Here is a 72,089-nt window from a genome sequence, read left to right as displayed (position 1 = left end):
GGAGACCACATAACTTCTTGTCCAAGCTGATACACTTTTGAGTGAAGAGAGCTCTGAAACCAACTATATAACTTTTCTGAAATATTTATTTTGTACCAAAAATTGATTTTATTAGTGTGCAAAAACCATTGTCAAAAGTAAAATGCTTTATTTAAAAAACAAAGATAACATCCATCTGTATATATTAAAGCAAAATGTTATTTATACTGATTACTAAAAATTTTCAAATAGCAGGAGCAATTATTATTGGTACATATTCACATAGTCTGATCAGTTTCTTAGTCCTGTCTTATAATGCATCACTGGTATTTTTGTGAAGAAGGTATTGTTTCAATATGATTTTGTTATTTTTATTTTATTGTATTTTTTGAAACAGAATCTCACTCTGTCGCCCAGGCTAAAGTGCATTAGTGCGATCTCCGCTCACAGCAACCTCTGCCTCCCCTGTTCGAGCAGTTCTCCTTCCTCAGCCTTCCGAGTAGCTGGGATTACAGGTGCCTGCCACCACGCCCAGCTAATTTTTGTATTTTTAATAGAGATGGGGTTTCACCATGTTGGCCAAGCTGGCCTTGAACTCCTGGCCTCAACTGATCCACCTGTCTCCACCTCCCAAAGTGCTGGGATTACAGGTATAAGCCACCATGCTCGGCTGATTTTGTTATTTTTAAACTCTAAAATAAAATGGTCTGCAATCATTTTTAAGCTTGCATTTTAGGCTGAGTGAGGTGGCTCATGCCTGTAATCCCAACACTTGGGGAGGCCCAGGAGGGCTAATCACTTGAGCCCAGGAGTTTGAGACCAGTCTGAACAACATAGTGAAAACTTGTCTTTAAAAAAAGAAAAATTTTTATTTTATGGTTAAAAAATTTGAAATTGTTAATAACTTCAATTATCTTGTATCTGTAAACCATACTATTTTTAATTTAGAAAATATTGTGTCTGCAGGTGCTGAGATAGTATTGAGGTGAGTACCCTGTACCTCAAGTTCAATAAAAGGTATACATCTTAACTATAGCATACTTAGTCATAATTACTTTTTTTTTTTTTTTTTTTTTGAGATGGAGTCTTGTTCTGTCACCAAGGCCAAAGTGCAGTGGTGTAATCACGGCTCATAGCAACCTCAAACTCCTATGCTCAAGCAATCTTCATGCTTCAGCCTCCTGAGTAGCTAGAACTACAGGTGTGTGCCACCATACCTGCCTACTTTTGTTTTATAATATGTTGTTGTTGTTGCTGTAGAGACAGGGTTTCTTTATGTTGCCCAGGCTGGTCTCAAATTCCTGGCCTCAATTGATCCTCACACCTTTGTCTGTCAAAGTGCTGGGATTACAGGTGTGAGCTACCTCCCCCAGACTCACAATTACACTTTAAAAAAATTAAAATGGGTAATTATTTCATCTCAAATATTCTTACAGAAACTCTCTATTCAAAACGTCATTCTTCAACGAATATTTTCACATGACAGAACTCATTTAAAAAGTTTTCTCTATGTTTCTTTTGAAAATTTTGCCAAATGTGGATGCTGAAAATCATAGGCTTTCTCAATTTCATTCCATTCAGGTACAGAATATAAATCTGTCTAATTGAAATATTATCAAATTAAATGTATCCAACTAAAAAAAAAAAAATAAGAGCACTATCAACATGTCAAATGCTTTCTCTCAAGTTAACATATTCCAAAGCACAATTATAGAATTTCGCAATTAAATCCTGTTTGCTCGTTGTTCACCATTACAGCTCTAGTTTGTTTCAGTCCTTTATTTAGGGATACATTTTGATGCCTCTCTGTTTTTCAGGCTTTGTTTTCAATAACTGCAATTTGCTAAAAGCTTCAAAAGCCGAAGTTTTTTTAGGCACTCTATTTGTTGAATACTTTGATTAAATATTACCTACTGATGTTCAACAAAATAACCCAATGTTTGTAAAAAAAAAAAAAAAAAAAAGGGTCAGTACCAATTTTAGGGCACTTAGGTGCACTATCAAAGGAGCCCTTCAAAAACTGTTTAATTTTTTTTTTTTTTTTTTTTTTTTTTTTTTGAGATGGAGTCTTGCTCTGTCGCCCAGACTGAGGTGCAGTGGAGCCATCTCGGCTCACTGCAACCTCTGCCTCCCAGCTTCGAGTACTTGGGACTACAGGCACACGCCACCACGCCTGACTAATTTTTATATTTTTAGTAGAGATGGGGCTCCACCAAGTTGGCCAGGCTTGTCTCGAACTCCCGAGCTCAGGTGATCCACCCGCCTCAGCCTTCCAAAGTGCTGGGATTACAAGTGTGAGCCACTGAGCCCAGCAAAAAAAAAATAATAATAATAAATTAAAAAATTAAAGTAGAGTCTTACTCTGTCTTCCAGGCCAGAGTGCAGTGGCACAATGACAAATTCTTGCAGCCTCAACCTCCCGGGCTCGAGCAATCCTGCTATCTCAGACTCATGAGTATCTGGGACAACGGGCACATGCCACTATGCTCAGCTAATTTTTTAATTTTCTGTAGTGATGGGGGTCTCGCTATATGTTCAGCCTGGTCTCGAACTCTTAGGCTCAAGCAATCCTCCTGTCTCAGCCTCCCAAATTGCTGGGATTGCATGCATGAGCATAGCAAACAGAATATCTATATATTTGATAGATATAGTGTTACAACTTGTTTGGATGCATGGATGCAATTATCAATTACATGTGCACTATAACCAATCCCAAGGATATTTTTGCTCCATAAGTTTCTTAATTAAGAACATTATTTTTAACACATTCTTTCTCTGCTAGAATTTGTGTTCCTATTATCCCTGAAAAAAAACCCAAGTCATTTTATGTTCAGCATTAAACTTAGTTACTGAACTTACTGTTATCTTTAGAAAACACACAATTTATAAATTTAGAGAAGGAGAGGAGACTTTATTTCTTATAAAAAGTTACGGCCTGCAAAATGGCCATCCCTCAGGCTGGAAAACACAGCCTCCAGCCAAGACCAGAGATAGGTAGTACTTGGAAGGAGGAAGGGTTGGGTAGGAGCTTTATGCTAAAGAGGTTGGCAAAGTATATGTATTCAACAGGTTACAGGAGGAGCTGTGAATATTCATGAAGGCGGTCTTGACGCATGCATATTGAAAAACATGCATATATGACCCATGTTCACTTTGGGGTGGATACTTAACATTTATTTTATTTTATTTTGAGACAGAGTCTTGCTCCATCGCCCAGGCTGGAGTTCAATGGCGCAATCTCAGCTCACTGCAACCTCCGCCTCCTGGGTTCAAGTGATTCTCCCCTCTCAGCTGGGTTTACAGATATCTGTCACCATGCCTGGTTAAGTTTTGTATTTTTAGTAGAAACAGAGTTTCACCATGTTGGCCAGGCTGGTCTTGAACTCCTGACCTCAAGTGATCTGCCTGCCTTGGCCTCCCAAAGTGCTGGGATTACAGGAGTGAGCCACCACGCCAGGCTGAGACTTAACATTTAAATGTATTACAATTAGGTCCTATACACAAAAGATTTTTTCAGGACACGTAAGCATGCAAGTGCACAACCTCTGTAAACCAGGCAGAACCAGTCCATGGTGGGTGATCTTATCAGGAGAAACATGCTAAAATCAGTCTGTTGTCCAATTAAAGCTGTAGTTATGACTGGGGGAACAGTTAGTCAGGGTCTGTGAGCTAGATGAGCTGTAGTTGTTTTAATATTATCTTAAGACCAGTGCTTGTTTAGCTGCTAGAGAAAAAGAAAAACCTTGAGACAGTTACAGCATAGTCATATATGCATGTTTGTTCAATATGCATACGTCAAGACCACCTTCATGAATATTCATAGCGCCTCCTGTAACCTGTTGCATACACATACTTAGCCAACCTCTTTAGCATAAAGCTCCCACCCCAACCCATCCTCCTTAACCCTTACTTGACATGGCCTTAGGTCCTGTTTATAATTTCATGTCTTATTGCCACAAAGAGTCTATTCTGTCAGTCTTACAGTCTCTATTTTAACATTAGTGTTGGTCAGTTGCGTCTAAACCATAAAAGGGAGAGGGTATAACAAGACATGTCTGACCTCTCATCCCGTCATGGCCAGGGACTCAGTTTTAAGGTTTTTCTGGGGTCCTCTTGGCCAAGAAGGGATCTGTTCATTCGGCAGGGGGCTTAGGATTTTATCTTAAGTTTATATTACAACAGCATTTATGATGCTGTCAGATGTTTTGTCTTCATCAGAATTCAGTTCCAAAATTGTTATTTTGATTTCATGCATTGGATGAAATAAATGTATCATGATTAGTTTAACTTCTCTTTGAAGCATCTGAGGACACCGATATAAGGTTGGCATCATTACACTGTTTGGCTAATGCAACCAACACCTTAATAGCTACAACTTCACTTTTTGTATGTGCGCAAGGAAAGTTGGAATAAAAATTTAGCAAAATGAATTTAGAAGAGCAGTCATTGGATCTACATGAGAATCATGTTGAATAAAGTTATATGTAAACCTGTGGTCCTTAAGCACATTCTTAAAATAACTACTGCCTTATGAGGTAGATGCTGTTGCTTCCTCAACAGACCATTGCCTTCTGGGTTTTGTGTGGTCAGTTATATCACTGTGGCCCTCACAGTGGTAAACATCAACAGACGTTTTGTGCGTGTTACATGTACATCACCAAATTTAGTACCTTTTTTTTTAAGAGATGGGGTCTTGCTCTGTTGCCCAGGCTGGAGTGCAGTGGTACAGTCATAGCTCACTGCAGCCTCAAACTCCTGGGTGCAAGTGAACCTCCAGCTTCAGCTTCCCAAAGCGCTGGGATTACAGGCATGAGCCACCATGCCCAGCCAGTACCTAAATTTTCAGTAAACGTGTATTTTCATTTATTTGAGCTCATTACTTCTAAGAAGGTTTATAATGAAATAAAAAAGCATTATCAATCAATACATAGTTGTATATTTACACCATGCATAAATTACATAACCACTGTTGTAAGAATTTTCAGACTGCTCTCTATATCTTCTGTGGCTGGTCTGCTCAGTCTCTATTTCCTATGTCTATACAGGTACACCTTACCTATAATTGCCCACATTTCCCATTGACCCTGCTAACTGGCAACCTGATGGCTTCTTCTTCTTCTTTTTTTTTTTTTAAATTTTACTTTAAGTTCTGGGATACATGTGCTGAACGCGCAGCTTTGTTACATAGGTATACATGTGCCATGGTGGTTTGTTGCACCTATCAACCCATCATCTAGGTTTTAAGCCCCGCATGCATTAGGTATTTGTTCTAATGCTCTCCCTCCCCTTTCCCCCCACTCCCCAACAGGCCTCGGTGTGTGATGTTCCCCTCCCTGTGTCCATGTATTCTCATTGTTCAACTCCCACTTATGAATGAGAACATGCGGTGCTTGGTTTTCTGTTCCTGTGTTAGTTTGCTGAGGATGATGGCTTCAAGCTTCATCCATGTCCCTGCAAAGGACATGATCTTATTCTTGTTTATGGCTGCACAGTATTCCATGGTGTATATGTGCCACATTTTCTTTATCCAGTCTATCATTGATGGGCATTTGGATTGGTTCCAAGTCTGACGTGATGGCTTCTGAAACACACATGGAACTCACAGGCCAAAGAACCACTGGCCAGTACTCCAAGTGGCAGGCAGCTGAACAGTGTCAGATACTTCCTCCACCACTACACGAGATCTGAGGTTGTTAGCAGTCCCTAACTGCCAATGTCTGGGCATATTTCCTTTTATCAGTGAGTTCCTCTGCCTGCTTTCCTTGATGGGGAGGTTAGTTATGTTATTTCTGGAAAGGGTTAGGAAAAGAGAGATTATCAGTGGTTGTCTTTCAGATTTAATCAGGTGGAGCCAAAATGAGAACTCTGTAGAAACTGGAAGTTCGAAGTGGAGATCTACTAAACTCAAACCAAATTATTTTAGTGGAACTATTGAGAGTAATATTTAGTTCAAAAATGAAAAACATGTGAGACAAATGCTGAATTGGATGAGATGTGGGACAATGGATATAAACAGAAACTGTCTTAGGCAAAATGAGAATGTAGAGTCATCCTGGTTATACTACTTCTCACTAGATTATCATTTCTTTTTTTGTTTGTTTGAGAAAAGGTCGTACTCTGTCACCCTGGCTTGAATGCAGTGGTGCGACCACGGCTCACTGCAACCTCAACTTCCCAGGCTCAAACCATCCTCCCACCTCAGCCTCCCCAGAAGCCGGGACTATAGGCACAGGCTACCACGCCTGGCTAGTTTTTATTTTTTATTTTTTTCTAGAGATGGGGTCTCATTGTATTGTCCAGGCTGGTCTCGAACTCCTGGGCCCAAGTGATCCTCCCACCTCGGCCTCCCAAAGTACTGAGATTACAGATGTGAGCCACCAGGCCCAGCCTATTATTTCTTAAACTGGGTCCCATTTAATAACCCCACGTGGTCTTAACCAACATCCTAGAATAGTAATATCATGATGATGATGATGTGGTTGATCAACTTTTGACCCAGTTGATTACATATCCTCCTGAAAATGTTCTTCCCTCTTTTTGCTTCTGAGGGGGTTTCATCCTTAATCTGATGTTCCTCCTCCTCTACCCAAGTCTAACTGTTAGGAGTGCTTCAGGGCTTGGGTCCTGGGCCTGCCTCCCTTCTCTTCCTGCACTCACTCTTTTCTCTGTGGCAGCTGCTCTTACCGCACATGTACAGTTGTCTGGTGCACAGACATTTCATCTCACTTTTCCTACTATCCTGTGTCAAGAGATGGCTGCCAGTCCTCCTCCTTATATGTTGAGATATAGTTGTGATTCACTGTTCGGAACATTCAACGGTTTGCCATGTGTTACTATACTGTTGATTTGCCCCCAGTGTGGTGGACACAGGGAATATGCCATTCTGATCCCCCTGCAAAAAAGGACTTGCTGCTCAGCTGTGAAGAGTATGCTCAGAATCAGGCCGGGCGTGGTGGCTCATGCCTGTAATCCCAGCACTTTGGGAGGCCAAGGTGGGAGGATCACGAGGTCAGGAGTCCGAGACCAGTGTGGCCAATGTGGCGAACCCCTGTCTCTACTAAAAATACAACAATTGACCAAGCATGGCGGCATGTGCCTGTAGTCCCAGCTACTTGGGAGGCTGAGGCAGAAGAATCACTTGAGCCCGGAAGGCGGAGGTTGCAGTGAGCTGAGATCATGCCACTGCACTCCAGCCTGGGCAACAGAGCAAGACTCTGTCTCAAAAAAACGAAAATAAAAAAGAATTAGCTGTCAGCTACTGCAGGGTCTGCCTCCACTTCGGGTCATGAAGTCATGCTTTCTCCGGGGCAGCCTGCGTCCAGTGATGAGAGAGGGGGATGAAGGCCCAGCCTTATCAGCCCACTGTGGGACACTGATGGCAATAGTCACTCCGGACATTGCTGTGGGATTGGCCAAGGCTGTGTTGGGCTGGCATCACTGTTGTTGGGATGCATCGTGCCTCCCACCCCATCCTTTCACAGGTATTGATTTCTAAATAAACATCTTTCACAGCAAATTCTACCTCAGCATATTTTGGCAAAACCCAACCTGTGACACCCCACTTCCTTCCTTATAGCAACTACAACTGAAGTACACAAAGTCCAGGGCAACACATCGGTGCAAGCTTAGATGCCTCCCTGCAGCTCAGTGCCAGCTGAGCCAACCCAGGTCTCCCACACTAGCCTGCACTTGGCAATGACGCTTCTCCCATCCAACCCTGTAGCCACAGGAAAGGCCACATGTGTTGACTTGGGAAATGTGAAGCAGGGAAAACTTCATGATGTAGGCTGAATTTGAGCTGAATGCTTCAAAGTAAGGGAGAGGGAAAGGGGAAGAAAACGAATACCGACCAAGCCTTATGTCTCAGGATCTCTGCTAGGAACTCTACTTGCTTTTGTTCATTAATGCTTTGCTCACAATAATACTATCAGGTAGGTGGTTCGATCACCAATGAGAATAAAAAAAAATAAGTGCCATTGGTGGTGATTACACCACTGATGATAATGACAAAATAGAAATAAGTACCATTGATTACACAGTAGTATGTATCAGATAGCGTTCTGGGCCTTCACATTCATTATTATCTCATTTAATCATTAAAATCCTCCAGGCCTGGGAAACTTTCAGTTGTTTTTTGTTTGTTTGTTTTTGTTTTTGTTTTTGTTTTTGAGACGGAGTTTCACTCTTGTTGCCAAGGCTGGAGTGCAATGGTGCGATCTCGGCTCACTGCAACCTCTGCCTCCCAGGTTCAAGTGATTCTCCTGCCTCAGCCTTCTGAGTAGCTGGGATTATAGGCATGCACCACCACACCCGACTACTTTGTGTATTATTAGTAGAGACGAGGTTTCACCATGTTGGCCAGGCTGGTCTCGAACTCCTGACCTCAGGTGATCCACCTGCCTCGGCCTCCCAAAGTGCTGAGATTACAGGCGTGAGCCACCACGCCCAGCTGAAACTTTCAGATTTTGACACTCACCGACCTCCTATTCTCTTACTTTCTAGTAGCAGGGCTGATGGATTTCACTTAGGATCAACTTTTGTGAGAGTCATTCTCCCAGCAATTCCACACAAATTTTATTATGAGACAGCAGCTCATATTTGAGGCCCACATAGAGTTGAAGTTCCCCCCAAATTACCCTCCTTCTACTCCTCCCTTGTTGACCCTGATTCACTCAGGAACTCTGTGAGAAAGCCGAGGCTCAGAGAAAATGAGGAATTCAACTTAGCTCACACAGTTGGCAAATGATTGTTTTTGTTCACACCGATGTTGGCCTGATCCCTTAACCAGGGTTCCTGACCCCTGTGCCGGGCTATCTCCTACGAGGCTGTGATCTTTTGTTTTCTTTCTTTTTTGAAGAATAGTGACTTTGTGTTTTCTTAGGTGTCAGGGCAATAGTAAATAAAATATTAATTAAATATCCTCAGGAAAACCTTTGCAAGTAAAACCACGTGCCTATATTTACAGAAATTAAAGTCTTTAAAATAAATGGAAGTTAAATTACAAAATTGGGCAATAGATGTGATTTTTTTTCTTTACTTGGTGATGTAGATAAAAGAAACACATTTTTGTATTTTTATCAGTTACTTAATCTTAGTTACCGTGTATTGATCTTCTGAATGTGCTTCTTTTAAACAACCTTATTGAGGTATAAGTGACATATAATAAGCTACATATATTTAAAGTGTACTATTTATTTATTTTTAGGAAACTTCGCTAGCAGGAATAAAGTGCACAATTAATTAAATTTTGACAAGTGCATATGTGAAAAAATTGTGTTTCTTTATGCCAACCAAAGTCATTTATAGCTACAGCGGCACCCACAGACATGCCAATCCAGGACAGGTACTAAGCCTAGTGGCTTTGGTGCAGGTTCATGCTCGCATAAAGGCCACCGGGTGAGTAGGTTCACTGAAGAAAGACTTCAAAGCACTACCGCTAGCGACGTCCTAAGCGCCACCTTTAGACATAAAGGGCAGCACTTCATCGTTCTTTTCGCACAGAGACCACAATTAACTGGTAAGGATTGCAGGCTACTCCTGGCGCCAAAGCCAAGAATAGAGCAGTACCCAACTGTAAAAACAAACTGCATTTAAAGCTGAGGCCTCCAGGGGGAGAAAGGTCCTGGAGGAATGCCTAGAAAGCTGCCAAGCCGCGGGAGTCACTAGCTCAAAATACAATAGTGGCTTTGCTGAGCAAGGTCGCCTTGACGGCTGGCAGCGAGCGCGGCCTCTCACAGCTGCAGCCGGCCCCCAAAAGGTACAAACGCAAGAGACACAAAAGGCCAATGTTTCGCCCAGATCGCTGTGTTCCTGGTCAGCAACCCAGACCCACGTGCCTAAAGGCGCGCCAGCCCGGCCGGTTGCCCCACCTTCCGCCACCTTCTCAATGCTCCGCCCAGTAGAGACACCAAAGGATTGATTAAAACCGACGCTCCTCTTCCCTTTAACAACGCCAAAAATGGGTGGAAAGGGAAGGCTAAACACGTCTGATTAGTTTCGTTTTTATTAAAATCTTCACGTGATTGCCCGACTCTTGACTCAGCGATTTCTCCAAATGGCCTCTTTTAATTTATTGGTTTGTCATCACCGCCTTCATCTTTTCTTGTACAGTCCTACCTACCAGTTTTGAACATTTAAACGGAATTCCTCCATTCGATACAAAGAACAAATACATTTTAAACCTTTAAAAATGAAGATCAAGATTTGATTTCTAAAAATTCAATTAAGTCAATTGATTTAGCCAAATTCATTTCAAGCCCACAAAAGACAAGATATGGGTTTTAAATAATCACTTGACACGAGCTCCTCCCTCATTTCCCACAGAAGCAACTGCCACATATTTTCTTAAAAGGACCATCAGTTTTTCTCACTCTTCTACCTTGGTTCTGGATTATTATAGACTCTTCTTCCCTTCCTTCCTTTCCTTCCCTCCCTCCCTCTGTCCCTTCCTACCTCCCTTCCTCCCTCTCTTCCTTCCTTCCTTCCTTCTGTCCTTCCATCTCTTCTTCCACTGATAAATAAAAGTTGGATATATTAACAATGATATTTTGATACATTTACACATTTGATACATGTATACATTGTGGCATGGCTAAATAAAGCTAATTAACATATCCACTACCTCCCATACTTTTTTTTTTTTATGGTTCAAGCACTTAAAATCAACTTAGCAATTTTCTTTTCTTCTCTTTTTTTGAGACTGGGTCTCGCTCCGTCGCCCAGACTGGAGTGCAGTGGTGTGATCTCAACTCACTGCAACCTCCATTTCCCAGGCTCACGCCTTTCTCCCACCTCAGCCTCCCGAGCAGTGGGACCAGAGCTATGCACCACCAACTCCAGCTATTTTGTGCATTTTTTTGTAGAGACGGGGTTTTGCTATGTTTCCCACACTGGTCTTGAACTCCTGGGTTCATGTAATCCTACTGCCTTGGCCTCCCAAAGTGCTGGGCTTACAGGCGTGAGCCACCGCGCCTGGCTACTTAGCAATTTTCAATCCACAATATATTGTTATAAACTATAGTTACCATGTTGTATAATAGATCTTACAGATTTGTTCTTAAGCAAATGAGTGATTAGATTAAAAATTTGATAAACAGTTGTCCTGGAATTTTTTCTTCCCTCAATAGTGACAACTCAATAGTCACCTCAATAGTGACAATTCTGGAAAGTTTTGTGCAAATCAAATTTTAAAAAATCAAACCTGGATTTTGCTTTTAAAGTTTATTTTAATCTTTTTTTAAATTTAATTTTATTATTTTGTTTTGAGACAGAGTCTCACTCGGTTTGTTGTTGTTGTTGTTGTTGTTGTTTTGTTTTTTTGAGACAGAGTCTTGATCTGCAACCCAGGCTGGAGTGCAGTGGCACCGTGTCAGCTCACTGCAACTTCCGCCTCCCGAGTTCAAGCAATTCTCCTGCCTCAGAGTAGCTGAGGACTCCGGAGTAGCTGGGACTACAGGCGTACCACCACACCTGGTTATTTTTAGTAGAGATGGGTTTTCGCCATGTTGGCCAGGCTAGTCTCCAACTCCTGACCTCAAATGATCTTCCCCACCTTGGCCTCCCAAAGTGCTGGGATTACAGGCATGAGCTACCAGGCCTGGCCATATTTTAATCTTTACAATAAAAATAATACACACCCATTATAGAAAATGTAGACAGACAATTCAAAAGAATAAAAGGAAATTATATACAATCTTTATACTCAGAAACAATCTGTTAATAATTTGGTGTCTTTCCTTCCCGTCTTCTTATTATGGATTTTGTTTGTTTTTCTTTTTTCTTTATATTAGCCCTTAAATTGGTATATAATATTATGGATTTTTAAAAATAATTGTAATCATACAATTTTGTTTTCACCTTTTTCTCCCATTACAATATTAGCATTTTCCCATTTTATTAAGAACATAACTTTTAATGACTGTTTAGTAGTCCATTGTATGAATTGAATGTTGATCATTTAATCTCAGTTTCTCCATTGTAGGACATATGGGTTCAATTTTTTATTCGATTGAACAAACTATTTAAAATAACTGGCCGGGCGCAGTGGCTCACGCCTGTAATCCCAGCACTTTGGGAGGCCAAGGCGGGTGGATCATTTGAGGTCAGGAGTTCGAAACCAGCCTAACCAACATGGTGAAACCCCATCTCTACTAAAAGTACAAAAAAAAAAATTAGCTGGACGTGGTGGCGCATGCCTGTAGTCCCAAGCTACTCGGGAGACTGAGGCAGGAGAATCGCTTGAACTCGGGAGACGGAAGTTGCAGTAAGCTGAGATGGTGCCACTGCACTCCAGCCTGGGTTGCAGATGGAGACTCTGTCTCAAAAAAACAAAACAAAACAACAACAACAAAACCAGGTAGTAAATTCTTATATGAAGTGAGGCATCCTTTGAAATGTGAAAAGCCACTCCCAGATCCAGTCTATTTTTATAAGTTTGAATTCTCATTTACTGGAATTTGTTTAAGGTAAAAACACACCTGAACTTTTTTTTTTTTCTTTTTTTAAGTTTTGGAGTTGTTTGAGGTTTTCCTACATATTTATGTTTTTTTTTTTAAATCCCAAATTATTGTCCTAAGAATCATTTGTGTTTTTCTGAAGCGTTCCAACATCATATATATTGGTAAATACCTAGATTTAGTGAAAAGAGTGATTTTACCCCCTTCTTACTTATTCCTCCCCACTGAAGAGAGAAGAGAAACTTGGAGAGAATGGGTGCCAGTAGAATAGCAATTAGGGTTGGGGCACCGGGCGCGGTGTGGGGAGGAAAGGGACTGAGTGAGTATCAGGGGAGTTGAGGCAAGTCAAAGGTAGTATACCTGCCTCCAAATGTTTGCAGCCTAGCCAGTCAAAATGAAATCAAACCGGTGTGTAATATTTGGAGAGGCAAATTCTAAGTCACACAATGTCTTATTCTCTTATAGCCCTACTCCAGGATCTGGCCTAGTAATAGGCACCAAGAAGATAATAAATTCATTAATTTGACAGTAGTATTTACTGAGTATCTACTATGTATCAGGCACTGTTCTTGGTGCTTAGGGATATATCAATGAACATAAAACACACCAATCCCCTCACTTTGTGGCATTCACATTTTAATGGGAGAAGACAGATAGTAAGAGCACGACATTAGTAATTCAATTATATTTTGTGTTAGAGATAAGTGCTATGAAAAAATTGACAGGAAAAGGGAGTTTGAAAGTGTGTTGTAGGGGTGACATGAGTGGGAGGGGGGGTCTCAGTGTTAAATAGTGTAGTCAGGATAGGCTTCATTGAGAAAGTGACAGTTAAGCAAAGACTTGAAGGAAATGAGAGAGTTACCCATCAGGATACCTGAGAGAAGAAAGTTCCAGGCAGAGCAGCCAGTGTCAAGGCCCTGGAAGTGGGAGTGTACCCGAAGAACAGCCAGAAAGCCAATGTGGATGGAGAGGAGCCAAGCTAATAGATTAAATGAAGAAATGGCTAGACATGTGATCACAAAGCAAAATGTTAGAAGTATGAAAAAAATCCTACCCATACCATACATTAAAGGGATGAGGGCTGGGCATGGTGGCTCATGGCTGTAATTCCAACAATATTGGAAGGCCGAGGTGGGCAGATCACTTGAAATTCAGGGCTCGAGACTAGCCTGGCCAACATGGTGAAACCCTGTCTCTACTAAAAATATGCAAATTTGCTGGGCGTGATGGCGTGCACCTGTAAGCCCAGCTACTCAGGAGGCTGAGGCAGGAGAATCACTTGAACCCAGGAGGTGGAGGTTTCAGTGAGCCAAGATCACACCACTGGACTCCAGCCTGGGTGACAGAGTGAAACTCTGTCTCAAAAAATAAAATAAATAAATAAAAATAAAAATAAATAAATAAAGGTCTGAGTACTTGAGCAACTGCTGAGTTGGAAGGAAGTTATCGGATGAAGACGGTTCTAGGTATGCTCCCTGAAACTTGAGTTGTAAAAGGGAGGGGAGGATGCAGACGGGATATAAAATGGAGCCAGGGTCTCAAACTGCCCCACAATCATTGTCCAGACTTACAGGTTTCCAGAGGCTCTAGGGGAGAATCTGTTTCCTTGCCTTTTCTACTTTATGTAGGCTGCCTAAATTCCTTGTCTCATGGCCTTCCTCCATCCTCAAAGGGAACAATGGCTGGTTGAGTCTTTCTCACTTGGTATCACTGTGACCTCTGCTTCCATTGTCACATCTCTGTCTTTGACTGACTCTGCTGCCTCCGTCTTTCACTTATAAGCACTCTTGTGACTACATTGGGCCCACTGGATAACCTTGTATAAGCTCCCTACTTTAAAGTCAGATGATAGCAACTTTAATTCCATTTGACACCCCAATTCCCCATTTTTCTGAGGATTAGGATATGGACCCCTTTGTCAGGGGCACATTGTTCTGCCTATCAGATCAAGTAACTCTGGAATGGGGGTAAGGGGTCTCTCTCCACTAGCTGTTTTGTAATGAGCAAAAAGTCAAAGGCTTTCTTCTGAAGTATTTGTGAAAGAAAGTTTGATGGCATTGAACGTGCCTTTCATTTCATAATATCACTGTTGAATGCCTTTTTTTTTTTTTTTTTTTTTTTTTTTTTTTTTTTGAGATGGAGTCTCACTCTGTCACCCATGCTGGAGTGCAGTGGCGCTATCTCAGCTCACTGCAACCTCCGCCTCCCGGGTTCACATCTTTCTCCCTCCTCAGTCGCCCGAGTAGCTGGGACTACAGGCACCCGCCACCACGCCCAGCTAATTTTTGTAGTTTTAGTAGAGATGGGGTTTCACCGTGTTAGCCAGGATGGTCTCGATCTCCTGACCTCGTGATCCGCCCGCCTCGGCCTCCCAAAGTGCTGGGATTACAGGCGTGAGCTACCGCACCTGGGCTTTTTTTTTTTTGAGATGGAATTTTGTTCTTGTTGTCCAGGCTGGAGTGCAATGGTGTGATCTTGGCTCACTGCAGCCTCTGTCTCCCTGGTTCAAGTGATTCTCCTGCCTCAGCTTCCTGAGTAGCTAGGATTACAGGCGTGTGCCACCACACCTGGCTAATTTTTGCACTTTTAGTAGAGACAGGGTTTCACCATGTTGGCCAGGCTAGTTTCGAACTCCTGGCCTCAGGTGATCCTCCTGCCTTGGCCTCCCAAAGTGCTAGGATTAGAGGCATGAGCCACAGCGCCCAGCCATGTATTTTAATTTACTGTAAACTTTCTTCTCTAACTACTACTGAGGCACTTTCAGAAAGCTGTGGCATTCAAGTTGGTAGAGTGTTTAGAGGCCATCAATTCTAACTTGTCTTCTGATACTGAAACTCATATTTTCTGGACAAATGCTCAATTCAGCTTCTCTTTAAACAACACTTCCGGTGTCTCAGAACGAATAATTATGAGTTACTACTTTTTAAGGTTTTGTTGTTAAAAACTCTCCCTTCCTGCTAAACTGAACCCTGGCTCCTTTTAATGACAAACTATTCTTTTTACTTTGCTCTCCAGAGCTCTAGGAAATATCTTCTTCACTCTGCCCTGTGTTCATTGTACACAGGGCAGAAGGAAGACGGTTTGAAGAAGAAAGGTTTGAAGACCTACCTTAGCTACCCTGCTAAGACAGATTCTGTTCTCCAGCTTGAGCATGTCCCCATGGGACGATTTTCCAGAGCCTCCCCAATTCTGGTCTCTCTATCCTGGAGGCTCTCTGGTATGTTAATGTCCTTCTGTAACTGTGGAACCCAGAACTGGATATATAACTCCATGGTAGAGTCCATTAGGATATTACCTCCCTTGACTTGCTTGCTTGAGCTTTCTACCTAAGTGGCCCAAGCTTGTACTTTCCACTTTTTTTATTTTTGAGATAGAGTCTCACTCTGTTGCCCAGGATGGAGTACAGTAGCACAATCCCGGCTCACTGCAACCTCTGCCCCCTGTGTTCAAGGTATTCTCATGTCTCAGCCACCTGAGTGGCTGGGATTACAGGTGTGCACCACCACGCCTGGATAATTTTTGTATTTTTAGTAAAGTTGGGGATTTGCCATATTGGACAAGCTGGTCTCGAACTCCTGGCCTCAAGCTATCCACCCACCTCAGCCTCCCAAAGTGCTGGGGACTATAGACGTGAGCCACCATGCCCGGCTCACTTTCATTTGGGGACTATAGACGTAAGCCACCATGCCCAGTTTACTTTCATTTTTAAGGAAAAAAAAAAAGTCACACTATTGATTCACAATTTGTCAGTAATATAATCCTGCAGATCTTTTTCCTATGAGTTTTTGCTAATATGGTCTCTTCCATCTTGTGTTTTTGAGATAGACTTTTTTTTTCTAAAGCTCCTAATACTAGATTTTATGTTTATCCCTGTTCACTTTCATCTCATAGGTTTAGGCCCTCTGTTTCTGTTCCAGATAATTCAAAATCTTCATGCATTTGAATCTGAATCGGTGGACTAGCTTCCCTCCTAAATTTGGATCATTTGCAAAATTTATGCTCACTTAATTTTCATGAAAATGTTTCTGTCATTTAAAATGTATTTTTTTTTCTTTTCTTTTCCATACTTATACTCACTTCTAGCACATTGGAAATTAGCATTGTCCTTCAGTTTGAATCATCAGTTTAATCTAAACGTATCTTGCTTTTTTCCTTTCTGTAGGGCAGACAACCATAATTGCTTAAGCAAGTAAAAGATAGATTATAACATTTTCTAAGTATAAGTGCATTTAGAACAGTTTCTCAAAGCGTGGCCCACATACCACATATATCTGTATCACCTGACTATTTTTCTTAAAATGCAGTCCCCTGGGTCCCACTCAGGCCTTTAGACTCTGGTAGTGGGGCTCAGAAATCGTCATTTTTGTGTAAAACACAGGTGATACTATGGACATTGGAGTTTAAGAACCCTGCCCTAGAACTTCAACACAGTGATCTACAGCACTGGGTCTCAACTCTGGCTGTACATTAGAATCATCTGGAGCCCTCTTAAAACTGCTGACATTCAGGACACACCTTGTATTAACTAAGTCATTAGCCAGGCGTGGTGGCGGGCACCTGTGTTCCCAGCTACTCGGGAGGCTGAGGCAGGAGGATCACTTGAACCGGGAAGGTGGAGGTTGCAGTGAGTCAAGATCACACCATTGCACTCCAGCCTGGGCAACAGAGCAAAACTCTACCTCAAAAATAAAATAAAATTAATTAATTGGTTAATTAAGTCAGAATCTCTGGAGGTGAGACCCTGGCATCTGTATGTTTAAAAGCGTTACCCAGGTGATTCTAATGTGCAACCATTATTGAGAAGCACTGATTTATATGATCCACAGTATAGAATTGAGGATTTAATACTACTGAACAATTTGTCAAATCTCATAAAACCCTTTCAGCTCATAAAATGTCATCTGTTTACTTTGGACTTTGAATTACATGTCCTAGAGTTAAAAGTTACTTATTGTGAGAAGAGACATGAGGTGCCTCTTGTTTGGCACTCAAAATTCCAAAAGCAACTGCCACCATTATTCTTCAAAGAAGGTTGAGAGACACTAGTTGTGTGTCACAGTGCTAGGCACTGCTGGCAGTACTGGAGGCAAACTACAGTAGTAGAAGGCATGGTTCTCAAGAAACTTAGCCCAGTTGAAGAGGCAAACCTAGAAGAAACCAGAGTGAAACGTTATGCAAAAGCTTAATGTAATAAAGTACCAAGCTGCAGGACACCTGTTAAATATTAGTTCAGAAGTTCAGCAGAAGAGATCAATGAAGTCTGCAGGGGTCAGGGGATAATTTGCCAGCAGGTGGGGTTTGAGCTGCTTCTTGAAAACGTTTCAGTATTTAAATTGATGGTGGAATGAATGGACAGCTTCCTAGATGAAGATTATGGTATTAGTTCAGATGACTTCAAATGCAAGTAACAAAATCCCTGAATTATCAATGGCTTAAACTTTTACAGATAATTACTAGTCCACTTGTCTTAGTCTGCTCAGGCTCCTATAACAAAATACCATAGAATGGGTGGTTTAAACAACAAACATTTATTTTTCGCACTCTCAAGGCTGGAAGTCCAAGATCAAGGTGCCAGCACATCTAGTGTGTGGTGAGGGCACTCTTCTTGGTTTGTAGATGGCTGCTTTCTTGGCTTTACCCTCACATGTTAAAAAGAAAGAGGGCTATGGTCTCTTCCTCTTCTGATAAGGACACTAATCTCATCATGGGAGCCCACCCTCAGGACCTCGTCTAAACCTAATTACCTCCCAAAGGTCCCACCTCCAAATACCATTACATTGAAGATTAAGACTTCAACATAAGAATTTTGGGAAGTAACATTCAGTCCATAGCACCACTTCACAAGATATCAGAAGCTGGGCAGTCCCAGAGTTTGTGTAGCAACTCAACAATATCATCAGTATTTTTATCTTTTTGTTTTGACATCCTCAGTGCAATGGCAATGTCTCCCCTCATGGCTCCAAGATGACTGCCACAGAGTCAAGCATCCTAACTCTGGTAACTTAAGCAAGAGATTGATGGAGCTCTTTTCCATGATCATCTCTTTTTCGGAGAGGAAAAATATTTCCCAGAAACTCCCTCAGAGTTCTCCTTATGTCTCGTTAGCCAGAACTAAGTCACCTAGTCACCCCTATATCCTTCACTAGCAAAAATTTGCATGACCGGCTTAAAACAATTGTGATTTACCTCTTGGGGAACACACGGTCACCTGTAACATAATCAAGGTTCTGTTGCTAAGGAAGGAGGGGGAATAACTGGTAGGCAACAAGCCATGTCTGCCACAGATGTAATATGAATGAAAACTTATGCAGCAGTAAGGAGACCAGCCAAATTAGAGTAGAGAATGTGTAATGTGAAAAGTCTGGCTCGGTAGGGAGGAACCAGACTATGAAGCCCTTAAAAGCCAAGCAGAAGAATCTAGAGTTAATATAATGGGGGGGGGAGAGAGAGAGAGAGAGAGAGAGAGAGAGAGAGAGAGAGAGCGCTATCAAAAGATTTTAAATAGGAGGAGGATGCAGTAAAAGCAATATTTGAGGAAGATCACTGTGACATTGGTGTGTAAATAGATTGGAATCAAGGAGACCAGCTAGATAATAGAGACCTTGCCTAAGGTGGAAATAGAGTGCTAAGGATAGAGTGAAGAAAAATAATAAAAGGGAAATCAACAGAAGTTGATGTGTGGCTAGTTTGGAGTATTGAGGAGCTGGATTAAAAGTAATGTCAAGATTTCTAAACTGGGTGACTGGGAGAATGGTGGGAACAAAAAAATTGGGAGGGATGCCTGGCTTGGAGAAAAAGAGAAATGCTGAGTTTGGTTTAGGATATATTAAATTGGAGGTGTCAGTGAGCAATCTGAGTCGATGTGTTCAATGGGCAGATAGGCTTTTCAGGGATTAGAAATAGCACTTGGTGCTAGAGACCTTTGCATAATAGAGTCATGGTTAGGAGCAGGGATGCTGGGGCTGGACTGCCAGAATTTGAAATCTGGCTTAGCTGCACCATTTACTAGACATGTGACCATGGGCAAGTTACTTAATTTTTCTTTTCTATTTTTGGAGACAGAGTCTCACTCTGTCGCCCAGGCTGGAGTGCAGTGGTACGATCTCGGCTCACTACAGCCTCCACCTCCTGGGTTCAAGTCATTCTCCTGCTTCAGCCTCCCAAGTAGCTGGAATTACAGGCGTGCGCTACCCTGCCTGGCTAATTTTTGTACTTTTAGTGGGGACGGGGTTTCACCATGTTGGCCAGACTGGTCTTGAACTCCTGACCTCAGGTGATCCACCCGCCTCAGCCTCCCAAAGTGCTGGGATTACAGGTGTGAGCCACCGTACCTGGCCCCAACTAGTGTTTTAATTTCTAAGAAGCAACTTCCCGCCGTTGTCTATGTCCCTATTTCCTCCAAATTGGGGGGAGGGGGACAGATGTGTGTCTTAATTTGTATGTGGAGAGGGAGATCAGATGCAGGAAGGGGATGAAGTGACTTTCCTAATGTCACATAATAATCTGATGGCTGACTGGGCGCTGTCCCTGCCTATAATCCCAGCACTTGGGGAGGCCAAGACAGACGGATCACCTGAGCTCAGGAGTTCAAGACCAGCCTGGCCAACATGGGGAAACCCCATCTCTATTAAAAATACAGAAAAAATTAGCCAAGCATGGTGGTGCACACCTGTAATCCCAGCTACTCGGTAGGCTGAGGCAGAAGAATCGCATGAACCTGGGAGGCAGAGGTTGCAGTGAGCTGAGATCGCGTCGCTGCCCTCCAGCCTGGGTGACAAGAGCAAAATTCCATCTCGAAAAATAAAAAATAAATAATAAATAATAATCTGATGGCTGAGTGAGTTCCAAAAATCTAGTTCAGCATCACAACTGCTGGCCAGATGAGCAATGCTTATCTTGTGGCACGTTTCCAATTTTCAAAACAGTGACATAAGTCTAAATGGTTTATTAAAATTCTCTATAAAATAAAGTGTTGTTCTATGATGCAATCCCTATACTAACCACATGGTGATGCTGCAGACAGATGTACAGATTTGGTGTTTAAGAATACTTTTTATGTTTGTAAATTATGGTACAGTTACACAAAGATTATGCAGGCTTTTAAAAGAATGAGGTAAAGCTACAGATTTGTAAGAAAAATCTTCAAAAGATACCACTAAGTGAGAAAAGTAAGTCACTGAACAATATAAAGAACACGCTCATATTTGTCTATTTTTTAAAGAATGTAAATATATATGCTGGTACATATATGATTTTTCTCTGCAGAATAAAAAAAAAAGACCAATAACAGTTGTTACTTTGGGCAATGGGACTGGCGTCCAAAAGAGGGGAGAGGGTGACTTTTTGGATAACTTTTTTTGACGGGGGGGGCAGTTCAACAATTCTCCTACCTCAGCCTCCCGAGTAGCTGGGATTACAGACAGGCACGCGCCATCATGCCTGGCTAATTTTTGTATTATTAGTAGAGACGGGGTTGCACCATGTTGGTCAGGCTGGTCTCGAACTCCTGACCTCAGGTGATCCGCCAGACTCAGCCTCCGAAAGTGCTGGGATTACAGGCATAAGCCACCGCGCCCGGCTCATAACATTTTAAATGATTTGATTTTTAATAATTTACATTAATTTAAAACTCATTATTACAAAAAAATCCATTCGTTGTACAACTTTACTGCAGAAGTTAATAAAAATCTCTTCTCCTTCATCTCTCTCTCTTTTTTTTTTTTTTTTTTTTTTGAGACAGAGTCTTGCTCTGTCTCCCAGACTGGAGTGCAATGGCACAATCTCGGATCACCTGCCTCAGCCTCCTGAGTAGCTGGGATTACAGGCACCTGCCACCACGCCCTGCTAATTTTTGGGTTTTTTTGTTTGTTTGTTTTGTTTTATTTTTTTAGTAGAGACAGAGTTTCGCCATGTTGGCCAGCCTGGTCTTGAACTCCTGACCTCAGGTGATCCACCCTCCTTGGCCTCCCAGAGTGCTGGGATTACAGGTGTGAGCCACCATGCCCAGCCCTCCTTCATCTCTTAATCCGACTCCCCAGAAGACAGAGAGCCCCTGCTGAGAGTTTGAGATCTCATCACTCAGAATGTGGTCTCCAGACCAGCAGCATCAGATCACTAGGGAAGTTGCTAGAAATGCAGATTCTTGTGTCCTACCCCAGACCTGTTGAACTTCACAGTGGGGCCCAGTAATCTGTGTTTTAATAAGCCCTCCAGTGGTTGTAATGCATAAATCATTTTGTTTTAGCAGATTGGATCAGATCTTTTGGCAGGGGAGGTTGAGAATACTACTGGCCGTGAGAACAAACAACTCAAAATGACACGTTTCCATTTCTCCAGAGAACTCTGGCTGAAGAGTTGGCAGCCCCTTGAGCCCACTGTGACCTCACTGTGGGGTTGAGCGATGACTATACTGTCATCCAGACAGTGGATATTATAGGTATTATCCAGAAAAAAGGGAAATGCCAGAAGGAGAAAGGAAAAAGAGGGAGGGTAGGAGAAACTTAAAAAAGGATGAGTAAGGAAAGGAAAAATGGGGCAGAGAAAAAGATAATGCAAATAAAAAAAGTAAAGATTCTATGGTGGCAAATAGATGACACCAATACCTCAGGGCCACTCATTTATTTATTTTTATTATTTATTATTATTATTATTATTTTGAGACAGGGTCTCACTTTGTCACCGAGGCTGGAGGGCAGTGGCGCGGATCTTGGCTCACTGCAACCTTCGCCTCCCCGGTTCAAGCAATTCTTGAACCTCAGCCTCCTGAGTAGCTGGGTTTACGGGCATGTGCCACCACACCCAGCTAATTTTTGTATTTTTGGTAGAGATGGGGTTTCACCGTCTTGGCCAGGCTGGTCTTGAACTCCTGATCTCAAGTGATCCACCCCTCTCGGCCTCCCAAAGTGCTGGCATTACAGGCGTGAGCCACCGCGCCCAGCCCATTTATTTAATAACTGTTTATTATTCTTCCATTCTAAACCTTTGCACCTTTAAGTTCATTTCCTCGGCTTATCCCCACATTTCATTGTCTATCATTTACCAAATATGATAGGGTCACCATTTCTTACATAATTCAGTATGTTGACATGTAGGGAAATGTTTGCCAGTGATTCCCTGCTCTTTGGCCAAAAAGTAATGCACTCTCAAAGGTGCTGAAAAGAATCTTAATCTCCCTATGATGGTAGGGGACAGTGTGGGGGGACTGCTGAGGAGTTTGTGCACTGGGGTGGTATGAGGTATATTCAGGAGAGCAAATAAAAGCACCCTAGGTACAGCAGTATCAACAATCAAGTCAACCTACGTGAAGCTAGATCGGAGGGGATCTCACAGATTTCCTCAAACACTAACCCCAGTCTCACGTATACATCTGCATCTAACACCGAAAGCCAAGGAAAAGCTCCTTCAATCTGGGGCAGGGCAATGGGAGACTGTATACAAAAAGGGATCTTTCTCACAGTGTTTTTTGGGGAAAACGTTAAACAATTCTGAGTATGGGAGTTCAGTGCAAACAAAGATTTGAGAATTTTTAGCCTATTTATTCTGACAAAATACCCAGCATGTATCTACAACTTTTTTTTTTCAAACTTTTTTTATTATCACAGTTGAAATAATTTCTACGTTGTAATTTAGAATGCATGCACACATGCATGTGCACACACACACACATATACATACACACACACTTCTATAAGTAAACCAAAAGTGGTCAAACATCAACTTTCAAAACATTGCTGTGTCTCACGACGATGCCTGTCCCAGTCAAGGAGCCAACATTTGTATTTGCCTGAGGAAAAGGTTGTGATGGGGGCGAGGGTGGATTTCGCTTGTAAGGCTGCTCGTATTTCACTGTGTTTCTTTGTTTTCTTAATTTGATGACACCTTCAAGAGATAAATGGCGACAATTTGTAACACCAGATATTTGACAAATTGGGACAGTATTTTATTTTAATTGTTAGAGACAGGGTCTCACTCAATTGCACAGGCTGGAGTGCAGTGGTGCCATGATAGAGCACTGCAGCCTCAACCTCCTGGGCTCAAGCAATCCTCTCATCTCAGCCTCCCTGGTATCAGGGACTACAGGTGTGCACCACCATGGCTGGCTGTCCTTATATATAAATATAAATACAAATATAAATATAAATATAGTATATGTGTATATGTGTATATATGTATATGTATACATACATATATGTATGTTTATATAAATATCTATATATGTATATATAAATATATGTACATATATAAAAAATATATATACATATATACACATATAAATATATTTATATGTAAATATATACATATATATTTATATGTACACATATAAATATATATTTATATATAAATATACGTACATATATAAATATATATTTATATATAAATATATGTACATATATAAATACATATTTATATATAAATATATGTACATATATAAATACATATTTATATATACATATTTACACATATAAATATATATGTATTTACATATATATTTATATACATATATATTTACATATATATTTATATACATATATATTTTATATACATATATTTATATAAATATATACATACATATATTTATATAGTTATATGTGTATTTATATATATATACACACACGCACATATATATGTATTTTCAGAGACAGGGTCTTGCTCTGTCACCCAGGTTGGAGTGCAGTGGTGCAAACATGGCTCACTGCAGCCTCCACTTCCTGGACTTGAACAATCCTCTTGCCTCAGTCCCCAAGTAGCTGGGACTACAGGTGCACACCACCAAGCCCAGCTAGTTATTCATTTTTTGTAGAGAAGATGGGGTTTCACCATGTTGGCCAGGCTAGTCTCAAACTCCTGAGCTCAGGCAATCCGCCTGCCTTGGCTTCCCAAAGTGTTGGGATTACAGGTGTGAGCCACTGCGCCTGGCCAATTTTAAATAAATGAGCATTTACTCACATAGAACCCTTGAATTACAAAGCTGGTGCCACCTTAGAGATCATCTGAGGCCCACCAATAGTGTTTTGGGGAGTTTTGAGAAAAACACCATGCCCAGGCCTGATTCCAGACAAACTGAATCAGAAGCTCAAGGGATGGGACCAAGGGGCATTTCCACTTTTAAAGCTCCACAAGTGATTCCAACATGCAGCCAGGATCAAGAAACAGCTCCAGTCTCACTATTTCATTTTACCAATAAAGATCTAGAAGTTCAGACAGATGAAGTGACCTGCCTAAGGTCACACTGCCAGTAAGTGGTGTCTCACAACCAGCTCCTCTGACTGCCAACCCAATGTTCTTTCCACTATGTTCTTTTTTTGTTTCTTCTTATAGAAAGAACTTAGGGTTTTACTGAACATTAAAGTTATACAATTTACAATTGAGAGAGAAGAGCTAGGGTCCAGTAAGTATTGGTGGGGCATCTCCAGAGGGCTCAACGCAATTGTGGGTTCTCTGAAGACTACTATGCCCAGGACATAGCTCCTGCCAAGTCTCATTGATGGCAGTCAAATGACATTTTGCTAAAGGCAATGACTAACACTGTATGCAGTGTTCATTAGTCTTGTGTTGGGTCACTTGTTCACAAATTAGTTTCACCTATGATAGTAAACATTCACTGACAAATGTTCTCACTTTCAGGAATTAATTACATTAAAGCAAACAATAGTGGGACAGATCAGTGGTTCTTAATGTTTGAATTAGGGTGGTTTATTAACCTTAATATTGGTTAGGGCAGGGAGTCACAGGTCCCATTGGAGAACTAGTGAAAACTACAAACTTCCCCACAAAAATACACATACATAAATGTTGCATGTAATTTCTGAGGATTCACTGACACCCCTCCCATCCTGCCTAAACTCATACATAGACTCCAGATTAAAATCTCCTGGACTAGATGATTTTGAAGCTCTCTTTTAGTGTTTCTCAAAGTGTGGTCCATGGACCACAGAATCAGAATCACTTGGGGTGTTTGTTAAAGAAGAGATTCATAAGACTGCCACAGACCTACTGTTTCAGAATCTCTGGGGAATGAGGTACAGGAATCCGTATGTTAAAACAAACAAACAAACAAAAAAAAAACCAGATGGTTCTTTTGGAAACTAACACTTGAGAATCAGTGCTTTATTCCAACTCAACATTTTTAAATGCTTTCATCTGTTGAATATTTTAGGTTTTGTCTGTTCATCTATCAAGTATAGCAAACAGTATGCTTAGTATTAACTCATTACAGAATATTTGTGTGTATGTACATAGGAAAAACACCTGGAAGTGTAGATGTGGGTGTGTGTATATATGTGTGTAAATATATATAATAGTGTTAATAGTGGGAATACAGATCTCTATTTTTCCCCCTTTATCCTTCTGTTTTATTTCTCTCATTTTTTTTCTTCCTGTGTTTTAAAAAATATGCTTCTTGTTTCTGAGCTCAATTCCCCCATCTGAGAACAGGGTGCTGTAACTAGGTGAACTTCAAGATCATGTCTTGTTCCAATGGTCCGTGACTCCATACTATCCTCTAGGTTCCCTCGTCCATCTCACAGCATGAACTGCATAGGTAACAACAGTGTTTGGAGAATAAGCATGTATTATTTTTGTATGTATTACGTTTGAGATGCCTAGCAACCGTTTTTGTGCCCGCAAAATTTTTCTCTTCTTTGTCAAGGAGCCAAAACGGAAATAGTCTACTATCTACGGCCCTCAAAAGTTCCTCCTCTCTCCTTAGCCTTAGAAAATACCGTCCGCCATAGGCATGGGCAAAGACTTCATGACTAAAACACCAAGAGCAATTGCAACAAAAGTCAAAATTGACAAATGGGATCGAATTAAAAGAGCTTCTGCACATCAAAAGAAACTAGCATTAGAGTGAACAGGCAACCTGCAGAATGGGAGAAAATTTTTGCAATCTACCCATCTAACAAAGGTCTAATATCCAGAATCTACAAGGAACTTAAACAAATTTACAAGAAAAAAACAACCCCATCAAAAAAGTGGGTAAAGGATATGAACAGACACTTCCCAAAAAAGACATTTATGTGGCCAACAACATGAAAAAAAGCTCATCATCACTGGTCATTGGAGAAATGCAAATCAAAACCACAATGAGATACCATTTCACGCCAGTCAGAATGGCGATTATTAAAGTCAGGAAACAATAGATGCTGGCGAGGCTGAGGAAAAATAGGAATGCTTTTACGCTGTTGGTGGGAATGTAAATTAGTTCAGCTGTTGTGGAAGACAGTGGGGCGATTCCTCAAAAATCTAGAACCAGAAATACCGTTTGACGTGTGCACACGTATGTTTATTGCAGCACTATTTACAACAGCAAAGACTTGGAACCAACCCAAATGCCCATCAGTGATAGACTGGATAAAGAAAACGTGGCACATATATACCATGGAATACCATGCTGCCATAAAAAAAAATGAGATCGTGTCCTTTGCAGGGACATGGATGAAGCTGGAAGCCATCATCCTCAGCAAACTAACACAGGAACAGAAAACCAAACACTGCATGTTCTTACTCATAAGTGGGAGTTGAACAAGTAGAACACATGGACACAGGGAGGGCAACAACACACACGGGGGCATGTCAGGGGGTGGGGGCCAAGGGGAGGGAGAGCATTAGGAAAAATACCTAATGCATGTGGGGCTTAAAACCTAGATGAAGGGTTGATAGGTGCAGCAAACCACCATGGCACATGTATACCTATGTAACAAAGCTGCACATTCTGCACATGTATCCCAGAACTTAAAGTAAAATTAAAAAGACAAAAAAAGACAGAAAAAGAAAAAGAAAATGCCGTCCGCGCATATCTCTTAGGCGCATAGGAAGGGTTGTGAACCAAAAAGCCAGGGCGTGGTCGCCCCGCCCACCGGCCTCTACATCACCACCCCTCTCGCCGCTTTCAAGCGCGGAGATTGGCTGTAAGCAAGAAAGAGCCCCGCCCCTAGTCTTATGACTCGCGCTAAAGCGCCGATTCCTGGCTTTTGCAAGGCTGTGGTCGGTGGTCACCCGTGCTCTTGACCCAGGTCCAGCGAGCCTTTTCCCTGGTGTTGCAGCTGTTGTTGTACCGCCGCCGTCGCTGCCGCCGTCGCCTGCTCTGCGGGGTCATGGTGTGCTTCCGCCTCTTCCCGGTTCCGGGCTCAGGGCTAGTTCTGGTCTGCCTCGTCCTGGGTGAGTTGTCGGGCCCTCCCGATTAGTCTGTCCGCCTGGGCCCGGGGCGCCAGTTCAAAGCTACAACCTGAAAAACTGGTCCGAGGGGGCGGGGGGTGAGAGGCTCAGCAACTGACACTGGGCGGCGGCGATTGGCCCGAGGAGGCGAGCGGTGACCTAGAGAAGGCCTGACAGAGGGATGGCGGGGAAGAAGGGCCCAGGAGAGTAAGAAGGGGCCAGTAACGGGGGGTGGACGCCGAGGGAGTAGGCTGGGAGGAGTGAAGCGTGGAGAGGGTCAGGGTGGAAAGAGTAACTTGGGGAAAACACTGAGGAGTGAGCGTAGGAGGGTGGTACATGCAGATTTTGGGCGCCAGAGACAATTAGGAGAGTCCTGGTTTGCTGAGATCAGGGAAGAGCTTTGAAGATGGTGGAAAAACTATGGGGTGAGATAGGAAATTAAGAGAGGAGACCATGCCTGCCTGGAGTAGCTTGGGGGAAGAGTGTGGGTGGGGGACAGATGGAACAGATAGGACAGTAGAGCCTGAGGGGCAGGGGCAGGGACAGGGTTGGGCATTTTGAAGGTTGGAATTTGAGGCTCTGAAGAAGGGGTGATTCAAGAGATTAGGAGTGATGCTGGGTTTGAGTTTGGTAGTCATAGTTTTAAGGGCGAAGGAGCCTAAGGTAGCTGGGGCAATTTCCAGGAAAGAAAACTTGGACCCAGCCTCTGGAGACTAAGGGATTCGGTGGGAACTTTGATGGGGAGTGCACATCTGACTTGGAGGTATTAAGGATGTCGATTTTCTCCCAGTTTTGCTACTTCCTCCCAGCCAGACGCTGACAAAAAAATCCCCAGACGTTTCAGTTAGGAGGGCCTCCCAGATGAGAGGTTTTGATAGACTGAGTTTGGTAGACTACCTCTTTGCCTTCAGAGTCTCTTGTTTTCTTTCTTCCCTATCACACTAGCCTATTACCTCATTTTTTGGGGGGGTGCAGGGAGCAGGTAGACAACTTGCTAAGGATTGGGTTGTTACCAGGGCCTCATTAGAATGGCTGGATGGGGCCGGGCGCGGTGGCTCACGTCTGTAATCCCAGCACTTTGGGAGGCCGAGGCGGGTGGCCTCACCTGAGGTCAGGAATTCGAGACCGGCCTGGCCAACATGGTGAAACCCCGTCTCTACTAAAAATACAAAAATTAGCCAGGCGTCGTGGCACATGCCTGTACTCCCAGCTACTTGGGAGGCTGAGGCAGGAGAATCGCTTGAACCCAGGAGGCGGAGGTTGCAGTGAGCCGAGATTGTGCCATTACACTCCAGCCTGGGTGACAAGAGTGAAACTGTCTCTCTAAATAAATAAATAAATAAATAAATGGCTGGGTGAATGTTCGCTGATTGTGTTGTGCCCTAATAGGCAGTGGGTCCCTAACAGCTTTAATGCCTAAAGATGAACTTTGACTAGTGTCTCTTCCTGACTTGATTCATGCTGTGCTTGTTGCTACCCACCTGCTCTTGCTATTTGTGACTTAATAAAATAACATAAAGAACAGACCCAGATGGAAGTGGGGAAGAAATAGACTTATTAGGGGTCTGAGAAAGCAGTGAGAGGTATACATTTTGTAATTCACATTTCAGTAGAATAAAATCAACATCCTGGAATAGTCATTCTCCACCAGGGGACATTTGGCAACTTTTGGAGACATTTTTGGTTGTCACAACTGGGGGATTGCTTTTAGCCTCTAGTGGGTAGAGGCCAAGGATGCTGCTAAACATCCTAACTAAGCACAGGGCAGCCCCTCACAACAAACAATTATCTTCCTGAAAATGTCATTGATAAACCCTGCTCAAAAACCGTAGTATTGGAAGGGTTCTTGATTATCTAATTCAGTGACTCTCAAGGACCTTTTCATGGGTCTATGAAATCAAACCTTTGGAATAATGTTAAGAAGGTATTTGTCCTTTTCGGCTGGGCACAGTGGCTCACGCCTGCAATCCCAGCACGCTGGGAGGCTGAGGCGGGTGGATCACCTGAGATCAGGAGTTCAAGACCAGCCTGACCAACGTGGTGAAACCCAGTCTCTACTAAAAATACAAAAATTAGCCGAGTGTCGTGGCACATGTCTGTAATCCCAGCTACCTGGGAGGCCAAGGCAGGAAAATCGCTTGAACCCGGGAGGCGGAGGTTGTGGTGAGCCAAAATTGTGCCACTGCACTCCAGCCTGGGCAACAAGAGCGAAACTCCATCTCAAAAAAAAAGAAAGTATTTGTTCTTTGTCCTTTTCACGCTCATCCTCTCACCAGTGTACAGCGGAGTTTACCAGTGGCTGCATAACATGTGATGACCTCGCCACTCTGATGTTCTTATATTTTATTCATTTCTCAGTTTTAATTTCTAATACTCTAAATACCAATACATATGACTCACATAAACCTCTGTGAAGTCCTCAGTGGATAAGAAAGTAAAGGGGTCCTGACACCAAAACGTTTGGTAGTCCAGCTGTTCATAGGGTGCAGGAAACTCTTCTGTAGCACTTCTGAAAGGTGGCCTTGAGGCAGGCTTTGCTTGAATACTTAATTCGAAGCCTTAACTGTCCCTTGGAGCACTTACTGAGGGCCAACTGACCCTAAGAAAGGATTGTTTACAATGGAAAGTACCTTATCAGTGACTAGAACACATCTGACCAAGGCATCTGTTAATCAGTAGTTCCCTGCCAGTTGAATCTGTGCACAAATACAACACTGCTATTGTTTGGGGAAAGTGAAAAAAATAATAGTTGTCCTACTTGTTGGCTTTCATGTCATTAAATTTTTTTTGTTTTTTAATGAAAGCTTTTTTGTTTTGTTTTTACAAAAGCAGTGCTTACTCATTGCAGAAAATAAACATGCAAAAAGAAGCACATAAAAGAACCCATCAGCTCATCTGCTAGTTTGCCATTTATTGATCGGGACTAACTAGATTCATCCTCTTGGAAAATTTCCAAGATTGATCCCCTCCACCTCCAAGTTCAGAGCAGGATTTGGAAAAGTAAATATTAATAATGTACCTAGATCGGATTTTTAAGAGGTTCCAGGATGAAATAGAAACCATTCTTCTATACAGCTGCATTTTCTGATGGCTACTGGTTCAGTGTGGAGCCCAAAGTCCTCCCATATGGCTTTTTCTCTCAAGAATTTAGCAGTTGCTTGGTGGGTTTTGCGCAAGTTACTTTTCTGTATCAAAATGGATACCAAGAATAGGTTTTTGAAAACTCAGTAAATATTTGTAAAGTACCTACTATGTAGCTAGATCAATAAATATTTGTGAAGTATCTACTATGTAGCTAGAACTGTGCCTGGGTACTGTACAGGGTGCCAATGAAGAAGGACCTGTCCTAAATTTATAGTCTTATTAGCATTAGTGCTCTAGCTGTGCCAGTTTGACTTTGTAACTTTATAACTCTATCCCAGCTTCACCCGTAACCTTTTAAAAACAGCAGCTTTAGAGTAAGTACAGAAAAGGATTCTTAGAGGCTATATATTGGTCTTTTTCATAGAGATTAAATTATGCTGGTGTTTATTTGGATGAATTGTAACTGACCAGATAACTTTCCGAAGAGAAGCTATATGATTTAGAGGTGTTATAAAGTGGATAGTGAAAATCCTTTCTTTATATAATTGCCTAATTATGGTCCTTTTGTGACATCATAGATTTCAGGATTCTTCTGTGGTTATTGATTCTTATAACTAGCTTGACTTCTGTTTTTTGGTTTCTTTGTGTTTGTTGTTGTTGTTTTTTGGTTTTGGGTTCAGATTTTTCTTTTTTAGATTTGAGTCTTTTCTGGGTGGGAAAAACCTCACAGAAATATTCTTAGTGTCCGTCACTGGTAGGAGCCTCTCCCTTCCACACATGTTTACAGAATGCCTATTGTGTCCCAGCCACTATATTAGGTGAAAGTGACAGAGGAATGGATAAGACAGATGAGTTTCCTGCTCTCATGGAGCTTACATTTTAGTGGGAGAAGAAAGCTCAACAGATAAATAACATAATGTCAGACAGTGATAAACACTATGAAGAGGTTGGGTGTGGTGGCTCACACCTGTAATCCCAGCATTTTGGGAGGTCAAGGCAGGCAAATCACCTGAGGTTAGGAATTTGAGACAAGCCTAGCCAACATGGTGAAACCCCATCTCTACTAAAAATACAAAAATTAGCTGGGCATGTTGGCCGGCACCTGTAGTCCCAGCTACTCGGGAGGCTGAGGCAGGAGAATTGCTTGAATCCAGGAGACAGAAGTTGCAGTGAGCCGAGATCATGCCACTGCATTCCAGCCTGGGGAACAAAAGCAAAACTCTGTCTCAAAACAAAACAAAACCCTATGAAGAAGATTACACAGGTAATGAGAAAGGAGAATGAGTAGATGATAGGAATGGGTAATGGTGGATGTTCCTTCTTTATATTATGTGGTCAGAGGGCCTTCCATTATTGGGTGACATTTGGGCAGAGACCTGGGTGTTGGCAGGAGGCCAGCCATTTGACCATCTGGGGAAATAGGAATAAACCTTATCATTTGCAAAATCTTAGGTTACTAGCCTATTTTCCACTCTCTTTTGTTTCCTCCTAGTTTTAATCAAGTCTCTCCTATGGTAGCAGTCTCTAAGAGCAGAGACTACTTTATGTACTGTTATCTCCCATTTCCTACTTAGCATAGGGTCTGGTACATGGTTAACCCTTAGTAAATTTTTGTTAAAGATATTCATTGGTGGGCACTAGGGATATGATGGTAAACTAGACTCATTTAATCTCCTTTTTCTTCCATGAATTTTAAATGATGTTTTGCAAGAAGTACTTTTGGATTGAAAACTTCAAGATCAGTGCTAAGCAGTACAGATAATTATACAGTAATTTACTAAAGTATAATCCCATATAATAATGCTTACCTGTACTCCTTCAGATATACCTCCATAGTCTTGAAGGGGATGATATGGAGAATTAGGAAGTCCTTGGTGAGGAGAGTTAGGTTTTCACAAAGTTAGGTTTTCTCTGAGAGAAAACAAGCACTAAGATTTTTCTGTAGACTTAAAACATTTCATTTAACTGATAACTTTGATTTTGAGGTTCTACCAAATTATTCTAGTTATAGAGATATTGGAAAGGACAGGCTTGCATTGGTTTGTTAGTCATTGATTATCACATCTGATAGAGTTATAGATATTCAAATATGTCCCAAATACCAGATTAGTTTGTTAGTCATTGATTATCATATCTGATAGGGTTATAGATATTCAAATATGTTGCAAATATCAGATTATCACATCTGATAGGGTTATAGATACTCAAATATGTCCCAAAAGGACAGCTTTGTTCCCCTATATCTTTGGGTAGATTTTGTCTATAACCAAGGATTATTTCGTAGCACTGGAGCTGATTTAAATGACCCTTGATGCAGGAAGGCTGCTCTTCTTTCTGTAGTGCAAAAGCATTCTGATCATAATTTTTTATTAAAGTGATCAGAGATCCCCTCAGACCCAAAAGTATACTTTGTAAGTACTTGTTGGTATCCTGCTATGCATTGTGAAATAATTCTGGAGGTGTGCCAAACACTGCTCAACAATAAGCACTTTCCATTAGTTGAGTAGTATTGAATCTTGTTTCCTACCCACTCTCTGACCTTAAAACATTAAGTCATTTTATAGCTTAAAAACATATTTTTATTAACTTCTAATGCTCTTTTTCATGTGTTCAACATTCTTACTTTAAAATCATATTACTTTTCTCTTTTAAGAACCTTACCAAAAAGCAAGGGTATAAGGTAACTGAATGCAATGAGTGTACCTATTATTAGGAATTATAAAGGAGAAGTGGTTAATCTGACTTAAAATCTGACTTAAACCTGTAGGAAAACCATCACTCTGAATAGAAAACAAAGACAAATAGGTACTGTATGCCTCTGTGTCCTGTATTTTAAGAAGACCTTTTGCTCAACATCATTCTAAATTCATGAGTTTGAGGATAAGAGTCCAGAATTTAATATGATGAAAGTAAACATAAAGCTAAAACTTGGGAAGGTTCCCTTTAGGTGCTGTGTTTACTAAAAAGGAGACTTGTAAATTGGTATCTAACTTGTTTGGCAAATTTCTTTTAGCTCTGAAGGGTTTATATGCTTTCAAAGAACCTATTGGAGAAATATGCACTATAATTCTAAACAAGGGTAACCTGCCCAAAGTCTCACAGCTAGGAAGTTGGACTGCCAGATTTGAATTCTAGCTCTTCAACTCCAGGAATGGGGACTCTTAATCACTTCATTTTATGATCAATCCATTATATCTTAGATCATTGTTCCATTTCTTTTTATTGGTCTTGTTTTATTGCTAGCATTATGTTCTTCCCCCACCCCTAATTTTGTGTGTTTATATTTTTTCAGCTACGTTTTGGGTGAGATAGACTTGCAAAAACCTAGCCATTTTTTGCAGCGTCATACGCTTGGGGAAGTAAGGTCTGTGTTCTCTGTGAGAGGTATTTTTTTGTTTGTTTTGTTTTTGTTTTTTGACCAAGTCTTGTTCCATTCCCCCAGGCTGGAGTGCAGTGGAGTGATCTTGGCTCATGGCAGCCTCTGCCTCCTGGGCTCAAGCAATGCTCCCACGTCAGCCTACCGAGTAGCTGAGACCACAGGCATGCACCATCAAGCCCGGCTATTTTTGTGTATTTTTAGTACAGATGGGGTCTCGCCATGTTGCCCAGGCTGGTCTTGAACTCTTGAGCTCAAGTGATCTGCCCCCCTCCCCTTGGCCTCCCAAAGTACTAGGATTACAGGTATGAGCCACTGCCCAACCAAGGTCTGGGTTCTAAAAGAATTTACAAATGACCTTTTTGGAAAACAGGATTGAGAGGATATTTGACTTTGAGAACGTTGATTTTGAGGCATACCTTTTTCGTTTGTTTAGAGTACAAACTCTCAGCTCTAAAATTACACACTCTAGAATATATTCATCTATGGTTTTTTAATGTCATAAAGCCTTTTAACAATTGGGTATTGTAAAATCAAACACAGCAATAAGGATGGAAATTGCTTGCTAGAGACTTTTTAACAAAGTGTAAATATTTCAACTGTAAACTTACTTTGTGGGAAAAGCTCTGTTCCTAGCTTGAAATCCATGCCAAAATTTATTGAGGTAAAACCCAACATGGGGCTTGAGGGAATATCAGAAGACTTATAGGTTCAAGACTTGGAAGAGCTAAAGGACTGGCCTCTCTGTAATTAGATTAAGCTACATTTTGGATCCCTATTGCAGTGTGTTTTCACCTTGATATAATCAATCAGTATTTATTGAAAATCTAATATGCATTCAACACTACTTGAAATGATAGGAGATAGAGGAAAAGTAATACACATGGTGTCACCTACCATGACACACATGATAGGTGACATTCATATAAAAGACACACTGCTAGGGGTTGTGGCATAAATCAGATCATCTGGTCAAGGGAGCATACTGGAATTCAAATAAGTGACAGAAGTGTTATCTAAAGGGAATCTTGAATCTATCCACATTTATCATTCATTCACAGACTTGGTACTTTTTTTATTAGTAACAAATTACTTGCTGTATATTATAATTTACCATGGCACACCAGTCTGTTATGAAGTGACAGTTGAAAACTGCTGTGTTGGAGCTTATGACAGTAGGAGGGACAGGATTTACTGCTATAAAATAACTGAATAATTCAGGATAATATAAAATATACTGAAATGGGATATGCATTATTACTGCTCCTTGAGGGCTTTTATAGTCAAGGAAAGCTTTGTGGAGAAAATGGCTACTGAAAAAAACAGATAGCATATCAGCCCAGGTTCTTAATTGTAAGGAAGAGAAATACAATCTGATTTTAAGCAGAAAAGAATTTATTAAAAAGATACTGGGATGTAATGCATATCCTTTGGCGCCACAGTTTCATTCCTAGATATACAGCCAACACACACACATACATGTGTTTACCAATATATGCAAGAATGTTTGCAACAGTGTTTGTAATAGAATCAAACCAGAAACTATCTAAATGTCCATTAAAGGTAGCATAGATAAGTAGTTTCTTTTTCTTTTTCTTTTTTTTCTTTTTTTGAGACAGAATTTCATTCTTATTGCCCAAGCTGGTGGAGTGCATTGGGGCAATCTTGGCTCACTGCAACCTCTGCCTCTCAGGTTCAAGTGATTCTCCTGTGTCAGCCTCCTGAGTAGCTGAGATTACAGGCATGCGCCACCATGCCCAGCTAATTTTTACATTTTCAGTAGAGGCGGGATTTGGCCATGGTGGCCAGGCTGGTCTCAAACTCCTGACCTCAAGTGATCCATGCTCCTCGGCCTCCCAAAGTGCTGGGATTACAGGCCGGAGCCACCACACCTGGCCTGTATTCACCTGATCATAGAAGGTTATACAGCAGTGAGCACAGACTGCAATTATGCACAGCATGGGTGAATCTCACAAAACCTAAAATTGAGTGAAAGAAACCAGACACAAAAGAGAGCATAGTGAATGATTTTATTTATATCAAGTTGAAAAATGGATAAAATTAATCTATAGTGTTAGAAATGAGGATAATGGTTACCCTTGCGAAGGGAATAGTAACTGGAAGGGGAAATAAGGAGGGCTTTGGAGGTGTAGTTGACCCTTGAACAACACAAGTTTGAACTGTGTGGATCTACTTATACATGGGTATAAGGCTCAAGCGATTCTCCTGCCTCAGCCTCCTGAGTAGCTGGGATTACAGGTGCCCACCACCAAGCCCAGCAAATTTTTAGTGGAGATGGGGTTTCACCATGTTGGCTAGGCTGGTCTTGAACTCCTGACCTCAAGTGATCCGCCCACCTTGGCCTCCCAAAGTGCTGGGATTACAGGTGTGAGCCACTGTGCCCAGCCCTCCTTATGATTTTCTTAACATTTTCTTTTCTCTAGCTTTATTTTCAAAACACAGTATATAATACATATATAACATACAAAATATGTGTTAATTAACTGTTTATGTTGTTGGTAATGCTTCCAGTTAACAGTAGGATATTAGTAGTTAAGTTTTGGGGGAGTCAAAAATAATATGCAGATTTTCAGCTGTGCAGTGGGTCAGCACCTGTTCTGGTAATGTTCTGTTTCTTGATACAAGTGGGTTTGGTTTGTGAAAATTATTTGAGCTGTAGACTTAATATTATGTGCACTTTTCCCTTACATCTGTTATACTGTGCCTGTTTCTGTACATATGTTACATATGAAATGTTTATTAAAGGGGTATATTGGGTAACTCAGAATTTCTGGTGCTCCTGGCTATATATACCAAATCCCAATTCAGGATTCAACAACCCAGATCATGCCACTGAACTGCACTACCACTGCCAAGTGTGAAATTGCAGCTTGCTCTGCTGGCCTTGTTGCCTGGGAGCTTGATCCTGCTTCTGCTACTCCACACCTGCCTCCCAACCTATTCCATTCCTGGCTCCATTTGCAGCCCTCCTTTCAACGTGTGGGGTGGATACCTTTGTTAGGCAGAGCCTAGCACAAGTGGTCCTCCTTACTGCAAGGGAGTCTGTGAAAGCAAGTATCCAGTGTTTTCAGCTTTTATAGTGGGTGGTGATTTCTGCCAGAAATTGTAACAAAGGGACAAGGGGTATTTCAGATTTGGGGCAACCAAAAAGAGAGGAAAATCCATCTTTGAGGTGAGCATTTAGGCCAGTAGAAGAAAATAGACTTCAGGTGTTAGGAACAATAGAAGCCCAGGGTAGAGGTTGAATAGAGTATGGCATTTGAGCCCGGTGGAAACAAGTTTAACTGGATTAAAGGGTGTGCTCTGGGAAAATAGTTTGAGAAAAGTTGAAGCAATAGGATGGGACAAGATTAAAGATTACTTTGAAAGTCAGGCAGAGGAATTTAAATTTCATATGGGAATTTTGGAACCAGTAAAAGTTTTTGAACAAGAAAGTGTCGTAAAAGGAAATGGTGCTTAAGGATTGTTAATCTGGCAGCACTTCTAGGGGTATCTAGGCATTGTTTGTCATAATTTAGGTATGGGGTGATAGATTGGGAGTAGAAATAAAAGGCAAAGATTGGATTTAAGAGAAGATTTGAAGGAAAAAAAATCAACAAGACTTCTTGAAGAGAAAGAAGTAGAGGCTATTTCTGAAACTGAGCTTGAGTGACTGATCCCACTCTTCATTTAGAGCTAGCGAGGCTGAGGAGGGACCCAGTTTGGGGGAAGTAGAAGAATGAACTTTAGTTTGAGAATTGCTGAGTTTGAGGTGAGAGATATTGAGTAAAAGTGGTCCCTGTGTAGTTAGAGTTGGGGACCAAGAAGTGGAAAGAATTGTACTCCCAGGCATAAAGGCTGTGAAGGGAATGGAACAGAGTGTGCCAGAACCCTCGGGGTGTTTCTGAGCTCTTGTTTACAGGCCACCAGGTATACTATCTTGAATTTGATTTCGAGTGATACGTTTGAACCACAACCTCTACCTTCTGTTTCATAAAACGTCAGTTCTCACACCCCAAGACACATTGATGCTATCACTATTATACATGGTCTTCTTCCTATTATTCTAATATCTTTGGAAAGAAAACGATTAATACATTTGAGGCTTTTCTTGGTTATTTTCAATACTTTTGAATGCTTTGAATACAAGGAGAATAATATACTAAAGCTAGAGAGCTTAAACAAGACCAAGAAAGACTGAATATAAAAAGCAAACCTCCAGTTCATTAAAATTGTAAGTTGGAGCTCTTGGCTCCACGGCAGGGAGCCTTGGATCAGTAAGTGTGACAGCTCCCTTCCGTATTGTACTTAGAAAAGAATGATCATAAAACCTACTTAGGCCTCACAAGGTCTTTTTGAGCCTTAGCCAATGCATTTAGTCACTGTCAGTAACCACAAGCTTTAGTATAATATTCTGGCTTGCAAAGCAGCCAGGTCTCCAGAGCATGACGATAGGCTCTTGTATACGACTTGAATGCTGTTGCCGAGGCATACCTTCTTGATATTCATCTTAGCACTTTTCTCTAGTCTACAGCATGTCCGTACCTGTAGATGACAGTGGATTGCTCAGATATTATTAAAGAGTATGCAAGTATCTTAACAGGAAACAGCTTACTCTTTGGGTAATGTGTGATACAGTGAAGAAAATCCCTTAAATGGTTGCTCAATATTTATGCTGCTGGCATGTGTGCTGGAATATTTTTTCACCTCTGAATTCGTATTTTGAGTCCTTGGGCTCTTCAGTTTAATAGGTAATGTTTCTGTGTTTAAGTGTAGAAGATCAATCATGTTAGCTGAAAAGTCCCAAGGCTTTTCTGTCTCTGTAATATTTCTCTGCCTAAAGAGGTAGCAGGTTGAAAATTTAGGAAGTGACTTTGTGTCAAAAAATTCATCAGCCTTTCTAATCAATTAGATTTTAAAGTGAAACAAAGTGATAAACTTTGCATTTATAAGAATTCATGTTTTTCTTACGGATTTAACAGCCCTTTGCAACTCTGCTTCCTTGGTTACATGATACTCGGAAAGAATATCTGATCACATCAGAATAAAATCGTTTGAGAAGACATCCATGTGTCATAGGTTATGTAGCTTGCAACAGGATTTAAAGCAACAAGATGATAGAATCTATCATTATTTTTGCAGAGAATGTTTCACCAGCTGGTTCGAGAGGAGTTTTACACCCCTACCAGGCTTTCTCTTACCTCATTTACCTCAAAAATCACAAGTCCTAACAAGCAAACTGTAATAGCCTAAAACAAAACTAGTAAGGTATAAATGCATGTGGAAATGATTATTTGAAGGCAAAAGGCAAATAAATGTCACCAGTCTGAGCCATTACCTAAGCATCCTAGGTCTAGTAACCATTCTTTTGGTAAGGGATAATGCCAACTTTTTTATCAATAGGATTCTGTTAAAAATACAAAGAAAAACAGTCAGCAGGATACTATATATATACACATACATATATATGTATACGCATACATATGTATATATATGTATGTGTGTATATATATAGTATCCTGCTGACTGCATGTATATGTATATATGTATGTGTATATATATAGTATCCTGCTGACTGCAGGTATATGTATATATGTATGTATATATGTGTGTATATATGTATGTGTATATATGTATGTGTATATATATAGTATCCTACTGACTGCTGACATATATGTATGTGTATACAGAGATATACTTTTGTTTCATTTTAGAGCTGGTTGAACTTCAGTGGTAGATAGAGCTTGTTTTTAATTTGTATGTATTTTTGTAGTACAATTTTAAAATCTTATTTTTTAAAATAAATCCAGGAGCTGTGCAGTCTTACGCATTGGAACTTAATTTGACAGATTCGGGAAAAGCCACTTGCCTTTATGCAAAATGGCAGATGAATTTCACAGTACGCTATGAAACTACAAATAAAACTTATGTAAGTATATATTTTAATTTTTCTTTGAGTTTTATAGTAGGAATTTAATTGACTTTTTTAATCCTTTAGATACATGTATACAAATGAAATTCCACATTGACTGACTTAATGCTTAAACTCGGGGAGTTTTTTTTAAGCATATACACTCGGAAGTTATTCTGTTTAGTGTTAGAATGAATATTTCTTCTGATTCATTGGTTCTTGGGAGTTTTTGTAGGACTTGATTAAGGGCAAATGATCTGAAGATGACTATATGGTGTTCAGGTCTAACTATTTCTGTAAAGTGTTTAAAATGTACTAGCACCAAAGCTTGCCCTTTTAAAAAATAGCTTCCCTTCTGGGCGTGGTGTCTCATGCCTGTGATCCCAGCATTTTGGAAGGCCAAAGCAGGAGGATTGCTTGAGCCCAGCCTTGGCAACATAGTGAGACCTCACCTCTACCTAGAAAAAAATTTAAAAATTAGCCAGGCATGGTGGCATATACATGTAGCTCCAGCCACTTGCCAGGTCGAGGGGGGAAGATTGCTTGAGCCCAGGAAGTTGAGTCTGCAGTGAGCGATGGTTGTGCTACTGCACTCCAGCCTGGGCAACAGAGTGAGACTCTAGCTCAAAAAAAAAAAAAAAATGCTTACTTAGGTTGGTACAAAAGTAATTGCCATTAAAGGAACAAACCACAATTACTTTTGCACCAACCTAAGTAAGCGATTCTTTTTGGCACAAACTGCAATTACTTTTGCACCAACCTAACACTAAAATCTCCCCCTTTTTGGTGTCTCCTCTTAATCCCTTTGCCTTCTTATTTTCTTTTTGTTAAGGTCGTGACTACTTACAACCTAATTTTTTAAAAAATCAGTTTAAGAACAGTAGCTCAAGCCAGGTTTCCTTTTCTTTTTAGACATACATGAATTTATCCAGAGGAGTGGTATGTAGCTGAAGAATCAGGAACTGGTTTACACAGCAAACCAGGCAAAGGGCAACCTGGCCACGGAGAATGTATGATTTAGGCTGAAGTGGCATGCCCTGCATAAATGGTTGGTGCTACTTGCTCCCTGTTTGTTTCTCACCCCCAAATTTCTATTTCTTTTAGAAAACTGTAACCATTTCAGACCGTGGCACTGTGACATATAATGGAAGCATTTGTGGGGATGATCAGAATGGTCCCAAAATAGCAGTGCAGTTTGGACCTGGCTTTTCCTGGATTGCGAATTTTAGCAAGGCGGCATCTACTTATTCAATTGACAGCATCTCATTTTCCTACAACACTGGTGATAACACAACATTTCCTGATGCTGAAGATAAAGGTAACCTTAAGAATGGATGTGTGTTATGTTCTCTTGCTTTTTATTAATGATAATGTAAACAATTTAAAAATTGTTATGAATGTCTGTCTTCCTAACTAGCATGGAAACTTCATGTCTTTATACCCCTCCCACCGACCCCATGCGTAGCACATATGCCGCCATCCAACACACTGATGATATTTGCTGTCATTGCTTGAGTGACTTACTGTATACCAGGTATTACCCTAAGTGTGTCACCTGCAGCATCTCACTTAATTCTTAACAGCAACCTTGGGAAGTAGATGCTGTTTCATTTTTATAGGTAAAGGAAATGAGACTTGATAAGATTAAATGACTTCCAAACATCTTACGATCTAGTAAGTGGGTGAGCTGGTGCTTGAAGCAGTCTGTTGACCTGCAGAAGTTGTATACTTAACTCTTATTGATTTCATTCAGTAGTGGGCACGAAACAAAGGTTTGATGAATGGGAAAATGCTTTACTAATAGCTACTTTATTTTCAAGATGGGGAGTCTCACTGTGTTGCCTAGGCTGGTTTCGAACTCCTGGGTTCAAACGATCCTCATGCCTCACAGCCTCCTGAATAGCTGGGACTACAGGCATGCACCACTGCACCTGGCTACTAATGGCTATTTTAAATGTGTACAAGTTAAGTAACTTGAGATTAGGAGAAATGCCTCTTGTTCAAATCTTTTTATCCTTTAGGTTGGATTTTGATTGAAAAGTAAATGATGATTAGTTAAAGGTATAGTAGTCCCTCATTACACTCAGGGGGTATCATTCTAAGACCTCCAGTAGATTCCTAAAACTGCAGTTAGTACGGAACCCTATACAGGAAATGCTATGTTTTTTTGATCTGATAACCAAGATGGCTACTAAGTGACTAAATGGATGGATAGTGTAGACAATGTTGATATACTGGATAAAGGCATGATTCATGTTCCTGGTTGGGCAGAGTGGGACAGCAAGAGATTTCATCATGCTACTCAGAACGGCATACATTTTAAAACATGAATTGATTACTTCTGGAATTCTCCACTGAATATTTTCAGAGCTCAATTGACCATGGGTAACTGAAACCAGGGAAAGCAAAAACTGGATAAGGGGAGACTAAAGTCAACATTTGCTGTTATTTTAAGACAATTTCAGGTCAAAATGAACTTGGGAAGGCATCGGCAATTAGGCCATTCTAGTAATTCTCAGAACTGAAATGCATGTTAAAATATTTTGAAGATATAGAGTGTAGAGGTTTTATTTTATTTTATTTTTTTGAGCTGGAATCTCACTCTGTCGCCCAGGCTGGAGTGCAGTGGTCTGATCTCAGCCCACTGCAACCTCTGCCTCAAGCAATTTTCCTGCCTCAGCCTCCTGAGTAACTGGGATTACAGGTGTGTGCCACCACACCCGGCTAATCTTTTTTAGTAGAAAGGGGGTTTTGCCATATTGGGCAGGATGGTCTCGAAATCCTGACCTCATGATCCACCCACCTCAGCCTCCCAAAGTGCTGGGATTACAGGCGCGAGCCACTGTACCTGGTCGAGATTTTAATTTTGTTAGGGATGTAATTCTCTTCTTTCTCCCCCTGCCCGTTGAGACTGAGTTAATGTGGTATTTGTAGTAGCTAAGCTCTTCACACAGATAGTGTTTCATTTTGACCCCAGAAACACAGGTAGATGGGCTTTAGTTGCCTAGACCTGGGGATTAATAACTCATTTGGACTTATGGATATCAAAAGATCATATTTGAAAGAACCAAAGTAAATAAGCTCATGTAAAACTTGGGAGGTATTGCAGAATGAGACTTGGAGATCAAATCCTAGTGTTCTTTTCACTAATCTCTTAGTTTGAGAGTATAACTAAAGCAAATGGTTATTGCCTATCTTATTAGTTTATCTTTGTACCCTGTTTTACCTTTCAGAGCTAGTATAAGATTTGCCCCTCACTTTCAAGTAGCCTAAGAATGAGCTGGGGAGACAAAGCTAAATGCTATTCCTGAGTTACATGGAAAAATTGGAAAACATTGAGCTCAGTCTGATTTTGTTGTTGTTGTTGTTTGCGTTTTTGTTTGAGCGAGTAGAGGGTTCATAAATCTCTTCTGACAGTGTGAGGAAAACTTTAGACTCCCTCTGAAAAAAGAAAAAGTACACAGTAAACTTTGCATATGGAACATAGTCCCTGAACCCATATGTAGATCCCTGTGGTTAAGAGTGCCTGATTTAGGTCGAGCATGGTGGCTCATGCCTGTAATCCCAGTACTTTGGGAGGCCGAGGCAGACTGTTCACTTGAGCCAGGGAGTTCAAGACCAGCCTGGGCAACATAGTAAGACTTCGTCTCTGCAAAAAAAAAAAAAAAAAAAGACTGGCTGATTTAAAAGTGTTCCCACAAGTGGTCCTGATTAGGAGGAGTGATAAAGGAAGGCTTAGTGTGTGTTAGAGTAGTGAGAAAGCTTGGTAGAGAAGTAGGACCTGAGCTGAAACTCAGCTGATGGTAGAATTTGAATAAGTGGAGGATTTTGAGCAGGATGTTTCCAGCAGGGGGAAGCATAGCATATGCGGCAGTAATTGGAGAGCTGCCTGATTAAATCAGAGGCTGTGTGTGTAGCAGAAGGAAAATAAAGTTGGTTAAATGCAGTGGGCCTAAATTATAGGGACCTTGGAAGCCAAGGAAAGACATTTAGCTTCATGGGGTAGGCACTGGGGAATCATTTTAGGTTTTTAAAGCAGGAAAATGATATAACAAAAGCAGAGACAGTAGCTTATAAAGAATATTCTGCAGGATTAGTTGAGAAGTGAGGAGACTGCAGGCAGAGATACCGGCTTAAGAAGCTGTTACAGTAATCAAGGGCTGATGTAATAAATGCCTGGACTATGGGGGCAGCAGTTGTTAGCAGTTATTAGGAGGAGGTGTTTAATCTGACATATTTGGATAGAAAAACTATGGACCCTGAAATGTTAACACTTCTCTCTTTCCCCCTTTATTTAAAACAAAGGGAAGATTACTTTTTAAATTAGTACCTTCTGTGTAATAATATTTGAAACTATTTGGAATGCTAAATGGCTTCCTGAAATGGACTATTGATAATTGTTTTTGATATAGTTCAGTGTTTCAAGAATACTAATTTATGGCCGGGAGTGGTGGCTCACACCTATAATCCTAGCACTTTAGGAGGCTGAGGCTTGTGGGTCATTTGAGGTCAGGAGATCCGAGACCAGCCTGGCGAACACGGTGAAACCCTGTCTCTACTAAAAATACAAAAATTAGCCAGGTGGTAGTGGCGCGTGCCTGTAATCCCAGCTACTTGGGAAGCTAAGGCAGGAGAATTGCTCGAACCCAGGAGGCAGAGGTTGTGGTGAGCCAAGATTGCGCTACTGCACTCCAGCCTAGGCGACAGAGGGAGACCCTGTCCCCTACTCCTCCCCCTCAAAATACTAATTTAGGCCAGGTGCAGTGACTTATGCCTGTAATCCCAACACTTAGGAAGGCCAGGCAGATCGCTTGAGCTCAGGAGTGTGAGACCAGCCTGGGCAACATAGTGACACTCTGTCTCAAAAAATAACAATAAAAAACCACTAATTTATTTTTAGGCATCTGATAATTGAAGTAACATTGAAGTTGCTTTATTCTTTTTAAAAATTTTTTCATGATTAAAATATAGAAATATACTGGCCAGATGTGTTGCTGGCTCATGCCTGTAATCCCAGCACTTTGAGAGGCAGAGGCAGGCAGATCACCTGAGGTCAGAAGTTCGAGACCAACATGGCGAAACCACATCTCTACTAAAAATACGAAAATTAGCTGGGCGTGGTGGCATGTGCCTGTAATTCCAGCTACTTGGGAGGTTGAGGCATCGGTTGAACCTAGGAGGTGGAGGTTGCAGTGAGCTCAGATCACGCCACTGCACTCCGGCCTGGGCAACAGAGCAAGACTCCATCTCAAAAAAAAAATTATATATATAAGTTACATATATAATAAGGGTTTCTTAAAAGGCCCTACATATATATATATATATACACACAAATATTCTATATATATAAAGATTATATATGTATACAGAGAATAATATAGCAGACCCATATGTACCCATTATCCAGAATTCATAAATGCTGTTTTTTTAATGTCTGTGTCACTGTTTGATTAAAAAGATAAAACGTTGACGATACAGTTTATATTTCCTTTGTCTTCACTCCCCAGACCCATTTTCCTCCTTGCCTGCTAAGAGGCAAACACTTTCACGAATTTGGGGTATAACCTTCCTGTCTTTATGTTTGTTTTTCACTACATAAGTACATGTTCATAAACAATACATAGTTAAAGCTATTCATAGTATGACTCCAATATGTTTGCAAGTTGTCTTTTCACTCATTTGTTTTTGAAGTCGGTCTATATACAGCCAGTTCACGTATCTATTCATTTTTGTTAATGGTGAGAAGCAATTCTGGGAAAAATGTTCTAGTTCATTGTTTTTTGTTTGTTTGTTTGTTGTTGTTTTTGGTTTTTTTTAATTCCTATGGCCATTAGGGGGTGCCAAGGCAGCATTATATGGCTGCTTGCTACATGATGGAGAGGCACAGAAGGCGGCATATATTAAGGACCTTGGATACTTTTCCTTTCTTGCTACTTCTCCAAAAGAAGCCAAACCACTTAGGTGACCATCATCTTTTGAAGTTTCACTATACGCAGGCTAATAAAAACTATACGAAATGGCTGTAACTTACTGCTTTCATATTCTGAAGATTCCCTGAAATTGAATCATCTTTAAATTTAATCCAGGAAGAGGTTCTATAAGCTCATTGGAGTTAATATAACTTACTTGGGACTAGTAAAACAAAAATAAGGATTTACTATACAAATCCATGATTAATCCATCTCTCTTGCTTCCTTAGTTACAGTCACTAAGTCCTGTTGATTCTACCATAGATAAGTGTTTTCAGTTTGGCTTCTTTGCTCTCTTTCTGCTGCCCCACACCATCTTAGTTTAGGCAACCCTCCCTTACCCTTCACCTTAACCAGACCATCACCCTCTGGTTTCCCTCTTAAGTGGCTTCCCTGAAAAGTTTTCCCCCATGCCTATCCCCTACAAATTTGCTATCTTCCTTAAAATAAATTATGTATGTGTCATTTCCTGCTTTAAAAACGGAAGCTAGCCCTCCACTGCTAAAAAGAAAAGCCCAAACTGGCCTTAGGTCATAGAAGATGCTTCAAAGTATCATTACTTGCAACTTGTCTTTCCTTCTCAACCCCCATTTATTTTTCTTTTTTTTCTTTTTTCTTTTTTTTTTTTTTCTTTTTTGTCTTGAGACAGAGTTCTGCTCTTGTCATCCAGGCTGTAGTGCAATGGGCGATCTCGGCTCACTGCAACCTCCACCTCCCGGGTTCAAGTGATTCTCCTGCCTTAGCCTCCCAAGTAACTGGGATTACAGGTGCCTGCCACCACGCCCAGCTAATTATTGTCTTTTTAGTAGAGACAAGGTTTCACCATGTTGGCCAGGCTGGTCTCAGACTCCTGACCTCAGGTAATCCACCCGCCTCAGCCTCCCAAAGTGCTGGGATTATAGGCGTGGGCCACCGTGCCCAGCCCCTAACCCCCATTTCTTCTTCCCCCTTACTCCTTATCCACAGTGAACTGGTCATGCCCTTGAGCATGCTATACCCTTTGTCACTTTAGGCCTGGGGTAGGGCAGGCAGACAGAAGAAGAAAGCCTATACAAATATATTTACATTATCATTTTTCTCCTACCTTCTTGGAAATAGCCATTGTTAATCTTGTTTTATAGGAATTATTACTGTTGATGAACTTTTGGCCATCAAAATTCCATTGAATGACCTTTTTAGATGCAATAGTTTATCAACTTTGGAAAAGAATGATGTTGTCCAGAACTATTGGGATGTTCTTGTACAAGCTTTTGTCCAAAATGGCACAGTGAGCACAAATGGTGAGTACTTAAAGTATATATTTCTCTACTTGGATCCTAATTTAAGAGTAGAGTATACCAGGTAGCCTTCATTGAAGTCATTATCTGAAAGCATTTATGTATTAAGGTTTATTCATAGCTTCTACTAGGCTATAAAGTTTTTGTAAATAATAGCAATTCGTATTATTGTGGAACTTACAATTTAAAGTTTTTGATGTACAAGTTGTGGAATAGTCTTTAAAAAGACACTAGCTATACTGTTCTCAGCTGATAAAACCTAATCATTTTTTGAACAGCTCCTCGGATAGCTTGATTATCAGCTTTTTTTTTTTTTTTAGCAGTTCCAAGACCAAAGCTTAGAAATCAGAGGCATGTTCTAATCTTGAATTTTTAAAGTTGATTTTGTAATTTTTTTTTTTTTATTTTTTTTTTTTTTTTTAATTTTTTTTTTTTTTTTTTTTTTGAGACGGAGTCTCACGCTGTGTCACCCAGGCTGGAGTGCAGTGGCGCGATCTCGGCTCACTGCAAGCTCCGCCTCCCAGGTTCAGGCCATTCTCCTGCCTCAGCCTCCGAGTAGCTGGGACTACAGGCGCCCGCCACCACGCCCGGCTAGTTTTTTGTATTTTTAGTAGAGACGGGGTTTCACCATGTTAGCCAGGATGGTCTCGATCTCCTGACCTTGTGATCCGCCCGCCTCGGCCTCCCAAAGTGCTGGGATTACAGGCTTGAGCCACCGCGCCCGGCCAATTTTGTAATTTTTATATAGCTTTATGGAAAGGTAATAATTTCTCATTCACCAGTGCTGGAAAACTACTGACACTTCCTAAGAAGAGGTTGAAATGCCTATGATTTACCATAGGGCTGCTAATGCAAATAAATGGTTCATTTGTATTTAAGTCCTTTGATGATTTCTAAGCTTTTTTCTGGTAAACAGTATCCTTCCTTATGGTGGTTGTATGTAGGAATAAAGAACCAAAAAATTTAAGACTTAAATCTCTGAATTTCATATCAGGCAGGCAAAGTTCTTTGGGAATAAAAAGATTTAAGGGTCTGAAAAAGATGAGTATGTGGCCATGTGTGAGCTGATAAAGCATATGGATGTGTCCTGAGTTTGTCTGCTGTGTCATAACTCATATAGATAGTCTGTATATGAAGCAGCAGTTTAAGAACCTCTGCCTAATTTAGTTTCACATATACTAACAAGATATTCTCTTCCCCTAATGTAACCCTTTTGGACTTCTATTATGAGAAATTTTTTTGGTTTTCCCTGGCCTTATGAATTAAGAAAATGTCCACTTTGGTTTCTTTTGTCCCTTTTTGCTTGTTTTAGAGTTCTTGTGTGATGAAGACAAAACTTCAACAGTGGCACCCACCATACACACCACTGTGCCATCTCCTACTACAACACCTACTCCAAAGGAAAAGCCAGAAGCTGGAACCTATTCCGTTAATAATGGCAATGATACTTGTCTGCTGGCTACCATGGGGCTGCAGCTGAACATCACTCAGGATAAGGTATAGGTGTCTATTTTTATCAATACATCCTTTTTGTATTTCATTTCAAATATTCCATATCCTACCTTCAGCCCAAAGGTAGTAGAATGGTTCAGTTTTTTGTTTTGTTTTGTTTTGTTTTTTTGAGACACAGTCTCGCCCTGTCGCCCAGGCTAAAGTGCAGTGGCATGATCTTGGCTCACTGCAACCTCCACCTCCAGGGTTTAAGCGATTCTCCTGTCTCAGCCTTCTGAGTAGCTGGGATTACAGGCGTGCACTGCCACACAAAACTAATTTTTTTGTATTTTTAGTAGAGATGGGGTTTTACCATGCTGGCCAGGCTGGTCTTGAACTCTTGACCTTAAGTGATCCACCCGCCTCGGCCTCCCAAAGTGCTGGAATTACAGGCATGAGCTACCACACCTGGCCTGATTAAGTTTTAAATGGAGATTTTATGTTGGCTTGTTGAACTTTGATTAGTTAGGAGTTACTATAACCATGAAGTGTTAATGTCACTTTCAGGTGTTGTGTTGGCTGGCAGAAAACCTAGCAGTTTAAAGTACTCTTTGGGGTTTAGATTCTATTTGCCATCAGTGGATCAGAGTACAAACAATTGGCCTTTATTTCGGTCAGTTTAAAATATAACCTCTTCACACTTTGATCTGAAATGCAGTGTAGGTTGGCGTACAGGAATGGCACAGCTATCCGTCTCTCCAGCTATTTGATGACTTGGATAGTGTAGATATGCTCAAGTACATGATGGCACTTCTAGTTGCAATGTTCCACTGAGGCTATAGAGGGAGGGAGTGCCAAGGAACAAATCCGATTTCCAGGATCCTGTGACTTAAACAAGCGAGACAGATGGCTCTTGTGCTCCATAAAAATGTGTGTTTTCATTTGGCTCATTACTGTAGAAGCTTTCCTCTTGTTTTTTTTTTTAAGTCATCTGAGTCATAGCTTGAGGACCCACGCCAACTTTGTTTGAAAGTTAAGACACCATGAATTTAAGTATCCAGACAAAAGATTTTTTGTTCTACGCTGCAGTTGGTTTTGGTAGCATATAAGGCTTTGCTGGCCACTTTTATAGCTAACCTGTACCTTTTCCCTTTTTTCTTCTCTTGAAGGTTGCTTCAGTTATTAACATCAACCCCAATACAACTCACTCCACAGGCAGCTGCCGTTCTCACACTGCTCTACTTAGGCTGAATAGCAGCACCATTAAGTATCTTGACTTTGTCTTTGCTGTGGTGAGTAACAGATTTTTCTAAAGTTAGGTTCATTCTCTTAGAAACACATCTGAAAGTCTAAATAATTGCATGGGGAGAGGGGGATATTTAGCTTTATTTTCCAGTTCTACAGTACTCAATTATAAAGTGTAGTCCATTCATCCCTCAGAGTCTGTGCAATGATCTGTGGACTGGACTCTTGCATTAATGTTCACCAAGAGTGGCCATTTTGCCATTATACAGACTCTAGGGTAGGAGCAAGAATTAACCCACATCAAAAAAACACAATTGTCTAATCTATCCATATATAAGTAATTTCCATGATAATTTTTTCTCTGTTATTAGTTAGGTGATGCTCATGTTTTTCTATGATACTATTTTAAGCCATTTGGAGGCTATATTATTTGTAATAGTGTCAGTAATAAAAATAGGTAACATTTATTGAGTACTATGTACAAAGCTCTTTGTAAGTGTGTATATGAATTCATTAAATCAGGACAATTTATAATGGCAGCATTCAGGTTTTTGTTGTTGATCAAGAGCTGAAACCTAAACAGAAGGTTTTGGGTTAAGCATACCTGTTCTACTTCTTGCTAGCATAAATTAATCATTGGGGACCTTTATTTCCACCTTCTCAGAAGCAATTATTATTCCCATAATTTCTTTGAGGGGATGTATGTGTGAACATGTTGTGGCAAATGAGACTGGTGGAATAGAAGATAGCTATAAGTGAGGGAAAATGTTGAACCACCAACTATTCTCAAACTAAAAATATTGTATAATTAGATGAAAACCAATTCTGCTTTTAAATCAGATTACTGTGTTTGGGGATGGGGAAATAATCTCAACATCTGATATATAAAAAGTAGGTATGTTGTTATTTCATATGTGAACTTGGTATTTTGAATCTAAAGCACATTTTTCTCTTTAGAATATATGCTGAGTAATTGAGGATTACATTAAATGCTTACATTTTGGAAAGGTTTACGAAAATCTTCCTTTTTCCAGCATTCAAATAATTCCTCTGTTAAGTACCATGTGACCGGTGAATTACTATTGAAAATGTCTAATTAAACTTGTCCTCTCCATTATGGTAAAAGCAAGCCTCAGGCACATTCTCTTTTAAAGTTACCTCATAGGGGCTGTGGTCAATAAGAAGGAGGAAAGTAGTATTTTGGGTTTATTCCCTTTCAAGTGATTGAGTTTGATCTTTCTAGCTGTGGTAGACTCCTAAAAGGAACGTGATTTCTCTTGACTCTTATATGGCAATGTTTAGTATTTAAGAACTACAATATTTAAGTTACCCAGCAGGCTATTTTAAAATGTAATCCAAAATAGTGACATTTTAATCATGCTACAGGCACTCTGAAAAATCAGAGATACCTGCAATGTCCCCAGAGTTCAGTGGGACCCATTATTGCCTTCAACCCTGTCATGATAGATGCTCCTTAGGAGAATTTATAGAACTTGAGTGCGTGATGTGCAGGCTGCTTTGGTGGGTTATGAGGAAGAAAGCCAGTATTCTTAAAGTGCCCACAGTTTAGTCGTAATGGGAGAAATCTACAAATAATTACCATTTTTGTGAAAGGCCTACATGCCATGACAAGGCTTTTGAACTCGATTCTGTGGGCAGTAGAGTACTGTGGAAGGTGTATATGAAATGGGATGAGTGCCAGACCAGAGAATAGTACAAAGTGCTGCAGGAGAATGGAGGAGGGAGAGGTTAATTCTGGATGGAGGAGAGTCAGGAAGGTTTAATGGCAGAGATGGCATTTGAGCTGGGCCTTTGAGGATGGGTCAGATTTGTATGTAGGGAGATAAGGAGAGTAAGTGGGAAAGTACAGGTTATCCCTGGATAAAGGGCATAATCAAGACCAGCTGGGAGAATGAGGAGTGTTATATGTTTAGTGAAAGTATGGAAAAGTCGTTGGGACAAATTGTGGAGTCTTGAATGCCAAGCCAAGATGTAGCCTAAGTTGAGGAGGGATGTGATGAAGGTGTGAAGTCCTCCTGTATGCTTCCTCCTGAAATTTCTCTCAAGTCTGTCCCCTAGCTTTTAATCCCCATTGCCTTTGCTCTGGGTCCAGTCCACATTACCTCTTGCCTGGACCATTCAAACAGCTCCTGCCTGATTGCTCCTCTTCCTCACCTTCTCCAGTGTTCTACATCAACGTAACCTTCCTAAAGTACATCTCTCCATCAATGTTTCTCTCTTTCTTCCCCTCCCCTCCCCTCACTGGACTCTCGCTCTGTTGCCCAGGCTGGAATGCAGTGGCAAGATCTTGGCTCACTGCAACCTCCGCCTCCTGGATTCAAGTGATTGTCCTGCCTCAGCTTCCCGAATAGCTGGGACTACAGGCACCTGCCAGCACGCCTGGCTGATTTTTTTGTATTTTTAATAGAGATGGGGTTTCACCATGTTAGCCAGGATGGTCTCGATCTCCTGACCTTGTGATCTGCCCACCTTACAGTGTTTCTCTTTTGCCAACAAAGTAACATCTAAAGTCCATGGCTGGGTAGTTCAAGCCCTCTTTTCTCCCATGCAATGCAGCCTGCATTTTCAGCCTTCACTCCCTCTTTATGAACCTTATGTTTCCTTCAGTTCCTTCAGGGTGCTTCCCTCACCCTGTCCTCTATGCACTTCTTGTGAGGTAAGAGAACATAGTAATAATAATTACATAGACTCTGCAGCCATACTTTTTGAATTTAAATCCCAACTCACTGACTACTAACCATGTAGGTTTGGCGGAAGTTACCTAACATGTCTGTGCTTCGATTATTCCCAAAATGGGGATGATAACAGCACCTATTGCATAGGAGTGTTGTAATTACTCAGGGAAGCATCATATGTAAAGTTTTAAGAACAGTGCTGGGCACTTAGTAAGTGCTCAAATGCTAGCATAAAAATTTGAGATTATGCTTATTTTCTAACTACTGTTATTTATGCTGTTGCTCTCTCGAATACCCCTTTTCCTGCTTGTTTCCTAAGAGAATCCTGCCCGGTTCAAAATGCCCCATCACTAAGCTGGCATTACTTTTTCTCCTCCCTTAGTTGGAAGTGATTTCTCTCCTATTTTCATGACTTCTTACTTTCTTTTGTGTAATATGGTTATTTATGTGTTTACCTTGCCTTCCCTGGCATATTGCTAACAGGGTGAAGACGGGATTGAAGTGTGGTTCATTTTGGTAGCTCCTGCCGTACTCGCACTCTGAAATTATTAGAATGACTGGCTGATCAGATGAGTACTTCAGAAAGATAATAACAGTAAAAAGGAAAGATTAGGGCTGGAGGGGCTGAAAGGCAGGGAGCCCACTTAAGAGGCTGCTATGATCCAGGCTGGAGGTGGTGAGGTCTCAGCAAGTGACGGGAGGAATAAAATTGAGGCCATAAATCTTCAAGTGTCTGAAGACTACAAGTGTCACATGACTACACCTGTGCTCCAAAAGTTGGAAAGAATATACAGAGGAAAGGGGTTTCTGTCAGATTATGAGTTCTCTTTTACTTACTTACAGTTTGTTCTACAGCATGGTTTCTTCTTCTGTGTAATAGTGTTAGATTGCTTTTCTTCTGTGGATATTAACTGTATCTGTTATCTGTAGACAGCTGTGATATGTTGATTAACTGGAAGCTCTTTTTCAAACAGAAAAATGAAAACCGATTTTATCTGAAGGAAGTGAACGTCAGCATGTATTTGGTTAATGGCTCCGGTAAGCGAAGCATTGGCCTGGGGAAAAAGACTGTGGGTTACCCTGAAGGATTAGAAATTACAGTGGTCTTATTACCAAATTGCGCCTTATTTAATGAAACAGAAGATGCTATGTAAAAAGTGTGCCTTGATCATACCTTAAAATCAGTAACTTAGAACTATGATGTTCTGTCTTTTTCTGTATCCCATCTTTTCAAAGTATGGTAGATAATAATTAAGGATGTAACTGATTTTTAGACTATAGAAACATCTATAGAAAGGTAAGGGAACCTAGTGATTGTAAGAATTGCTTTTTGTGGGTTGATCTTGTCCCCCAGGCTCCCATGCTTCACTGAAAAACCCTGAGGACTGTTCCTTTTTTTTCTTTTTTTTTTTTTCTTTTTTTTGAGACAGGGTCTCACTCTGTGCCCAGGCTAGACTGCAGGGGTGTGACCACAGCTCAATCCCAGGTTCAAGCCAACCACCCACCTTAGCCTCCCAAGTAGCTGGGACTACAGCTGTGCACCATCATGCCCAGTTAATTTTTTTTTTTTTTTTTTTGGTTTTTTGTATTTTTTGTAGAGACAGGGTTTCGCCATGTTTCCCAGGCTGGTCTTGATCTCCTGGACTCACGTGATCTGCCCACCTTGGCTTCCCAAAGTGCTGGAATTACAGGCGTGAGCCACTGTGCCTGGCCAACTTTCCCATTTTGGATGTTGATAGGATAAGAAGTTACTAACCTGTTTCTTTTCTTTGAAGTTTTCAGCATTGCAAATAACAATCTCAGCTACTGGGATGCCCCCCTGGGAAGTTCTTATATGTGCAACAAAGAGCAGACTGTTTCAGTGTCTGGAGCATTTCAGATAAATACCTTTGATCTAAGGGTTCAGCCTTTCAATGTGACACAAGGAAAGTATTCTACAGGTAAGAATCAAGCAAACTTCATTAATAATTTATGTTCTTATGTTGACTGATAGGTGGCTTTTCCTTTGAATCACAGACATTTAAACGTTGAAATAGAGGAATATGAATTCACCAGAGGTCTCATAGCCTTGAGCAAATTGTACACCTCTATATTTGGCTCATCATTTTGCTCAACCGAGATGTTTTTGTGATCTTAAAATCATTTGCAAAAAAGTTCTTAAAGCTAAAAACTGATAGAAGCTTTAAGTGAGCTTTATTTGAGGTATGGGTTTTAGTTTGTAGAGAAGATGGCACTTGGGAGCGGCAGCTTTGAGCATGTTGCATCTGCTTCCTGAGGCCGTCTTCTCACTGGAAACATTTTCATACCTGAATGAAAGCAGTTTGGTCTGATTTTGTTAAGACAAAAGATAAAAGAGTGGTAGCAAAACCTCAAATATCATGAACTATGTTTTTACAAGCCAAAACGATCTGGAGAGTTTTCAAAGCATGTGCCAGTGTGAATGAGGCTTTTTGAAGATCACTCAGGGCTAATGGTAGTATTTATTAGATTTTTAATGAAACCCTTGTGAAGGGTTCATTATAATGTGTTCATACGAATATGAAAGACATATTTGGCATTATAAGATTAAAATTTGCATGAAGAAAAAAAGCACGTAAAATTCTTTAATTGACTTGTCCTTTTAAGCCCATTACCTAAAATTGGGGGTTTGTGGATCACAACTCTGTTGAGCAGAGCTATTCCAGTCATCCACATACTTTTCAACCATTAATTCTATGGTTTGGAAGGAAATGTGGAAGCTGTGTTTAGAAGCAAATATACTGTGAGCCAGTCGACTGCTTTTGCAGTGGTGTTGAATACCTGGTCTGACTTGGTTAGGCCACAATAAATTGGGCTCTCCACCCTACCATTCTTGTGGTTAAAGACGTTAGTTACACTTTAAAAATATTTTCAAGTATTCATTTTCCCTTTTGCCTGTTTTGCTTATGCACTTCAATTATTTTGATCCTTTACTAGCTTTACTTTTGGACTTTTTATTTGGCTCCCCTTCATTACTCCCCTAATTTTAAGATCAGATTTGTGTTTACAGTTTAAAATCATTTGCAGTATTAGTATCATCACTTCAAGACGGTTTATCTAGTCAACTGTAATAGAGATGAGCTATGCTCTTTCTCTCACTTTGAAACTTTGGTTTTTATGTACGTAGAATTAAAAATATCACCCAAAGAGATATACAACATTTAATACTGATATTGAATGTATAATCTATTCGTGGAACTAGGTTCTTGGCTGTGGGTACCTATAAATACAACACATAGGTAATATTTGACTGTAAGGGAAAGAAATAGAATTGCAATAAGGCAGAAGAGTGTTGATTGGATTTTACTGGATCAGACCACTTTCTAGAAATAGAAAAAAATAGCCCCTTTAGGCTGCCAACCCTGACCAGATAAGAAATGCAGTAAGCACACTCAAATTAGTAAGAGGTCCCAGTTTCTTGACTTTGCAGCCACTAAAATTGTATGTTCTAAGTCATGATCTGCAAACTTTAAAGTTCCAAACAGTAAGTGTTTTAGGCTTTGGGGCCATATGGTCTCTGTCACAACTATTCAACTCTGCTATTGTAGTACGAAAACAGCAACACATAAACAGATGATGGGCTGGGTTCCAATAAAACCTTATTTATGGACACTGGAATTTGAATTTTATATGCTCTCATGAGTCACAAAAAATTTTTTCAACCGTTTAAAAATGTAAAAGCCCTTTTTAGCTCTTGGACCAGATTTGGCCCATGGGCTACAGCTTGCTGACCCCTGACTCTAAAGGGACTCCAGAGCCAGCCTGGCTATTCTCATCACATGGTACCTTCCTGATCCTGTTTCTACTTTCCCAAAAGACATTCATGCTACCACTGAGCGGCTAATCTGGCTATGTAAAAGTGGGCTAGATTAGCTCCCTTAATTTGTGATAAAGTAATACTCCTATTTTGGAAAGGACTTGGAATATAAACAAACATATACGTGTGTGTATATATGTATATGCAAACATATATATCATGTATATAATGTGTGCATTATATATATCATGTATATAATGTGTGCATTATATATCATGTGTAATGTGTGCATTATATATATCATGATATATATATTATGATATGAGCTGTGTTTATAGATGTAAATGAATATGCATGTATTCATATATATGAATATCTACATATATACACATAAACAAATGAAAGAACAAAGTCTTAGAATTTTAATTCTAGAACAGTTCTCCATTTTCTATAGCTTTATCATAAAAATATACCTGTCTTAGTTACTTGAAGTTGATCTTGTAAGAACATTTCTGACTTTTAAATCAACATCTTTTACTTTAGGACATTCTTTTGTGATTATACTCATTATTTGTTACACACTTTTTCTCACCTACAGCCCAAGAGTGTTCGCTGGATGATGACACCATTCTAATCCCAATTATAGTTGGTGCTGGTCTTTCAGGCTTGATTATCGTTATAGTGATTGCTTACGTAATTGGCAGAAGAAAAAGTTATGCTGGATATCAGACTCTGTAACACTAATCAATACGTGATCTCTGTTACAAAAGAAAAAAGCAAGTACAAGTTCCAACATGCAATACTGGTCAATTTAAGGTATATTTAGTTGCAGTCCGGCTCTTTAGAATGGGTGGTGTGGGGGATTTCAAACTTAAACAAAAAACTATCAACTACAAATTAGTTGCCTGACTTTGGTTTCTCCAACCAAGCAATTTAAAACTTATTTTTACAGCAAAAGATGTGCAAAATCACTGAATTATAGGTTCTGTTTTACTGTCTTGAATTAGTATTTCAGTGTTTTCATTTTAGACATTTAGACTAAAAATACACAGTTTAGAAAAAACAATTTTTGAAAAAGAGATTTTTTTTTTTCCCTGCATGTAGTTGAGTTGGAACAACATGTTCTACAGTGGATTTGTACTTGCTCCTTTTGCTCTTTTTTTTGTGATTTTTGTTTGCAGGTTAACTTAGCTACTTTGGCATTGCTGCATATTTGACCTATGAGAGATATACTAGTAGATTTGAACAGGGGCTGGTATTATGATGTTCTTAGCAATAAATGCTTTTCTAATGCTTTTTGAATATATTTGTATTTATGTGGCTGCAATGACAAAAGATACAAAAGCTTTTTAAAATTTAGAGTAGATATTAATCTTATTGTTTAATCCTTTTTTAAAAAAACTGGATATTTCAATCTTTTAAATTGCAAGATACAAGACTATTCCAACAGGGCATTTCAATCCATTTTTTAGGTGCTTTAGAGATAATTGCTTGCCAGTGCCAATTGAGGGCATTAGTACTTTGTGCTCATAAATTGGCCTCTGTATGCAGTACTAAAATTAATGCAGATTTCTCTTTAGCCTTCCAATATTTCTTGTTGGTAGTGATGTATTTTATTATTTTCTTTTTCTTAAGAAATGCCAGTGTGTCCTAGAACCTAGATAACGAAGTGCACTTACATTTATAAAATAACTTGCATCTAGGCTGGGCGTGGCAGCTCATGCCTGTAATCCCAGCACTTTGGGAGGCCGAGGCGGGTGGATCACTTGAGGCTAGGAGTTTGAGACCAGCCTGGCCAACATGGTGAAACCCCGTCTCTGTTAAAAATACAAAAAATTAGCTGGGCGTTGTGGCAGGTGCCTGTAATCCCAGCTACTCGGAAGGCTGAGGCAGGAGAATCGCTTGAACCCGGGAGGCAGAGGTTGCGGTGAGCTGAGATCGCACCATTGCACTCCAGCCTGGGCAACAAAAGCAAAACTCTGTCTCAAAAAAAAAGGCGAAAAAACAAAAACAAACAAACAAAAAAAAACTTGCATCTAACCCAAAAGTCTTGGTCTTCTCTTAATCCATTAAAAAGTTGTTCTTTGTTTCCAGCTTGCATTGATTGCTACAACAGTACTAATTTGGCTTTCACATTTAAATGGTTCTGTGCTAATCAAAACTTTCATTGTTATTATTCGTTATGGTAGAATCATTATTAATTCATGTGCTTTGTGTTCAGTTTTGTGCTCTGAGAGATGCACCAATTGTCAAATTACCGTGCACCACCTAATGTTTATAGGAGAAAGCAAAATACATCAGCTTGATAGTTAACACATCAAATATTTCTTGCTGCTTCTGGGAGAACTTCTTTGGTGTGTGTTGGAATGGCAGAGCAAATATTAAAATTGTTAATATGCAGCCATATATGGAAGGTTCTTTTGGTTTTTTGTTTTTTGGTTTTTTTGGTGGGGGAATTATGTGCCTCCCATTCACTAGAAAATGAGAAAATGTTTGGGTTCCAAAGTATTGATATTGAATGGATCAATACACACACACAGACATATATATATATGCACACATATATAGGCAGTTGCATGCTAGCATGTGTATTTTTATAACAATGTAACTGAGTTATATTGGAATTACAAATATTTTCTGTCACTTAAATTTGCCCTTTATTTAGCCTGAAAACCTTTGTGGCTCAAGATCAGATTCCTGACTAACCCCTGTCTTAGAGCTACAGCGAGCTGCATTACCAGCTTAAAACACTTCTTAAAGATTAAATATAGATGTGATTTTTCAAAATCATATTTTATTTAAACTGTGTTTTAGTGTAAAATTGTTAACCTTATAAGATGGATAATGCGTATAAGAATGTAGGCCTTAACTATTTCACATGAGTCAAAACAAAGCAGCTTTAAAAAAATAATTGGAAGCACAAGTGTGTGGCACTGACTGAATGCTGTTAATATTTCTAAAAGTTTCTACATTCAGATTATATGCCTGATTCATAGTAAAATACCTCTAATAAACACTGTTTTATAGAAAACCTGACTTCAGTGAATATTTTTGTATTTTACACGGGCCAGTTTATACACTGCTATTTACACTATTATTTCCTATAGCTACGTGTTCTTTGTACCTTTTGTAGTTTTATTTGTATTACTGGATTCATACCTTGATGGTAACCCTCTATTTGGTTTTGGGTGTTTTTCATGTTTTAGCATTTGTGTAAAGAAACTGGTCCATGTAAATACTTTCCATGTTTTCTTCCTCAAATGTTTAAACCACTAGTTGATGTATGGTATCTTTAGATATTTGCCTGTCTGTTTACTCAAAATTGCTTCTAAAACAATAAAGATTCTTTTATTTCTTAAGGCAATTTGCTCACATTTTTTCCCGTTGGTTAAAGTCAAGATTTTGTATGCTACATAATGGCAATTTCTTTCAAATGGAAAAACTTTGGAAATGTTTAGAAGTAGAACTAAATTATTTGCAAAATGTTCTGATGTTCTGTCTGTATATTACTATCTGGATGAATGGTCCCATACATAAACCTCGACTGATGGTAGGCAGGCTACAGAATAAAATTCACTTGGGAAGCGTTTTATAAAATATAAAAATAGATTCCAGGCTCCATCCCTAGAGGATTTAACGTAGTAGGTCTAATGAGGAGAGAGAGAGAGAGAGAGTGCGTGTGTGTGTGTGTGTGTGCGTGCGTGTGTGCATGTGTGTGTGTAAGCTCCCCTGCTGAACCTGATGCATAGTCAGTTAGGGAACCAGTGATCTAGAATAGTTATTTCATCATAAAAGCTTCAGAGTATCTCTCTGTACATTTTTCTCAATTCCTAAGTTGAGGTTGATATTTAATATCTCTACATAGTAGCTTTACATTGCAGCCATACATATTGAGCTATTGATCTGAACCAACATAGGATTGTGTCCAGTCTCTCTCTTACTTAGATCACCCTAAAATACTTGAGCCTTCCAGTTTCCATATACGAATAGTTTCCTAGTCACCTTACTATATCACATAAGAAAACTTAGCAATATAGGTGGTAACTTTTCTCTGAATTACCCAGTTAAGCCATGTGAACGCCAGTTAGTCATCACGGCTGCAAACTCTGCAGTTAACTACCATTGTCTTTGGCCAAGTTGTTTAACTTCTAGTGTCTCAATTTCTTCATCCAGTGGGTGGGGACTTTAAAATCCTGCTCATTTCTTTGAATGATAATTTGAATTTCAGAGGAATGCATCTTAGTATTTCATACATCTTAGTATTTTAGAAGGAATCTGATAGGAAGCTACTTGTTACGTATCAAGAACATACTATAAGTTCAGTGTAAAATGTACCGCTTAAGTTTCCTGCAGTCTTTCAGTAGGAATTCTTATAAGACTCAGACATTTTTAAGATTATAGTATTTCATCTGTTTATTTAGATAGATAATGTTAACTTGTCTTGGGCTCATCTTCCACCCATCTCCTTTTCTTTTACCCTGGTAGCTAACTTTCTGCGTTAATAATTACCATTTCTTGTCCTTGAAACTGGTATACATTTTCATGATACTGAGTAGCTTCACGAATCTTTTCAGATGCATGTGATTTACTTAACACAGTTTGATTATAGATATAAAATGTATATAACAAATAAGATGTCACCTAAGAATGTGCTTCTTAATGTTGATTCTTCCAAAAAGAAGTTTTGATTCAATTGTTTTTTTGTTTGTTTGTTTTGTTTTGTTTTGTTTGAGATGGAGTCTCGCTCTATTGCCCTGGCTGGAGTGTGTGTAGTGGTGCGATCTCAGCTCACTGCAACCTCCGCCTCCCAGGTTCAAGCAATTCTTGTGCCTCAGCCTCCCAAATAGCAGGGATTACAGACAAGTGCCACCATACCTGGCTACCTTTTGTATTTTTTTTAGTAGAGATGGGGTTTTGCCATGTTGGCTAGGCTGGTCTCGAATTCCTGACCTCAAGTGATCCGCCTGCCTCGGCCTCCTGAAGTGCTGGGATTATAGGCGTGAGCCACTGTGCCTGGCCTCAATTGGTTTTTAAGAGAAATTGTATTAGTTTTTGTTGTATACCTCAGCTTTCCAGTTCTTGTGTTGAAAATTGTATTTGAAAAATGTCTGAACTGGTAGAAAATTGAAGATTAACAGCATTTTTAATCTACATGAAACTTCTTATTGAAATTTTAGTGGCCATGGAACTTTTTAAACTTTAAAAATCTTTATTGCTTCTGTGGCTATTAAATTCTTCTGCAAATACACTTTTCTTTTCCCCAGAAGCATTTTCAATATAGTGTTAAGTATACATTAGGCAAGTAGATCAGGTCAAAATGACTTATAGGATGAGATTTTCTTTTCTTCAGAATGTGATCCCATTAAAGTTACTGTTTTACCAAAATTTTTTCCATTAACTAAAGAATTTTTAAAGGTTGAATTCATACAATCAGTTATTATAAATTAATATTTCACATACTAATTGAGAGCATTTTAAGTAAGTGACAGTATCTAGAAAGATCTTTGTATTAGCGGAATTGCCTTTTTGAGCTACTCTGGGAATATTTGTCTTACATGAAAGCCTTATTGGCAGTATTTATGAAAGTCGTTTCAGTACTAGGTCAAATACCCAATTTGGGAAAGAGAGAACTATGAGTCTGTTGCCAGAATAAGAAATTAATCTACTAATGAATCTTTTAAAAACCAAGTTATATTAAACCCACGGCATAATACTTTATGGTACATGTCACCTAATAGTTTATGGGCTGGGTGGTAATTTGGGAAATTGTAGGGGAGGTGCTAACTGGGGACTCTTAACACCATCTATTCACAGGTCACATCTAGCAACCTCAGCTATCTGGATTCTTAACAGAACCAAGAAGCAAGTAAAAAAAATAATTGAACTGGCAGCCAAAGTCAATGTTAGAAAAGTTCATAAACTCCAGGGTTGCATTTTGTTCCTAGTTATTGCCCCAGAGGCTAGTAGGGGGTGGGTGGAAAGCTTGGCACATTTCTTGAATGCAAGCACAATCAGAATTGCCATGCAGCCTATTTGTCCTATCTTTGATACAATTCTAATAAGCTTAGTTATCTGATTTATCAGTCCCTAATAGACTACAAGCTAGGCAGAGAACTAGGGCAACAAGACACAGGAAATGGGAAATAGAAGTAGCAGTTAACATCCTTCCTGCAAGTGTATCCATCTGTATCGTTCCTTCCTCCTCTCCAGTCTCAGAGTAGGTTTTCTTTTCCTGGTTAAACTGAGGCAAACAGTTATGTCATCAAGGCCCATTTATATCTCTTTTCCCATTACTGAGTGACCCCAGATTGTTATGTATTGAGTTCTTATGTCTTATGCTTTTGGAATCCCATTTCTCTTGCCTTGTAGGAGAACTTGTACCAAAGCATCTTCTGTCGATTGCTAGTGGCTCTTTCCCTCATCCTATTTAAGTTCTTCTAACCTGAAGCTATCCTTTCTTATCCCTATGTCCCCCTTCTAATTACCTCCCTTTTGTCCTGTCTTAATCATTCTAAACTTCTCAAAATGAGTATTCGTTACCCTGCCCAAGTTCTTGATGTCCTAACCAATCCCTTCCCATTCCCTCTTAAACCTGCAGCAATTCTACTCATATCTCCCACCCTTCATATTGCTAGAGGCAATGGACATGTTTCAAAGCTCTCTAATATTATTTGCTGTCTTTCCACCCTAACTGAAACTTTCCATCCTTGGCTTCTCTGGTGCCATTTTCTACCTGCCCTTTTACATCTTTTTCCTACTCCATTGTCTATTCCACAGGTATTGGTGTTCCCAAGGGTTTTTGTCTCTGGTCCTCTTTTTATTCTACTTCCCCTTACTGAGAAATGTTCTTGCCCCGTGTTTTAACTACCACTTAGGTTCATATAGCCACTTGGTTACGACATAGTCTTTTTTTTTTTTTTTTTTTTGAGATGGGTTCTCGATATGTTGCCCAGGCTGGTCTTAAACTCCTGGGCTCAAACAATTCTCCCATCTCAGCTTCCCAACTAGCTAGGACTGTAGGTGTAAGCCACCGTGCTCAACTAAGGACACGGGTATCTTAAATTCACATATCCAAAACTGAGCATCTCTCTCTTCCACGTATCCTTTTCGCCCCCTGTTCCATATAACTACAAAAAACTGAAATGCATATATTCTTCCTCTTTTATAGACTAGCACCAGCATCTACATAATCAGTCAAGTGTGGAATTGGAAACCATTCTATTATCTCCTCCTCCTACATCCCCTACATCCATTTGGCCAATTTTGCCTTCTAATTTGATCTCCAGTCTGTACCTTCTGCTTTTCTTCTGCACTTCATTAATCCAGCTCAGGACAATATTATTGGTTACCTGGACTCTAGTGATAGACATGCCCCCTACCTTACTACCTCCATCTGCCATAACTTCTGAAATGAAATCCTGCCTAATATCCTGTTGCTGAATTTTTTTTTTTTCATCAGGATAAGGCCAAACTACCTAACAGCATATAGGACCTTTGTGACCTGGGTCCCTGTACACTTTTTCTGCCTTCTGTCCAGCGAAAATACCTTTGATCCATTGTTCTAGCTATGCCAACCTGCTTGCGTTTCCCTTGAAGTGCTGTGTCTTTTTACTCTCCATATTTTTGTCTGTGCTATTTCTTATACCTGGAATGCCCTTCCCCCATTACTTGCATCGTTAATTCCTATTCATCCTTAAAATCTCAGCTGAAGTGTCACCTTTTCAAAGTGTGTCTTATGTAATAAGGCTGAGCTTGAGTGTGCCTCTGAAATTTTTCCATGGCACTTTGTGTTGCCTGCTCCTACCACAACACATTTTGAAATTACAACCACTGATTTTTCTTGTCTGATTCTCACACTAGGACTGAGCATCTTGAGGCAAAGAGTTATGTCATCAGGGCCCGCTTATATCTCTTTTCCCATTAGTAAATGACCCCAGATTGTAATGTATTGAGTTCTTATGTCTGCTTTGTATAGTTGTTCATTCAGTGAGTTAATATTTAACAATCTGCAATATTTGAAGCACTGTGCTTCTTCGACATCATAACAGTTTGCCTCTGAAAGCTCACGGCCTGATCATCAAGGCAAGGCTAATTATATTTGTTCATTATGTTCTGTTTAAGAAATCTGGGAAGTATGTGACCATGTTGTACATTTTTCATCCAAAATGAGTGCATTTTTACTTGGTACTTAAAAGTGTATTATTTGGTTATTTGGGAAATCAGTTTTGTGGAATATCTCATTTGCTGATAATGCCAATGACTTGTTACCTTGGTATAAAAAAAAACAAAATATGTGTGTTAGGAAGTACTGTCATTTTACCCAAAATACACAGATTTGAAAGTTTGTCACTGTTTCTGTTCTCAATTGTCCTTTCTCCACATCTAGCTCAAGACTGCAGTGCAGATGACGACAACTTCCTTGTGCCCATAGCAGTGGGAGCAGCCTTGGCAGGAGTACTTATTCTAGTGTTGCTGGCTTATTTTATTGGTCTCAAGCGCCATCATGCTGGATATGAGCAATTTTAGAATCTGCAACCTGATTGATTATATAAAAATACATGCAAATAACAAGGTTTTCTTACCTCTCAGTTGTTGAAACACTTTACTTCTTAAAATTGATATGTTGAAACTTTAATTATTTTATCAATCCCAGCATTTTGATATCAGTCTTTATTAATAAAACCTGTTCTCTTTAATCAGCTTACAATCCAAAGTGTCATATTTACTGGTCCTGGAGACAAACTTGTTCAAAGGAATATCGATGTGCAATGTTTTAAAGTCTATCTTAAAAAGCCTTGGCCAAATTTTGATCCTAACTTTGAAGTATGCATTGAACTTATTAACATGGCCATTATAAGAATAAAATATATAGTTGTGTCTTAATGGAATTAATAAATATCATTTCACGACTGGTATTCTGTTTCAGTGTATAAAGACTATAGTGATTTAAACTCATCAATGTGCCTTTGTATAAAGTTCATTAAATAAATGTTGATGTGGTATAAATGCCCATCAGATGTGCTTAAACTTGGTTTTCAGTTGAATAAAGTAGAGAATGTCCTCAGGACCATCAGCATTTTAAAGGTTATGTGACTTCTGCTGATTTCTCTGAGTTTAAGTTAAGCATGAAGTTAGTACCTCAGGCTTGTGATTTTTTCCCTAGGGGTGATACAGACCCAAGAGGCTACAACAGAACTTAAACTGGCTTCATAATTAGAGTTTTTAAGAGAATTGTTTGTTTTTCAGCAATATAGACTGAAAAGATTCAAGCATATTTAACCACTTGCTTTTTTGTTTCTTGTTTTGTTCTTCTTTGGATGCCTGATTAGTATTGAAAGATAGAAATATTCTATGAACTAATTAGGACAGATTGTGTTGTGTTTCTCTACCTCATCTTGTTGATCTCTGGAGCATTAAAATCTATTTAGTGTTGTCATCAGAGTGGTACTTATGAAATGTAAGCTAACAGCAATCTCAGAAGGGAGGCAGTGAAGCAATAGCAACTAGGCTCTTGTTTCTTCAAGATGGCCCCTGTGGGACAGTGCATAGATAGGGTTGTAAAGAGAAGCTGTTGGCATTAAAATGAACTAGATAATCAGCCCTTGTTGAAGCATATTCCGTGGTATAAGAGTAGCACAGATATGAAATATAGATAAAGAAGGAAGATTAATAGACTAGAAGACTTTCGCGTTGAAGTATTATTAACCCGTTGTATGTATATATGGGCATGATCAAAGTTTCTATAACTTCTATACAGTGTATCTTGTTACCCAGCTCTCAGTCTTTGAGAGCTTTCAGTAAAATATAGTAAGTTCTTTCAACATAGGCTAATGTGTGGTTACTGAAATGAGTGTTATGTACTCAGAACCGTAGCAACATTTTTATGAATGGCAAAAGTACAAGAGGAGGAAAAGTTAAAATTAGAAGAAAAGTACAAGTCATTGCTTAATCATAAATCACACCAGATAACACATTTTGTTAATTTCGTTAGCTATTACTGGAAATGACCTTAACGATTATTTACAGAAAGGGGAGTGAAATTCATTGAGGTTCCATATCAAGTGGGCAACAAAACTATTGTTAGCATTTTGATAAAAATTGCCCCTAATGAAATCTAGTCACTCAACAGTAAAACAACAGCTGGTTTACACTTGAAATTTTGAGATCAGAATTGGGCACTTTGGGCTTCCATACTATGTTTTGCTTAAGTTTTTTTTTTTTATACTAATATGGACTTTTTCAATAGTAATATACCAAAACACTCCTATTTTAATCTCTGTTTGCTACTTCAAAACCTAATCCTTCTCAGATGGGACCATGAGTATAAGAGGAAAAGAGACGAGAAGGAACACTTGTTGACCTCCTGATGTGTATCAGGTGCTTTAGAAATAAAATTGTATTTAATCCTCAATTTCCTTATGGGTATTATCCCCCTCTTACACATGAGGAAAGTGAGGCCCAGTTTGAATAACTTGCCCAAGGTCCTTTGGCTAGTACTGGAAGGAGTCAAGATTTAAACTCAGTTCTGTCTGAATCCAGAACTCAAAATCTACATTGCACATGTTGCTTTCCTGGTGGTTCGGTGGAATGGACTGCAATGAATTAAATACTGCTGTTATTCTTCCAGGCCACTGCTCAGCTAAAAGTAATTGTGTATAACCTGATAGCTACCTAATGCCTATGCAAAAAAAAAGTATATACTGCATTCTTGATCCTAAGTCTTTTTTAACTTATATTTTATTACTTATACAGAATTCTTATTTATACTTTAGTTATAGGTATAACAAAGGAGAAAGAGAGTAGGGAAATACACAGGCAGTGGTGTTAAGTGAAGATGATGGCTCCTTAACCCAGTGTCATTAGATAATCAAACCTAAAGTCTTCCCACATTAGGCAAGCACAATTCTCTATTTTGGGCCCTTCCTATTCTTCCCTTACCTTCTGCTTTTTGTACTGAGGAATTTCGTGTGCTTTTAAATAAAGCGATAATGAGATATTGAGCAAATAAAATAGAGGTAATGCTATAAAAGACTAAGCTATGTACACTTTAAAAATGCTTGTTTCTCGCATGCTTTTTACTGCTTAATTGCATTCTTTACTAATTTCCTTTCCTTGCTGTCTGTTCTTTTCTAACAGCTGAAGAATGTTCTGCTGACTCTGACCTCAACTTTCTTATTCCTGTTGCAGTGGGTGTGGCCTTGGGCTTCCTTATAATTGTTGTCTTTATCTCTTATATGATTGGAAGAAGGAAAAGTCGTACTGGTTATCAGTCTGTGTAATCAATTAAATCTAGTGGGGGTTTTTTTGTTTTGTTTTGTTTTCAGTTAGAAGTTACGTTTCCATTGGCTAAAAGCCAGGACATGCTGTGCAATAGATTGTTTAAGATATGCAGACAAACTTAAGTGAGTTGCTAGCTAACTTGGGCATGAGTACACTTATTTAAGACAAAATATATTAGGACCAATTTTTTTGTTTTTTTTCTTCCTTTGTTAAAGTATAATTAAAAGAAAAATTGTGGCTTAGAATTTTTTAAGTAAGTAATTATTTTAAGCCCCTGGATCCAATTATGAAAGCATTTTTACTGATGTGTAATTTTATATGTTACAGTTACTTATATTTTACTACTTTGATGTTATTTGCAAAATCAAAGGTGTTAAAGAATTTAACTTGCTTCAGGAAATAAATTCAAGAACATAATGGATTCATTTTCATTAGTGGCAGAAACGAAATTTGGTTCATGATAAGACTTCCTTTCCCCACCTCCTGATCAGCATTATTTAAATCTGTATTTTTTTGGTTAAGAAAGAAATGGCTTCATGATATCGTATTTAATAGTAAAAGTTTGGCTGTTTTCTTCATCACTGTTAATAGCTACTACATTTTAACAAGGAAATTTCTTTCTTTTTTTTTTCTGGAGTTTGGAATATACTGATTATCTCAGACTTGACATTTATACTGAAGGATGAAGTAAGACCTTCAGCTTTTTTTAAAAGGTGTTGATTTGGAACACCTGTATGGGTTATGGTTTATTAAGGTTGTGGTTTAGAAAGTTTTTTCCCTCAGAGCCTTAACTTGTTAAGAAGGTTCATTTATCCTGCACTGAAAACAAAAACTCTATATACTTTGTGTGCCTCCTGCACTCTCCCATTCCCTACATGAATATGCTCTAGTTGATATTTTTAATATATTGATTTCTTTTTTCTCACAGCAACAAGTGCTTACTCTAGAGGTTAGTGGGCCCTGATATGTCATCAGTCAGATGCCTGCCTAGCCAAAGCTGGACCAAGATTATTCTGTACATTTGTTGATCTTGATGTAGACTTATATCCCTGTAGGGACCGCTAATGGCTCTGGCTTCTGGAGTAAGGTACTAGAGACTGCTCATCCCCGTGTCTGCTTGATTGGTTCAGCTGTTCAATTGCCCTTTTATTTGGAAGCACAGTGTTGAAGTTGTCTGGGGTTCAAATGGCTGCTTTGTACACCTGTCATTAGTGTAAGGCAGATGTTTATTTTATCAAGCTATTTTATCTCTATGTTTAACTAAAAACAAAAGTTCCCAAAGATCTGCCTTCACTTCAGAAAATATTTTTTGGATTAAAAAAATTAAGCCTAAACCTTAAATAAAGTGAGTTGGTTATTCAATCCAAGGATTAAGTCCCAATCTACCTCTCAGCACAATGCAGAAGCTCACCACTGTATTGCTGCCATTAACTCATGCCAGAACCCTTTGCCAATAACTGGAATTACAAAATTTTGTTAAAGAAAATTTATCAAGATCTTTCTTTACTGCCTTCTCTATATGTACATCTCAAAAACATGTACATCTCAAAAACTGGAGTAGAAAGTTAGATTGCTCAATTACAACTCCTCTAGAACTCTATAGCTCTGACATGCAGATTCACACTCTCCTCTATTTGCTAAGTATGTAAAGAATGTTTTCTTTTAAAGTGTTCTCTTTTGAGAACAACTGCTCATTTGTTGTAAAAGCATTTGGTTAAATTGATGGCATCATAAAAAACAGTGACTTCATTTCAATACATATTTTTGAGATGATTGTCTAGAAGCCAGATTAATTAAATCCAGCTTGTGACCTTGCTAAGCATATAAATTGGAAATTCAGATACATTCAAAATTATGGGTTCATTTAAAAGTGTTCTACCTTTTGGGTATGAGACTAATATCACTAATTCCTCAATAGTTATCGTGGCTCTATCTTAATTAATTAGAAAATATGTGTGTTTAATTCTTTGAGAATTAAAATACAGAATATGAACAGAGGGTTAAAAACTGCTTCAACTCCAATAAGATAAAGGAAGCTGAAAATCTATGAGCTGAGTGTTTAATTAGCTTTGCCTACTGGGTTCATTTTTATGTCAGTACAACAGTGGATCAGACAGTACGACTTTGAACTGGTGAATGTAAAGAATTGTTTTTCACCTAAGCTGCTTTGGAAGAACTGATGCTTGCTGCTAACTAAAGTTTTGGATGTATCAATTTAGAGAACCAATTACTACCTGCAAAATAAAGCATACTGTGGTACTTCTGTTTGATCTAGTATGTGTGATTTTAGATTGATGGATTAAAAATTAATAAAGATCATACATTTCATGCCACTATGGATAACCTCATTTTTATTCTATATGCTCAGCCTTAAGAGCTTAGAGTTAATTGTATAACCTAAGTTCCTTAAATTCTAGTCTCTTGGATTGTCAACAGGAATCATAGGATCTCATGGATCTGCAACTTAACCAAGTCCTGTCATTAGGAAGGCACTAGTACAGAACCTTTAGTACAGACACCTCAGATAGGGGGACCTACATAGTCATGGAAATTGCAAGAAAACATCAAAAACAAAATACGGAAATCTAACAAATGTAAGAACATCTTAACAAATGTACTTTCAGCGTATGTCTGTCTGCATTGATGAACTGTACTCATTGTTGAAGTTCATTTCATTCTGAGTGAGATATACCTCAGGGATGTGGCGGGGCAAGGGGAGGAGCTATCCATTTTCTGAATTTCCTTTAAATTCCTTACAATCCAATCTAATGCTCAATTTTTATATAATTGGATAAAACGACAACACATACATAAACATACTCATTTTTACATAAGAGGTATTTTTGGTGGGAGAAGGAATTAGACATTGGCTCCCTCCATAGTTCCAGAATAATAGGGTTTCATTTTCTGAAAGACGTTTAATAGCTTGTAATTAAGTCAAAAAAATGGCTTTCATAACTGCCACCTCACGAGGCCTCTGAAAGAAGCACTTTAAGTTGACTGATCATCAGGAAGAGTGGTTCCATATATGTTGCTGTGAGGGTTACAATGTATCTAGAAAGTCAATTTGGAGGGTCATCTTTTTAGGTTCAATGCGTTTACTTTTTGAATGCCATAACTGCCTTTAGAATTCTGATGAAATGTGTTTCCTTTGTTTTTGCTGTCTGCATGTATTTTGATAGCAGTGTAAGTTTGGGTCCCTTTAATTTCAAGAGGTATGCATAATGAATGTGAGAAATCTTGACATACAATGCATCTTTAGTAGGAAAAAGCCATAATTTTATTGAGCAGTTACAGTGCTGTGCACTTTAAACACATTGTTTCATTTAATATACCAACTGTCTGAGGTTGGGGGTATCATTTCCAGTTTACAGATGAGATAACTGAGGCTCGAGTTGGTTGCTTAACCAAAGTCACACAGGATTAAGTGGCAAAATGGATATTTGAGCCCAGTTCTGTTTGCCCCCCAAAGAACATGCAGTTAACCACTATACATCCTGCCTTTTGCAGAAACAATAGATTTTTTTAAAGCACATGCCTTACATTAAATGATTACAGAAATCTGACTTCTGTACTCTTCTATCTTGTATGTAGTTGCCTTATAAATATTCTTCAATATTCTTAAAATAACTTGAATTTTATCCAGCCCACTTGTGGGGCAGATGAATGTTGTGGCAGCATGCCTTTTGGAAGATCAAAACCAAGCCCAGTTTGCACTGTACCTCATCAGTAATATTAAGCCCTGAATGTCACTTTTTTTCAGGGTAGCCTCATCTAGTTATTCTGATCACATATCATTGTCATTCTGCCCTCAAACTCTTGTGCATCATGAATCATTTTGACTGTGCATTAGTGTCTTTAAGAAACTAAATGGAACTGTCTCTCTTCTCACTTTCCTTAATAGCATTCATACCCCTTCCCCTCGTCCCTCAGCTTTAAGTGCAGTGTAGCCATGACACTCAACTGTCTTTGCCAGGTGGTTCTGAACCCTATTAATACACAGTTCCTATTCCCAAATCTAAGGCCTTTTGGGAAGGGTTTCAATAATTTTTATTTTATTTTATTTTATTTTAATTTTTTTTGAGACAGAGTCTCACTCTGTTGAACAGGCTGGAGTGCAGGGGCACGATCTCGGCTCACTGCAACCTCTGCCTCCTGGGTTCAAGCGACTATCATACCTCAGCCCCCCGAGTAGCTCCCAAGTAGCTGGGATAGCCACCACGCCCAGCTAATTTTTGTATTTTTAGTAGAGACGGTTTCACCGTGTTGGCCAGGCTGGCCTCGAACTCCCGACCTCAGGTGATCCACCTGCCTTGGCCTCCCAAAGTGCTGGGATTACAGGCGTGAGCCACTATTTGCACAGCTGATTTCAAGAAATCTTTACCTGCAGTTTCCAGCCATAATCTGGGGCAGCCCCATGCCCCTCCCTCCTTATCTACTACTTTCCTGTATTCA

The 72,089-nt window shown here is 39.7% G+C and overlaps 1 protein-coding gene across 4 annotated transcripts; it reads left to right on the top strand.

Annotated features, from left to right (window-relative positions):
- Nucleotides 1-27,278: 27,278 nt before the first annotated feature.
- Nucleotides 27,279-69,967, top strand: LAMP2 (lysosomal associated membrane protein 2). 4 transcript variants are annotated; one of them, XM_025372287.1, is made up of 9 exons: nucleotides 27,279-27,593; nucleotides 39,861-39,979; nucleotides 41,066-41,279; nucleotides 47,052-47,210; nucleotides 48,520-48,704; nucleotides 49,808-49,930; nucleotides 53,554-53,617; nucleotides 54,355-54,519; nucleotides 67,491-69,967. In XM_025372287.1, exons 1-9 carry the CDS (start codon nucleotides 27,530-27,532, stop codon nucleotides 67,631-67,633), a joined length of 1,236 nt encoding a protein of 411 aa, XP_025228072.1. In that variant the 5' UTR covers nucleotides 27,279-27,529; the 3' UTR covers nucleotides 67,634-69,967. The 4 variants fall into 4 exon arrangements, with proteins under 4 accessions (XP_025228072.1, XP_025228074.1, XP_025228073.1 ...); XM_025372289.1 differs by having other exon boundaries at nucleotides 64,741-69,967; XM_025372288.1 differs by lacking the exon at nucleotides 67,491-69,967 and adding an exon at nucleotides 56,953-59,718.
- The last annotated feature ends 2,122 nt before the right edge of the window (nucleotides 69,968-72,089 follow it).

The sequence above is a fragment of the Theropithecus gelada genome, chromosome X (assembly GCF_003255815.1).
Source record: "Theropithecus gelada isolate Dixy chromosome X, Tgel_1.0, whole genome shotgun sequence".
In the NCBI taxonomy this organism is placed as follows: Eukaryota; Metazoa; Chordata; class Mammalia; order Primates; family Cercopithecidae; genus Theropithecus; species Theropithecus gelada.
The sequence above is the reverse complement of the archived record's forward strand: the minus strand, read 5'-3'. Positions and strand labels throughout refer to the sequence as shown.

Coding starts and splice junctions, on each gene's coding strand:
- LAMP2 (XM_025372287.1), top strand. CDS start 27,530: ATGGTGTGCTTCCGCCTCTTCCCGGTTCCGGGCTCAGGGCTAGTTCTG. Junction 27,594..39,860: donor TCTGGTCTGCCTCGTCCTGG/GTGAGTTGTCGG, acceptor AAATAAATCCAG/GAGCTGTGCAGTCTTACGCA. Junction 41,280..47,051: donor TCCTGATGCTGAAGATAAAG/GTAACCTTAAGA, acceptor CTTGTTTTATAG/GAATTATTACTGTTGATGAA.